Source organism: Leopardus geoffroyi, chromosome A3, assembly GCF_018350155.1.
Source record: "Leopardus geoffroyi isolate Oge1 chromosome A3, O.geoffroyi_Oge1_pat1.0, whole genome shotgun sequence".
NCBI classification, from domain to species: Eukaryota; Metazoa; Chordata; class Mammalia; order Carnivora; family Felidae; genus Leopardus; species Leopardus geoffroyi.
Window position 1 is genome coordinate 107,208,577 of NC_059336.1, and position 68,713 is coordinate 107,277,289.

Here is a 68,713-nt window from a genome sequence, read left to right on the forward strand (position 1 = left end):
GAAGTGAAAGAACTTGAATATGTTAATTTCCATGAAAAACTTGGAAAGGTCATCAACATTCTAAACATGTAAAAGACCCCTGGACCAGATGTGTTCACAACTGAACTTCGTTTAACTGTTAAATAAAAAATCATTCCAAAGGTATTAAAACTTCCAGTCAAAAGTGAATGGAAAGCTGTTCAATTCATTTTATAAAGCCAACATACATCAGATTAAAAACTTGTTAGAGTACCAAAAAAGTGCTATTTACCTACATCTCTTGTGAATACAGAAATAGAAACTTTTTTTTTTTTTAATTTCAAATAGAATCTTGCGAAGTATCTACAGATCATTGCAGTAAGATCAGGAAAGGCTAGTTCCAGAAATGTTACTGGGTGAAACAATAAGAAATTGGTCAATATAATTTATTATATATGTATTCCAAACAAAACAGAAAATATGATCATGTAAATAGAAGACATGAATCAAAACACATGAGTGTTATTCTCACTCATTCCTGCTTCCCAAACTGTCCCTCCCTTTGCTAAGGAAATGTCCTGCATTTACCTTTCTTGGGAAAGTAAAAGTTTCAAGTTAAGAATGTATTATTACTTCAACTCATTTATCATCTAATTGGTTTCAACATTCTCCTAAACCAAGTTATTTAACAGCATTAATTTAAATGTTTGTAATAGCACTAAGAATATTGAAGTTGTTAAAATGAAACACTTAGAGGCGAGCCTGGGTGGCTCGGTCGGTTAGGCATTCGAGTTCGGCTCAGGCCATCATCTCTCTGTTCATGGGTTCGAGCCCGTGTTCAACTCTGTGCTGACATCTCAGAGCCTGGAGCCTGCTTCAGATTCTGTGTCTCCCTCTCTCTCTGGCCCCTCCCTGGCCCCTCACATTCTGAGAGAGAGAAGGAGACATAGAATCCCAAGCAGGCTCCAGGCTCTGAGCTGTCAGCACAGAGCCCGATTTGGGCATGAACCCACGGACCACGAGATCATGACCTGAGCCAAAGTCGGATGCTTAACCAACTGAGCCACCCAGGTGCCCCACATTAAAAAGATTTTTAAATGAAACACTTAGAATCGTCTTGAAAGGTTTAAAATAGATAGCATTATTATATATCATGTCATTTTGTCTTGTTTTTTTTTCCTTGTGTCTCTGTGTGATTTGTAGCCAAACATCATTTTCTTCTTTTTATAAACCAAGAAAACACACTTTTGATTACTTGAAATCTAAAATATGTTCTATGACAGAGTCTGCTCTTTTTAGGAAGGTTCCTAACTATTCACTGATTAAAATTTAGAATATTCTTCTTTTTTGAGAGAGAGAGAGAGAGAGAGAGAGAGAGAGAGAGAGAAATCGGTCCTAGTCTACCTTTTCTTGTGTTTGTAATGTATGTTTCTTGGCTTTGAGGTGAAGATCACTCCTTCATTTATCTTTTACAGCATCTGAAAGACTGATTTAAAAAAAAAAACAACTTTTTTTCCTCCAGACTGTTCCATAAATGTGCTTTAAATCTGGAGTGAAATTGTGACGGACTTGGAAGTATTCTGTTTGTAATTTATTTCATTTGTACACTCTTTTTTTACTTGTGAATTACAATATACAAAAGATTTTACACAGACACATGCATAAGAAACAGATATATAGTTTAAAGAAGATTTATAAAGCAAATGCCCGTGAAAACACCACTTGAGAAATGGATATAGGGCTTAATCTCTCTTCAAAATAATCAAGTGGAAAAGAAATTTCTTCAAAGCATGCATTAACTATAGCAATGCTCTTTTATGAATTTGGGATTTTTTTGAAACCTGATATAGAATAAACACTTGAAAATATTTCACATGTGCCTCAGAAAAACATGTTATGTTACAGAGTTTTATACATGTCTTTGAAGCAAACCTTATTAATTTTAGTAATTAAGAGCTTCTCTTCCCGCCCCCCTGTTCCCCCATCTTGCTCACTCCCACTGACTGTAATCTAAGTTTGTGAATGCTTTAGAATGAATGTTTGTAGATTTACAGGGTTAGGCAAAATTTTTTTGTTCAACAGACTATAATGATAGGTTGAAAACAAGCATGTGCTGAGAAGGCTGTGAGGTAATTTGCAAAGTATTTGCTGGACATTTTTCACATATAATATCACAGGGAAATTATGCAGAATGATCTGTTTCTCACATTTGACACTGGCTTCAGGACCTCAGTTGGTTGCATTTGTTAATGCCCCAGAATTCCATGACCAGCTGAGGAGGTTGCTGAGTATATAACAGATCTGGGGTAGAACAGGGCACATGCCCTGTATTTAGTTCAGCCACAAACCTGTAAAACTTGCCTTGCTTTGCACTGTTAACGCTATCAGATTCTTTATCCTACTGGTGTTTAACATGAAAACTGCTTTAAGACCTTGAGTTACTTACTTAAGAATTAATTTCCCCTGCCTCTCTTCTCATTATCTTAGATTATCTTCAGGTTGAAGACTGGGGTCTGTATGCATTTCCTTTGCTGACGGTACAAAGAGAGGAACCGGAGCTAGGGCTCTGAGTAGTTGTGGTTGATGGGCTTGGTGTTTGCTTTTCCTTCTGAAATTGTTTTTAAAACTTTGCAAGGGTGTTCAGTAGACCTATTTGTTGTGTTTGTATGGGTATTTCCCACAGACTTCCTGTAATCCTTTCCAATTCAGGATGACAATGACATGCATGGAACCTTCTCCAGACAGAGATAATCAGCCTCAGAAGTTCAATTTCCTTCACTACCTGCCTCTCCCTCTCCGGGAGCTTTCCCCAGTCCTTTCCCAGGTACGTGATGATGAAATGATAGGTAAGCATGTGGGTTTTGGTTAGATGAGGTTCTTCTTCCATGGTGGAGAAGGATCTTATTTATAATAGTCATTCTCCCTCTCCTCCTTTCTTTTTGCCAGGTCTTTTATTCCTACCGGGAATAATTAGCTCTGGGCAATTAGGATTCATAGTTAGCTCCCTCTAGCCAGCTTCCCATTCTGGAAAAAGCTGATGGCAAGCCACAGCGATTTCCTGACTCTGGGAAGTTGCTGAGTTGACCTAGCACGGCTTTTGCACTAAGCGAATTATCTGCATATTTTCTCCAAGCTTTTCTATACACCCTGCCTTTCAGCTGGTCTCCAAACTGGGGAATCGTTAGTGAGATTTTTAAATTGTGCCCACTTATCTTCACCTCCACCATGTATTCTTTCTTTGAGAAGAAATATGGGCAAAGAGTAGTAACCACTGTAAACACATCGGTCATTTTTTTACTAGAAAGAGTAGTAAACACATTGGTCATTTTTTTTTTTCCTGGAAAACCATTTTTCAAAGACTATAGTATGGAGCTGTTTTCTTTCTTTTGTTGATTGCTGGTTCAGAGTAATTATTATTTTACTTTTTTTTTTTTGAAGGAGAATCTACGATTTAGCCTTACTTGATCATATAGAAGCATCATTGCGTTACATCAACTTTCAAAATCGTGCTTTTTTGGAGTTCAGTATAAATGTCTGACAATATCCAGTCATCTAAATTCCAGAAGGGATGTGGTAGTCAGGCTTCTGAGAATGAGTCTCGATAGCCCTTACTTTTTATAATTCTCTCCTCTGTGACACAATGGGACATCTCTCCCATGACTATATATGTTACCTGGAAAAGGGATTTTACAGATATAATTAAGGTTATAGATCAATTGACCCAGTTTCCTTAAGATAGGGAGGTTAGATCTGGGTGGGCCAGGTCTAATGAGGTAAGCCCTTAAAAATAGATTTTTTTCTGTGGCTGGTGGCTGAATAGGAAGTCAGAGAGATTTCAGTCATGAAAAGGACTTGATGGACCATTACTGGTTGGAAGATGGAGGGGGGCTATGTGAGAAGGGATACTAATGGCATCACAGAGCCAAAAGTGTCCCCTGGCTCACAACCAGTGAGGAAAAAAGGACTTCAGACCTACGGGCCCAAGGAATTGGGTTCTGTCAACAATCTGAATGAGCCTGGTAATGGACTCTTCCCCCAGAGCCTCCACATAAGAACCTAATCTGGCCGCAATTTTGATTTCAACCTTGTGAGAACCGGAGCAGGGAACCCCATGTGAGCCTACCCAGACTTCTGACCTACAGAACTTGAACTAATAAACAGGTTGTGTTTTAAGCCACTAAATTTGGGTACTTTTCTGTACAACAACAGAAAACAAATACCCATTCAAGACAGTCTGCAAGGACCCTTGCAAGGCACACAACTATTCCTGGAGAAATATTTTACTGTCCAAAAGATGCTACGCACCAGCTCCCTATGCCATGTGACCACATTCACTTCCAGTGTTTTGTAATTTCCACTCTCCCTTAGTGATTCTGTTAAAAACTTTTCCCCCACACCAGTCTTTACCCTGATCCACCCACCTTAATTTCCATCAACCCTCTGTTTAGATTTCTAGCTCACTGGGAATTGGCCTCATCCTTTTTCCTCCCTTTTTGGGCCCTATACGTTCCTATTTCTTGCTTGTTATTTTTTTCCCCTCTGCCCCATAGCTCTGTTGAATAGGGGAGTATTGGTTTCTTTTGTCACTTTTCCATAAATTTCATTTCTCTTATAAATAATTAATCTTATACTCTGATAATATATACAAAACAACTGTGGGTATTTAAGGAAAATTGCAGTGAAGCCCAGCAGGTATTACTTTTACAAACAAAGCAGAACTTTTTATGAGTTTAAAATAAACATTTCTAGCAATAGATATATAGAGCTAATTTTGCTCAATAAGAAAATATTTAAATCCTTCAAATTGTTCAAATAGGTAGTTAGGATTCTCCATGAGACATTGTCTTCATCATTCCCTATGCCTACATTATTCAGTTCCGTAACTTTTTTTTTAAACTAGGCAAACATCATACTCTGGGAAAATGTGTCTGAGTGGGAAAAGAAATTGCAATGAAAACAAAACAAAGGAAATAGTAAATTACCACATCTCTGGCCCCTTTCTTTCTTTCCTCCAATACAATTTACAACATTGTTTAAATAGGGAGTACAAATAAATGTATAAAGATCACAGACACATATGGGAAAGGAATAAAGCAAGTACAAGGAGGAAATATTTTTATTTACTACCAAAAAATTGTCTTACCAAGTCTGGAGAATTAGTTCTTAAAGGAAAAAATAACAGATCTAATCGACAAACAGGCATATGGGAAAAAGTGAGGTTTCTGAGAGCTGACTCATTTTTGAAATCCGTTTGTGTAAACAAAAGTTATTCCATGGGTTTTTTGTTCTTTAAAATTAATTCTGTATTATTCATACAAAGGTTAAGTGTGGAAACATCGTTCATTTAAAGAAGCGCAATTATGTTTTACAAAAATAATATCCATGTATTTTATTTTCCTTGACTGCAATACTGTTGGAGTCATAGGATATTATAGCTGATGTGAGGCACTATAAGGAAATATTTTATAGAAACGCATACTAACATTCTGATTTCTCTCCAATATGTCCTGCACTATGCCAATACCAATCTGCAATAAAAATTCACAAGGACAGACTGTGTTGACAGAATGGTACTTGGGAAGGAAATTTAGACATATGAAGCACAATTTGTTTGGAACAGAAAAAAATGTTGCAAAATAATTTTAGTTGGTATCAAAAATGAGACAAATTGGCAAACTTATCTGAAAGATTTCTATCTTAGAACTGTTGATAATTAAAGCTGGGAACCTTAAAAGTCATTAAGGTGCCGCCTCTTATATGCAGGGCAATCCAAATTACATGCAGCAGATCTCCTACAAGGAGAGTTCTCGAATCTAAAGTACGCGATCATTTCACACATTACTTCTTAGTATCCTTTAAAGGTCTTTTTCAAACTATAGGCCATCTTTCCTAGCCAGGGTACACTGGAGAGGAAAACTATGTGGAAAACTATACCTGGATCAAAAGGGGATATAAGCCATATAGAAATCTACAGAAAAATCAGTTATGTGTTAACTCCTTCATTTATTCAGCACTCCATCAGGCACTTAGATTACATGGATAATTCTGTTGCCATGAAGTGATGAATCTAGTATAACTTAAATGTGTGTGTTTCATTCTCCTCTTAGATTAAAAAAACCATAAGAGCAAAGGTTAACTGATTCAAGTTTGTCTGGACACAAAGCTCAAGAGGAATGTGTGTTATTCTGTGTTACATTTGTATATCTTCAATCATTTGTTTATAAGTTGATATGCACCATCACTTGTGAACTTCTAAAGGGGAGAGAACATAGTTATTTAATTCTCTTAGTATAGTGTTATGATGAAATGAAAGCCCATTAAGTGAATTTATGTTTTTATGCAATTGTCTTTGGTTGGTTTGGTTTTAGAGGCAAAAAGAAATGTCAGCTGTTGAAACTTTGCCATTCTTTGTCTTTGGATAACAGTCATCATTTTACATAGACATTAGCCTAACTAATTTTACTGGGGATTTTCACATTTCCTCAACAAATGTTCAGTGACATTTCGAGCATCCTACTAGTGTCTCCTCTATAGCCATGTCTGACGGCTGTAGACACAGGATTGTCCTCAATTAAGGTCTAATTTATTTCTCCTAATATATTGCTCTTTTTACTAGAAGTACATAAAGATAAATAGAATATGCTGCCTGTCCTTGAGGACTGCATAGCCCATTGAGGACGATAGACAAGTTAATGTAATATTAAGCAAATGGAACATTTACCATGGGACCTTTAATCTTAGTGCATAATGGCTAAAATTTGAGCCATACATGTATGGGATAAAAGAGCTAATTTTTTATATAATCATATATCCTTCTGCTTAATTTAAAATTCTGTCTTGTTGTTCTTACATCTATGCACTCTTCCTTGATAAATTGAGAGTTATCTTTACCTCTTTTAGAGTTGCTCTTTAATTTTAACATGCAGCAAAATTCTTCAACAAAAATACTATATTTCTTGGGAAGATGATGGCATTTAATGATGAACTCCTGGCATGTACTCAATTGTTCAAAATGTGAAAGCTTCGAAATGTGAAAGCATTTTTTAACTTAAAAAAAAAATAAGTCAAAAGACTATATAGCAGAGCAAAGTTCATATAAAACAATAGGTTATCTAGATGGTGTTTTATCATCTATCATATTACTTTGATATTTAAGGACTTATTGGTGATATTTAGTGCCACTCACTGGTTGATTCAAAGAAATCTCTCCTGTCTGTCTCTTTCTCTTTAAAGATCAGTCTTATTTTACACAATACACAAAAATAAACTCAAAATGGATTAAAGACTTAAATGTAAAACATGAAACCATGAAACACCCAGAAGAAAACTTTGGCAGTAAACTCCTTGACATTGGTCTTGGCAATGATTTTTGGATTTGACAACAAAAGCAAAGATAACAAAAGCAAAAATCATCAAGGGGAACTACACTAAACTAAAAAGTTTCTGTATAGCAAAGGAAACTATCAACAAAATGAAAAAGTGATATAAGGAAAAGGCAAATTATGGAGGAAAAAATATTTACAAACAACACATCCAAAAAGGGACAAATAACCAAAATATACAAGGAACTCATATAACTCAATAATAAAAAATAAAAAACAAATTGGGGCACCTGGGTGGCTCAGTCAGTTGAGTGTCTGACTCTTGATTTTGGATCAGGTCATGATCCCAGGGTCATGGGATCGAGCCCAGAGTCGGGGATTCATTTTACATTATACTTCTCTTTGAAAAGCACTAGTTGCGTTAACGGAAATGATCCTTTTCACATTATGGTCTTTGTGATCTAGTTAAGGATTGATGGTATTCACTCATGCAGCAGAGGTAAAATATGAGTCTCACCGACTCAGTGTGGTTTCTCAAGCTCAAAATGTAGCAATGTCAGTGTGATGGCAAGAGACTCCAGTAAAAAGTGAAAATGCAGATATTTTGCAAACTTTCGTCTGGAACTTTTATCACTGGAACAATAATTTCCAAATCTGAGTTTAGATAAAGGTTTGTTATCAGAAAATAATGTTTTCCTCTGAACATATAGGTGGTAATTTTGCATTAATATTAAAATTCTAAATTAGCAATATATCATATAAATGATAGGGCCAGTATCACGCACAGCCTATTTCCTCTTTGTTTAGGATAATGTTACTAATATTTTGTAGTGTATCTTCTCATTCTTTGTGTCTCTATTTCTACTACTCTATTCCCTAAGCACACTGAAATGGGCAGTAGGAATAGTTGGTAGATAATAGAGAAGAATGATACTTATGCACACACAAACACAATACAATGGGGTTAATTTATTTCGTGAATAATCCATGCATAATATGTTGACGACTACCCAAAATACTTCTTAGAAATTTAGAAAACATAATCTCAAGGTTTTCTATTTATTTATTTATTATTATCACTATTATTAGTAGTATTAGTATTAGTATTTTGTATTTTAGAGAGAAAGAGGGCGTGCAAGCAGGGGAGAGAAGCAGAGGGAGAGAGAGAGAAAATCTTAAGCAGGCTCCATGCTCCATGCAGAGCCTGACACAGGGCTTTATCCCATGACACTGGGATCATGACCTGAGCCAAAATCAAGAGTTGGCTGCTCAAATGACTGAGCCACCCAGGTGCCCTTCTGCTGATTTCTGATAGTACATAAGTCATGTATGCGTAAGTCATGTATGCTACTGAGACAGCAGACAGAACCAACATAGTAAAATAAAATAAAATAAAATAAAATAAAATAAATTTCATGATTTGATATGAATCTGAAGTATAGAAGATAGCATGGCTCCCTAATGATTAACTTCATTAGATTAACTTCATCTAGGTAGGTCAGTTCCAGACCTAGCTTTATATAAAAATTATGTTTCCAAGCTCAGCCTATGTTTGTGATTTCTTACCCACCAAAAAATTACCAGGAATGATTCATAACTAGATTGAATAAATGGATCCAAGATGGAAATACACTCATTTCCATGAAAGTGATGATGGCAGATGATTCATTTTCTTACTAGTTCCTAAGTGTATAATTGGCCTTGTTAATAAAAATGAAATACGATAAACCTATTGCTGTATACTCTATAGGATTATGCTGATTATTTTTCTATATGAGTATGCAATGCTAACCATAACCAGGACGTAGGTAACATCAGACATGAATAGGTTTCCTGAGACAAAAACAGATCAGTCATCAGAAAAAAAAAATGGATTATGATTTTTACTATTGTGTAGTAAAGAATATTGGACATAATATGACAAAAATAAGAAATTGCCATTGTTTTTATATTTGCAGATCTGAATACCCTGATAACTTTACAAGTGTTGTTTGCAAAAGAAATTGTTACAAATGCTGTCGAAGGGAAATTAACATCGCAGCATTAACAGAAACAGGTTTGAACTACCTTAAACCATTTTCCTTTTCATTTTTGTAGCTTCCAAGTTATTGGAAAATTTTTTAAAGAAAATTCAACACCTCACATTTATAAATATAATTTCTTATTTTAAAAAACCAACGGATTCTTTGGCAGGCAAGATAATCTTCAAGCAAAAACCAGTATTTTAAAATGTGTTCTCAGGAAACCTAAAAGGCTTATTTTTGGCAATACTAGTCAACATGCCGTCACTTACCTCCTCCAAGATGCAATTACAGTCAGCACTAAATAATTTTGAGCTTCCGGCAAGAGGCTATATTCAAAAAGGTTTCCACAGACCTATAAGCAAATTCACTTCTAAAAGAACTAGCAGAGCAAAACCTCACAGGCTATTTTCTGGCAGTTAGATCATGGTGGAAAAGTTTGGATATTGGCTGGTTTTTATTATTGAATATTACCTTCAAGAAGCAAAACATTAAGATTAATATTCCTTTTATAAATTGCCAAGAATTTCTTTGTCACCAATTTTCAATTTTCTGAGAAGTGAGAGCAAATTTAAAAGCCACCTGCAGTTTGTTGTAGCTTTTACTATTACTGTCTTACTCTTACTATGTGGACTTAAATTGCATATCATTTCCTTTACTCCCAGATGCTTAAAAAATATGTGTGTATCCCCTAACATCTCAAAAAAAAAAAGAGGTTATGAGATGACTAATATTATTTCCATAGTACATTTGTGGAAACTAAGACAAAGACATAAAAAGGGATTCATCACGTCTTAGCAACTTTTCGTGGTATAAGTGACAATTCAACCCTTGTTTTCTGCTAAATCCCCAAACACAATCGTCATTGTCACATTAGAAGTAAAATGTACTAGAGAGAAATTGTTTCAACAAAGTAAGTGATATTGGAATGTATGGCTATAGTCTGTGTTCTAAGGGCCATTGCTAAGATCTCTTTTCTGAGTCATGGGCATATCAAACGATGAAAAAAGCAACTTTACTGTATTTCATGAGTGGAATATAATTAATAGGCAGTTTAAATATGAAAGTTTTAAAGATGCATTGATTCATGCTGTATAGAAGAAAAATTCAGGATCTGTGAATCAGATACCCCGTAGACATAAATCCTGATGTTCTAACATTATTCTCTCAGTAAAATGATTTTACCACCCAAGTGAGTAAAAGTATCTTTTTCCATTGCTTGTGTACTCATTCTAAGCCCACCTCATTAAGTCACTGCCCAGGAAAGTACCTTAACAATACTAAAAAATATGAAGGGCTATATTCAGTCAAATTCTTATCTATTTCCAATGTGGAAAATATTCTATGATTGGCCTGATGGGAGACCAGAGAAAGGCTTGTATTTTTATTCACTGTTAAATGATCCATCTAAATAATTAGGCATATTTCATTGGTGCATCATCATACATATTATATAATATCAGTTCTTTCCCCTAAACACAACGTTTATATAAATTGAAAAACACTATCCACTGATGGGTACCACAGAAAAAATTTTTAACTTTAACTTTATTTATGTTTATTCTTTTATAATTCTTCATGCTTTACATTAAGAGGATCAATTGATTTATTTTAAAATATTTATTATCAGCCATTGCTATATGTCATTCTCTGTAGCAATTCAGAGTTGATTCCTCAAGAAACTCATGTACAAATGATGAACTTACTATAAGCTAGTCATACCTCAACACTACAACTCAAAGTTAGATGTTCTGCTTAAAATTATTAATAAGTAATGCTATAAGCCTGTCACTAATGAAAATAGTCATAATAAACTCAAATTTAGTGTGTGTTTTCATTTGCTTCATAATTTAGAAATTTTCTATTTTGGGTCTTCTTTAATTGGAACATAGCAATACAATGATATGGAGACTAAAAAGACAATAGAAAAGATCAGTGAAACGAAAAGCTGGTTATTTGAAAAGTGAACAAAATTGACAAATTTTTAGCTAGACTCACCAAGAAAAAAAAGAGATAAGGCTCAAATAGTAAAATCGGAAATGAAAGAGATGTTGCAAGTAATACCACAGAAATACAAAGGATCCAAAGAGACTACTATGAATAATTATAAGCTACAAATTGGACAACTGAGGAGTAATGGGAAAATCCCTAGGAACATGCAACCTATCAAGACTGAGTCATGATGAAGCAGAAAATATGAACAGACCAATTTTTAGTATACTAAATTTAGTAAGGAGATTGAATCAGTAATCAAAAACCTTCCAACAAATAACGGGATGAGACAGCTTCACTGATGAATTCCACCAAGAATTCAAAGAAGAATTAATGCCAATCCTTCTTAAACTCTTCCAAAATATAGAAGTGAAGGGAAATCTTCCAAACTTTTTTCACAAGGCTAACATTACTCTGATACTGCAACCAGACAAGGACGCCACGGGAAAAGAAAATTACAGGCCATGAACATAAATGTGAAATTCTTAAAAAAAAAAAAAAAATACTGGCAACCAGGGGCATCCGGGTGACTCGGTTACGTGTCTGACTTTGGCTCAGATCATGATCTCCTGGATCGTGGGTTCAAGCCCCACGTGGGGATCTGTGCTGACCGCTCAGAGCCTGGAGCCTGCTTTGGATTCTGTGTCTCCCTCTCTCTCTGCCCCTCCCCTCTCCCACTCTGCCTCTCTGGCAAAAATAAACATTAAAATTTTTTTTTTAAATGCTGACAACCAAATTCAACAATACGTTGAAAGGATTGTACACCAAGATCAAATAGAATTTAAATATATATGTATATGTGTGTGTGTGTGTATATATATATAATAAGCTCATAGATAACAGAGTGTGGTGGTTGCTATAGGTGAGGGGTGAGGGCTGGTAGAAATGGGTGGGACTGTTTTGGGTTTTTTTAGTTTAAATAAATTGAAAAAAAATAATTTGAGTAGTGCCTGGGTGGCTCAGGTCATGATGTCAGGGTTTGTGGGTTTGAATAACCCTCCGCCCCCCCCCCTCCTGCCCCCTTTATCGGGCTTTGCCTGACAATGCAGAACCTGCCTCCGGTTCTCTACCTCTCTCTCTCCCTCCCCCACTCACTCTCTCCCTCTCTCTCTTTCTCTCTCAAAAATAAAAAAATTAAATAAAATATAATTTGAATATTAAAGTCATTTTGTCTGATTCTACCTTCTGTTCCTTGGCATCTTACTCAGGTATTCTTACTACCATATAAATGCTTAGTTACTTAATAAATTGCTTGATGGGGAGGAACACTTTTCTATATCTACAATCCTACCTATATTTTATATCCTCTGAATTTTTTTTAAAGCTTATTTATTCATTTTGCAAGAGAGAGAATGGTGGAGGGGCAGAGATAGAGGGAGAGAGAATCCCAAGGATCTGTCAGTATAGAGCCTGACATGGGGCTTGATCCCATGAACTGTGAGATCATGACCTGAGCAGAAATCAAGAATTGGTCCCTTAACCAACGAGCCACCCAGGTGTGCCTAGCCTCTGAAAATTTTTAAAAATAATTTATTGTGGTGAAATTCACATAACATAAAATTAATTATTTTACATGAACAATTCAGTGGCATTGAATACACCTACAATGTTGTGGAACACCTTGTTTCTAGTTTCAAAGTGTTTCCATTCTCTAGAGGAAAGTTCCATACACATCAGACAGTTCTATCCCATTTCCTCCCTTCTCCCAGTCACCGACCACTGCCAATCTGCATTCTGTCTCTATGCTTTTGTTTATTCTAGACATCTTATATAAATTGAACAGTTCATTCTAGACATCTCATACAAATTGAACCGTATTTTCCATGACCGTTTGTGTTTGGCTTCTCTCGGACACCATAAGGGTTTTGAGGTTCATTCATGTTGTAGCATGTATCCGCAGTTCATTTCTTATGGCTAAATAATATTCTGTTGTATGTATATAACACGGTTTATGTATTCATTCATCCTTGATGAACACTTATGGCTGTATCCACCTTTTAGCTATTGTGAATAGTGCTGCTATGAACATGCACACACATGCCTTTGTTTCAGTACCCGTTTTCAATTTTTGGAAGGTAAAGAACTGCCTTTACATCTCCCTGGGGGCTGAGACCACCCTTGTCTGCCCCTCTTCTTGCCTTAAAAATTCCCTTTCTATATCATTGTCCCAGCCAGAGGACATCTTGGAGTTGGGGAAGGAGTCTTAGACCATAGAATTTGGAAGGCACTGAGAAATCATCTAGTCTTGCTTCCTGGTGTGACAGAGCAGGAGATAGAGGCCCAAAGAGAAGAAGAGACTTACCCTTCATCCAGCAAGTTGGGGAAAAACTGGAAATGTAGCCCTTCCCTCAGCATGACTCACTGCCTTTCCCAGACACAAGGGACCCCATGAAACAGGCTCAAGGTTTAAGGGTGCATATGGCTCCCTGACCAGCACCTGACCCCTAGTGACTTTGGGGGGTCACTAGGTGGGAGGAGTGCTCCTGCCTGACTTCATGCCTTAGTATAACCAAGAGCCTGCCCATATACTTTGGCCCCAAATTCAAGGATGTATGGCCCTCACTGGCCCCTGATCCTCTCCCTGTCCTGGGAGCTTGGAGAAGGGACTGGTCTTGAAAGCTGAAGGGATATCACCTCTTTCTGCTACTTCCCCCACACCCTCCCCAGAGGGCCTGGGGACTGCCTAATTGCCTCTGCAGTCCTCTGAGGTCCACTATTGACACTTCTGCAATGCAGAAAAACACTAAATAAATCCATATGTATTTGCAACCCCCCCAAAAAAACCAAAAACAAAATGTAGGAGTAGGATTGCAAGGTAACATGGTAATTTTGTATAACTCCGAAAGAATCAACAAGTTGTCTTCCAAAATGGCTGCACAGTTTCGTATTCCACCAGCAATGTATGAGAGTTCTAATTTCTCCACATCCTTGCCAACACTTGTTTTTTTAAGTTATAGTATACCCTAAATTTTGCACTCTTTAAAATACAGTAATTGAAGTTCTAATTGCTTTTAAAACAAAGACAACAACGACAAAACAAAAACTCAAACCACATTTCCTGTGTGAACCCCTTCAAATCTACTTCTACTCCAGGATTTCAGAATTCTCATTTAGATGGTGAGCACACATGGATAGGTAAATATTCATTCGAATACTTCTTTTTCCTCTTTTAATGTGGTTAGCAGAGTGCTGTACATAATTTAAAAGAAATGTAAAAGCCTTGAAATAACTAAACCGTTTATGTACCCTGGTAGGATGTTTTTTTGACAAAGATCAAGGAGGTTTAATTAACAATTCGTTGACTGAATCAAAGTTGAATGCACTCTCTCAGTTAAAGCAAGGGTGTAGCATTTAATGAGTCAGAGCCTACACTTACGGAAACTAAATTGCACACACAGTGATAGTAACAATCCCTTCACAGTAAACTCGCTCAACGGGCTGTGTCTGTCCAAAATGGAAAGCTAGAGAGAACATTGAAGGAGGAGAGAATTAGCCAATATGGCCCAGCTGATAAAGAAATGTGTCAGTCCCCCAAGGGCTGAACGTGTCAGTGAACATAATGCTTTCATATTTCAATGACTTAACACAGGCAAATCAATCAAACACACACACACACACACACACACACACACACACAATTGTAAACATTCTCTGAATAAACTCAGGCACAAGTTACTTTTTCAACTAAACCCTCCTCTTTTGATACCTTCAGAATCCTACTATTGAGTTTCAATCACCTGTGTCTATAAGCTAAACGGCAACGGTACCCTATTAATTACAATGGTGTTCTATCTTGATCACAGTCCAAATACATGATTCTATTTCTTTCTTTCTTTTTTAAATGTTTATTTCTGAGAGACGGAGAGAGAGAGTGCACATGCGCATGCGTGCACACAAGCCGGGGGGGGGGGGGGGGCGGGCAGAGAGAGACAGAATCCAAAGCAGGTTCCAGGCTCAGAGCTGTCAGCACACAGCCCCATGCAGGGCTGGAACCCAGAACCTTGAGATCATGACTTGAGCTGAAGTCGGATGCTTAACCAACTGAGCCACCCAGGTGCCCCACAAATACATGATTTTAGAGGCACTGCTCGTAGATTAAGACCTATTTAAAAGAAATGGAAGTAAGGAGACATTAATATACTCAATAAAACATAATGCACTCCTGTGCTGGTCACTTGGATGCACATATATCTCATTTTTATTTTCACAAATACCTTATGAGTTAGGCTATGCCATTATTCCAATTTTACAGTTGAAGGAAACAAATCTCAGTAAGGTTAAATCACTTCTACAGAGTCACACATCTCATAAGAGATATACCAGATTTCAAATCCAATCTGCCTCCAACATCTACAGTGATACTATCTGAGCAATGTAAGAAATTACATCTCACCATGACCACCATTCTATATTTTATTTTTAAAACCAAAGTAATTCTATTGCCTTTTCCTGATTATAGAAAAGCAATAAAGTATAAAGAAAAAAGGAAATAACCTATAATGCCATCACACAAAGATAGCACTTCAGTATGTAGTCTCATTAGTTTTCTAAGGACGCAAACTCATAAGTATATTAAAAAGAGGGAGAAAGAGACAGAGAGAGAGAGAGATGGCCTGGCACATACTAAGTATCTGATATTACTAGCACTTTTTCTGATGATAACCATTATTATGGCTGCATGTAGCTGTACTTCATCTATTTTTATTGCCATAAAATATTCTAGTCTATAGATATACGAAAATTTATCGTTTATGCCTTAGATGGACATTTAGGTTGTTTCCAGTTTGAGGCGATTGCAAATAATACTACCATAAGCATTGCTTTACACATTATGTTGCTTTGCACATAGGTACTGGTGCTCCAGAGGGAAAAAAAAAAGACCCAATTTATGGCATTCAACAAGATTCTAATGTAAATACGATCACTGTGACCATTTTCAAGCAACCACTGTTCTAAGAGTCAGATTACAAAGTTTCTGAAAATTTAACAACTGGCTTTCTGAGCCAGACTAGCTGATTTGAACTTTTCACTCACTTCCCTGTATGTATGGAAACTACGTACATGATCGACCGTGGTGAATAATGCCAAATAGTTTATCAAAGTAATAGCACGAATTTACACCCTTACAGCAGTACATGGGAGTCCCCATTGTGTGTCAGACGTCAGACTGTAAATTTGAGTCATTCTAGACGTACATGGTAATATGTCTTTGTGGTCTCATTTTCCATTTCCCTGATTACCAATGAGCTGCCTCACTTTTTCATGGATTTATGACATTTCAATATTCTCATGGCTCTTCAACTCATTTGCTTATTTTCTGCTTACCTTTTTTTTTTTTTAACTTATTTTAGATCTTAAGTATTTTGGATATAGCCATGTTTTATGTGTTGAAAATTTCCTTACCAAGACTATAGCTTGCCTTTTCACTCTCTTAATGGGGTCTTCTGATGAACAAACTTGAATGTACTCAAGTTTATTCATCTTAATGTCTTGATTAGAGCTTTTGGTTTGTTTGAGACATATTTTACTTATCTAAGGTCATAAAGATATTCTTCGTGATTGTCCTCCACAGATTCTTATTGTTTTGCTTTTCGCATTTTGATTTATTTTCTACGTAAAAGAGAGTTTTGTGTGTGACATGAAGTAGCAGCCAATTTTCATTTTTATTTTTATGGATACAAAAATGCCCCAGCATGATTTATTGAAAAATATTTTCCTTTCCCAGCTCTGGAGTAGCACTCTCTTTATAAATTAAGACTCTACATATGCTTGGGTCTTTTTCTGGGATTTCTATTTTATTCTGCTGCTCTATTTGTCTATCTTTACATGAATATCACACTATCTTATTTAGAGCAGAATTATAAAAAGTCTGGTTGGAACAAGCCCACTCAGTTTGTTCTTCTCCAGGAATATTATGGCTACTTAAAAAAAATTTTTTTAACAGATTTATTGAGGTATAGTTGAGTTACAGTGAACTGCTCATATTTAAAGTATCAACCTGATCATTTCAGCATATGTATACACCCATGAAAATGAAATCAGAGTCGGGGTAATGACTATATCCATAATAAAAAAAAAAGGTTTCTTGTGTCCATTTGTTGATGAGATTTTGTTCATGTGTTTGTATTGAGTGTTTGCCTATTATAAGTAAAGTTTCTGTAAACATTCAAGTGTGAGTTTTTATGTGGATGTATACACTGAGTAGTGAAATGGCTGGGTAATATAGTAGCAATATATTCAACTCTGCAAAAAAGCCATCAAACTTGTTTCAAAGTGGTTGTACTATTTATCACATTCCTAAAACCAATGGGAAGTTGCTGCTGTGCCACACCCTCAGCAACATTGTGTACAGCCAATCTTTTTGACATTTATATTGGTGTGTTGTGGTATCTCATTATGGTCTCAGCTTGCATTTTCTAAACCATTAATGTAGAGTATCTTTTTATTGGCTCATCTGCTGTCCATAGAGCTACTTTGGCAAGTGTTCAAATGTTTCACCCATTTTTTCAATTGGATTGCTTGTTTTCTTACTGAGTTTTGAGAAGTTTTTATATATATTTTTCATTCAAATCCTTCAGGTATGTGATTTACAAATATTTTCTCTTGCACCGCAGCTTGTCTTCATTCTCTTAACAGGATTTTTTTAAGAACAGAGGTTCTTAATTTTCTGAGTCTATGTTTCTCTATGTTTCTTCTATGTTTTATAATTTTAGGTTTTACATGGATATCCATGGTTCATTTTTACTTAATTTTTGTATACAGTGCAAAGTATGGATAGGTGTTTATTTTTTTGCAAGGAGATTGTCCTTTCTCCACCAATGGCCTTTGCACCTTCGTAAAATAACCCAGTTGATGTTTTATGTGTAGATCTATTTCTGGTATTCTCCATTTGTCCCAATTGATCTCTTTGTCTATCTTGATATCAATGCCATACTTTCTTGATTACTATAGTTTTATAATAAGGCTTGGAGTCAGGGAGGCTTAATTCTCCAACTTCTAAAATCAAAATTGTTTTAACTATTCTAGGTCTTTGCATTTCCATGTTAATTTTAGAATCAGCATTCATGTCAAAAAATCTTACTTGGATTTTGATTATGATTGAATCAAATCTATAGATCAATTTGGGGAGAATTAATAGCTTAACAAAATTGAATTTTATGATCAATGATCATGTTATATCTTTCTATTTATTTAAGTCCTTCTTTAAATATCTGTAGAATCTGTAGTGATGTCACCTCTGTCATTCTTGATATCAGTCACTTGTGTTTTCTTTGTTCCTCCTGATCAGTTAGGCTAAAGGTTTGTTAGTTTTATCAATATTCTCAAAAAATCACCTTTTGACAATTTTCTTTATTGTTTTTCTGTTTGATGGTCATTTATTTTCACTCTGGTCTTTATTATGTCATTTCTTTGGCTTATGCTATATTTTGTGTTATATATTATTTGCCTTTTTAAACTGGTGTCTCGAGTAGTTAAATTGGCTTTTAATGTAGGCTTTATGTGCTATAAATTTCCCTTTAGTTACTGTATACCATGAGTTTTTGTGTTTAGTATCAAATATTTACTAATTTTACTTTTTTCCCCTTTGATCTACAGGTTATTTGTAAAGATATTATTTAGTTTCCAAAATTTATGAATTATACAGATACATTTCTTTTACTGACTTCTAATTTTATTCCACTTTTATTATATAACAATTTTTGTATGCTATTCTTGTATACTTTAAGTCATTTTCAATTTACTGACATTTTTTTAGAAAGCCCAGAATATGGTCTATCTTAGTAAATATTCCATGAAAAAAGTACAGATAACATGTATTATGCTATTGCTGTGTGGAGTTTTCTTTACATGATCATTCCTTATCTCTTCATCCAAAGGGAACAGCTTTGGTTCCCTTTCATTTATTCTTTCATTTATTCTTTTCTTCTATTTATTTTGTAGTTAACAATACACTGAACTGTGGTTCTTGATGTTTTCAGTTAATGATAAAAACATTTTCCAACATTAACGTTTATACATTTTAATACCATTTCAGGATGAATACTATTCATTAGATGCATGAGCTATGTTTAATTTTTTTATTTGTTGGCCTTAAATACCTCCTAGAATAAGACATCACAAAAAATTAATAAATAAATATAAAATTTAATCATTACCTTTTAGATTATATTCAGATACTAATATAGGAGCATGTGGGAGGTTCATTTGGTTAAGCATCTGCCTTTTGATTTTGGCTCCAGTCATGATCTTATGGTCATGAGATTGAGCCCCACAGCAGGCTCTGCTCTGGGCACGGAGCCTGCTTGGGATTCTCTCTCTCTCTCTCTCTCTCTCTCTGTCTCTCTCTCTCTCTTCCTCTGCCCCACTTCATGTGTATGCACTCTCTTTCTCTCTCTCAGAAAAAAAAAGACAAATTCTAATATAAAGTTATCATGATCATCTTTGTGGAAGAAACTGTACATCATTCTGGTTATTTCTATGTATAAATAAATAGGAATTTTTATGGATGTGGATAAATAAATATTAATTTTCTAAATGAAAGGTAAGGCTATTTTTCAGACTATTCACACATGTCCTCGTACTGATTTCCAGAAAGTATGTATCAATTTGCTATCCTGCAGAAGATTTATAAATGTCTGTGTCTCTATTAACATTAAATGCTATTTTCTCAAATATTCATTAATGTGGTAAATAGAAAACATATTAGTGTTATATATTTCTCTGATTATTTTTGATATTGGGAAATTAAAAACATTTTTTATTAGTGTTTATTTTATTTTTGAGAGAGAAACAGAGCATGAGTGAGGGGATGTAGAGGGCAGGAGCAGAGAGAGGAGACACAGAATCTGAAGCAGGCTCCAGGCTCTGAGCTGTCAGCACAGAGCCCAACGTGGGGCTTGAACTCACAAACTGCAATATGAGCCACCCAGGCACCACAGGCGATTTTTAAAATATATTTTTGGGGTCTTCTGTGAAAATTTTGTTTAAACCTTTCCTTTTTTTCTATTAAAGTATATTTATTGCTTTGTGGGTTAGGTTGTGAAAGAAAGAGGAAAATTAAAAAATGACACTCTGAGAAAATATCAGTATTTATAAATGCATAAGAAAAATGTTAATGAAATTTTGCTGTCCAAAATTCTTCAGCCTCTCTTTGAATACCTAAAAAAAGCACAAAGGAAGTTTTCTAAAGTTCTTATTTTCAGCAGTTTTATTTTTCTACAACATTGAGCCAGTTTTCATGAGGAGAAAACCTAAGAAAGGCAGTCATGAAACCGAAAAATCCCCTGTGACTGTGATATCCACCCCCATTGTGATCGGTCTTTCTTCTTTTGGCATACATTTTTTTTTTTTCCTATTTGGTAGTCATATTTCCTACCTGAAAATATTCATATTGCTCTTACTTTTATTAAACTATTTCTTAGAATTTAAGGATGTCTTCCTACCTTTCCTGACGATAGTGCTAAAGAAAATCCATGCACTACTAAAGATGCTTTACAGATAGCATCTGTAAGTAGTGTCTTATGAGAAAATCACTACTTAACTAATGTCTAATCAATGGCCACCCACTGCAGCTCCACCTGGAATGTGCTATATTGAGAGTTGCCCCTTTGAGAAACAGATTTCAAAAACAACCAAAGCATCTGCATGTAAGATTTTGATTTATGGCTCCCATATCTAGTATGTATCTCTCTGAATAGATGGCACCTTGCTGTACTCACTTTCAACTATTCCAAAAGCGGACATCACATAGCTAGGTTGTCTAAGGGAAAGATAACTTTGTATAGTCCCTGTGGGCTTATGTTTTTTTTTTTTAATTTTCAAATGACCCCAAATACCCGTTTCACATGGAATAACACACAAATATACTGAAATTTAATTTTATGTCTTCATATGAAATAAGGTTCAAGAATAGATTATTTTAAGTGTTTTATCTGACAGTTACCTATAAATATAGCTTTATTGGATAACTACAATGAAGTCATATATATGAGGAAGAATAATGACATGAAATTAAACTGCTATTAAAATGATATGAGCCAATATTTATTGGGCACTTACCATGTACCTGGCATTTTCTAACCTAATTACCTATATTAATGTGTGAAATAAGTAGTAGAGGAAAACAAAACACAGAGGTTTAAATACCTTGCACAAAATTACAGCGATTAAATAGTAGAAATGGGGTGGGGGAAGAACTAACACCAGGGTCGGCATTTTTAACCACTATGCCGACTTCAGAGATTTGTTTAGGAATATTCTAGAGTATGATTTCAGATCTGTTTATATCAAGCCAGAATTAAAAATCACCATTTATATCTCATCTAATGTTAAAATAATTGATTATTAGAATTCCAGGGCTATCAAGAAGAAGTGAAACTATACCAAAGATGTGAAAAAAACATATTTGTGTATGTCACCAAACAACAAGCTTGTTTTGATTTTTTTATTTATTGATCTTTATTTTTTCAGATTTGCCTAAATATTCTGGCAAGCAGAGTGCTCTAGGAATGTTTATAGCAATCCTCATTGGAAAGATACTTCCCAGGAGGGTTGCCTCTAACTGACCGGATCATTGGAGGCAAAGCCACAAACTAGAAATACGTCCTTACATCTTGGAGAATTGACTGTTAGGGTCAGACTCCACTGTTCTCCCATCAGGTGCTGGTTTCCAGAGGAAGGTTCTATTCGAAGAAAGTTACTGCAAAGCAAATGGAAGAGCAAGGGTCAGCCAAAGAGACAGTAAAAAATTTTCAGAAGGTCATCAGACATTCATGAGCATTTTCTTGCCGCTGGGGAATGCATGGGCAACAAGGGCTTGGTCTTCTAAGAATATCCCTGGAAATTCATATGGCTGCTGCATATTCATCCTGCTGCAACCCATTCTCTCTCTCTCTCTCTAACCTGTTCTCCTTTTCATTAAAAAAAATATTTTGGTCTTTCTACAAGTTACAGTTCTTTTCTTAGTAAAAATGAGTCCCAGAACTTTTAGAATGCACATTAGAAGTGGAATTGCCATTTAGAGAGGGACAGCTAGGCCACACAACCCCAGTTTCTCTCTGAACATTCACTGTCTCCTGGTGAATGCTCACTGTTTCCTACAAACTCTGTCTCATGGACCTCTTGGGCTTGTTCTTTTATTTAAACATGTCAGTCCAAGCTTAGGCATACATGAGGCTTAAAATCAAAGCATTTTGTTGGGGTAAAGGGGTCATTTAAAGAATTTGCTGAAAGATGAAGAATAGCCAAGGCAAAATATCTGCTAGAATATCTGCTTTGCATTGTGTACTTTGTTCTATTTCCAGTCTATCGTTTACCCCATGGCTTCCTCCTGCCAAGCTCTGGCTTCCACTAGATAGGACCCTCAGTTAGCCTGCACCATGTTCAAGTCCAGGGCATGAAAGTAATAGTCTCTTAGCTTATGTTTCTCCATTGGTTTCCTGATTTTCCGGGATAACTTGGTATCAGAATTGACCTCCCTCTCTTGGTGTATTCAACCCTCTGGGTCCTCATAGGATGAGTACTTACTGTTATAATATGGCAACCCTAAGATTTATATAAAATATAATCCCAGTAACAGGAAGGATGGGTGGGAGGAAGCTCGGAGAGACTGTCTTTTTCTTATGTTGACTTCTCAATTTTGGGACAGGCTTTCTAATCAGAAAGATCAGCAGACATAATCAATGTTTTTGTTTTTTTTTCCTATTTTAACTTTCTATTATTTTAGAGAGAGAGAACCAGCATGAGCAGAAGAGAGCGGCAGAGGGAGATAGAGAAAATCTCAAGCAGGCTCCGAGCAGTGAGCACAGAGTCTGACATGGGGTTTGAGCTCACGAACTGTGAGATCATGACCTGAGCTGAAATCAAGAATCAGACACTTAACTGACTGAACCACCCAGGTGCCCTAGAAATAATCAATGTTTTAAGTCTTTATCAAAGTCTGATGATATCGTGGTTTAGACAAGATAGAGCTTAAATGTGATGTGGTAAACCCCTATTTAAGCCTGTTTAAACCATGGCTGAAAAGAGAATTATTTAGCCACCCATGAAAAGGGATAGATGAGGAATGAAGTATTGGGATGACTAATGGAAATCCCTTAGCCTGAACTGGTCCGTGAGTCCCACCTTGTGGAACAGAAGGTAGAAAAGAGTCCACAACTGCTGAAGCTGCCACATACACTGGTAGTATTCATTACCCACGAACACTAAATACTTAATATAATTATAACGCCCTCTGCAACCAATGGCAGCTTATGTGAACTAAGAGGGAAATGAAGCAGCATACCAGAAATTCTTGAAAGCAAAACTCAATTCTAACAAAATTAAGAACAAAAGCGTCTCAAAAGCAGCATGTGAGGCAGTTCTTGAAATTGTGACACATGGTTTGAAAACCAACCGAGACTGAAATTCTGACTGCAACTTACATAGAATTATGAACATTGCTGTGGGTGAGCAAAGCAAGCAATAAGTACATTTTCACAAGCATCTGGAGGATTGTTTTACAGCTCAGACAATGCCAGCAAATTGGCTTCAGGGATATGATAAGAAACAGCTGGAGCTGAAAGCACCGCGCTGAGGAATGCCAAAGAAAGAAAAGGGATAAGATGGTCCTAACCATAGAACTCTTAGGACAAGATCGAAGCCCCACCTAGGCTCATTTTAACTAATAAAGTGCAAAATGAATAATACGAAAACGTACATTGTAAATAGGAAACTGGGGACGACTGCATATAGTAAAAAAATATAAGCTAATTAATGTGGGGAGAAGAAAGGGGTGATGTAGGGTTTGTGATTGGGTATGAAAATAGAAAGAGGGTTTCAATGTTATTTTATCGTCTTCAAACAGTGCTGAAGAGTGAAGGAAGAGACAATTCTTTCTGAACCAGTAGTAAAGTCCATGGCTGCTCTTTGCTGCATTTTCATTGAATTTTAAGTGGATTGTATGAGACATGAAGGAAAATATACAATTTCCCGATTATGGTTTTCTTTTGAGTGCTCATTCTCAAACCCCTGGCCCTACTTCTAAGTGGCCAAGTGACCCTTGAATCTTCAAACTTCCCAGTTCAGCTTTCTCTGTCTTATTTTTATCCAAACTGTCTCCCCTCATACATGACCACCCTTGTTTGCACATAGCAACACAATGTCGTATTCATTTGTGACCCCTATGGAAATCTAGTCAACTGTTGTCCTGTTTGCCAACATAGATAGGCTTTCTTCCCAATTCCTGCCCAACTATCAAGGGTGAGACCCAGAACTCAGAATTTGACCCAGCACCTTCACCAGGTTATATGGATTCTCTTTCTTCCTATTGGTTTTTCAGAAACAAAGCGAAAGTGTCAAAAAATATACTACTTGAACAACAGGTACCTATTCTGAATGGAATGGTTATTCATTATATGTTTATAAATTAACTTTCAACATGTATTATTCAGAATGAATCTTCTATGTGGGCATGCAGTAGGCACCAAACTATAGAATTACTCTTCGAATTCTAATTTTCTCTGTTATTGTGTTGGAATTTATTAAATTGGGTTCTGTGACTACAGAACACATAAGGGATTTACAGAAAGTTAATGTCTTTCTTGCAAGTAAATCATTGTTCCATTTTTTTTTTCTTAATTTTAGAGGACACAGTGACAATGGTAATATATTTAGAGCTAGTGGTAGAATGATAGAGGAAGTCTCTGACAGGTCTATTTTCTGGTAGGAAGAGACCACCTCATCCACATCACAGGGTCTGGGGTTCCTTCACGAATGTCTTCCACACTGCTATACCGTGCAGGACACTGTTCGTAACATTAAATACATTAACATGCCTTGAGCACAAGAGCCACCCAGATCCCCAGACATCACACCATGTGATTTAGTGTCACTTTTCCCTCACGTGGTTAGAAGGCACAGGATCAATGTGGCCTTTTGAACACTAACCTAAAGGGCACATATTTGTAAGACTGTAAAAATAACTATGGTGCTATATTTAAAAAATTGGTTTTGGCCACATGTTTATGCGTTCTTAAATAGCTTTCTTAACTGAATTTCATAGTGTGTGTGTGTGTGTGTGTGTGTGTGTATTGAAAGCTATCAATTTTTTATAAACATTATAGATGGTATATATAATTAAAATACCTATGTGTATAAGCTTTCTTAGTATGTGCCCAGCCCTGTGAAAAGCAATGTAAAACAATATGTTAAAACAGTATGAAAAAAGGGGTTACTGAGGCACAGAAAGTTGAAATAACTTGCCCAAAGCATACAATTAATGCAGAAGTCACTACACTATATATTCAAAGTGTCAGCCAATATGGGCACCAGCTAGTCGTGGCCGCAACAGAATCTCAATGCCATGTCAATGCTGTAATTGACATTGAACATACGAATGTTGACCGTACAGCATCTAATCCAGACGACATCCAGCAAGTGGAATTCAGATGCCTGGGTTCTGATGGGAGGTGGTAGAATGGACTATCCTCCCAAATTTCAAGCACCAGAGAGAGCCCCACCCCCACAGTGAGCCACTCTATAAGCAAGAACACAGTGGTCTAATAGGCAATTACAAATACTTTTGGCGTTTCAATGGCTATATATTTCCCAATGTCATCGGGAGACTGCAGTTGTATTAGGTAAATTCCCCATCATGTGCTTGCTCACTGTTCTATAGTGACAGGTCAAAATAAAACTTATTCAAGTTAAAATAAACTAAAATATGGAAAACCCAAGCTAATTCATTCATCATGAGTACAGGGGTGCTATTTTAGAAATCTGAGCAGTTACCTTAGTCTGTGCAGCATATTATTTTTCTGGGAAGGAATATACTACCTTGACTTGCACGTTCTCTGCCAGGGAGAGGGAGAAAGAGGACACCGTGTGAGCTTCTGATTTTTATCACGTTGACATAACCCACACCTCATCACATTAAAGCATTACTCAAGGTCCTTCAGAAGCTGTAATTGAAAGGATCTTTCCAAACATCTGAGATGCCAAGACAGAATCTAGTAGCAAATGTCGTGAGACCCATGGAAGATCTCCAGCAAGAGATGTGTTTGTGGATTGGGGGATGTTTAACATGAACCATGGAAATACTAAAACGAATTTTCCCTTAATGAAGAATGTCTTCAGTGGGCTTTCTTTGTGTTAAGGCAACTTCTATCTGCTATCCTGTGTACCGGGGACTTGCGAGTACAGAATTAGTGTGAGCTGACTGGTAGATCCAGTGGAGCATTTCCTCCAGTGTCCATGAGGGATTGGCACTAAGAGAATTGGGACCCCCTGGCAGACTAAATGCTGTCACTCTCTGCTACATAAAAATGCAAAACCATAAATGGCAGAATTCTAGGCTAGCTGAGACACTCTTTTATTTCCATCATGTTAAGGTTATGAATATGACATAGCTTTCAGTTAAATACTAAATGAAAAATTGAAATGTGCTTTATCTCACAGATTTTCTTTCAAGACCATATGTATTAATATTTCCTTTCATTTCTCCTTGACTGGGCTTATAACAAATCCTCAAGCAGTGAAGTAGCTTTCCTTGATAAGGATTCTCAGATTTGCCCTTTGAAATGCTCTAAGCAAATTTCCTATTTTTCTTGAAAAAGTATTCCTAATGCTATCTTCTTTTTCTCTTCTGCTTTCAGAAATCTCTTATTGGACATTTTGGTTGAATTATTAGCTAAATTAATATATATTTATGTGGAATATATTAGTATTTGAACGTGTGCCTACAGAGTTGCTTTATTGTTACAATTTTATCAGAAGGTTTTCAGAAGCTCTTTGCACAATGCATAGTCCTCGGTGCACTTCCTGGAGACTAAAACGTTTCTTGTATCATATTTTCTTAGTCTTTTAAAATCCCCTATTATATTTAATGGCAGTAAAATCCCAAGTGTTACATCAGTTTATTGGGTGTCAGAGATTAAAACAACAACAACCAAAAAAAACTATTAGCTTGGATGGCAAAAGATGCAATATGAGTATTTAGGAAAGAAATGGAAATTAGGTGAATGTCGACTTTGTGCACATACTTTCCTCACCTTATACAACTTAATTCTCTTATTTTTCTTGTAAGTTTTTAAATTTTACCTTTACAATCAGAATTTACAAAGAGCTCAGAGAAGCAAAGCATTTTTCCCAAACAACTAATTATGGCAAATGTGGAATTCAAACTCCTATGTATCTAATCCCAAATTCTTATTATGTCCATGATGCCGTGCTGATTTTCACAATTCAGATATTGATCCCTGTCCTCCATACATGACATGGTAATCTCTGTTTTCCACCCCCAACCATGGCATAATTTTTAAACCGCTTTATAGAGGTATGATTGCATGATAGAAACCATGCATATTTAGTGTATAAGTTTGAAATGCCTCCCAATGATAGGTCCCAGTAAGTGGTCTGTACAATAATCAATTTTAAAACGTCAGGGAAATCTAATAATTTTTTTAGTTTATTTGAGAAAGGGAGGGGGAGTGGGGCAGGGAGAGAGAGAGGAGAGACAGAGGATCCCATTCAGGCTCTGCACTGTCAGCCCAGAGCCCAATTCAGGACTCAAACTCATAAACCGTGAGATCATGACCTGAGCAGAAGTCAAGAGTTGGGTGCTTAATGGACTGAGGCACCCAGGTGCCCCCAGATCTAATAATTTTATTTATATGGTCTTTATGGTTCTTGGAGCATAATGGTAAGGAATCAAATCTGGGCTCAATTTACTGTTCCACCACTAACTGTTGGTGTAACTTCTGGATACTTCATTTATTGGAGCCTCCGTTCCCTGATCTGTGCCTCAGTTAGAATAAGCTCTGCTCCACGATGGGTAACGACGAAATAAAGTGATACATACAAAACGTTAGCACAGATTCTGTAGAGGAAGAAACAAGCGCTGATACTTACGTAGGTAGGAGAGAGGGAAATTAAAATCAGTTTCCTCTGCATAGCAGATGAGCTAATCTGCTGAGAAAGAATACCGTGAATAATTAGCGGGTTACTGGACCACCAGCAGAAGTCTGAAGAAAAATATAAGCTTTTGTTTTCTCTCTTCTGTGAAAATAACATATTGGCATAAGAAACAAAAGTAACTTTGAAAATCCCTTTCATAAACAAAGTAGGAAAAAGCTAAGGTAAGAATATTATCTGCCCAAATCCGTCTCGATTCAAGAAAGCCTCCAACAGCGTAAAACATATCGCTAGTTCTCAAGCAGAGAGCTGTATTGCTTGAAAAATAATGATACGATCCCGAGGGACCTGTGATTCATTTCTCCGGATGATGAGGGCTGGGGGTGAGGCTGACCAGGAGAAGAGTAACGTGGGAATTTGGTTCCGTGGCACAGAGCTTCAGGGAAGGTGAGAAAGAAGTGACGTCAACCATGTCCCATTGGAGACACTCCTCATGGGAGAAGTAAATGGCAAATGAGGCAGGATAGAAAGGGAAAGCAGACATCACCTTGCATCTGCTAGCAAAATTGGACGGAGCAGATGTAAACACTAAGTTGCCCTGAGAAATCCAGGTGGGACATGTTAGAAAAGAGCGATGCTGGCGTCTGTGGCATCGGCTCCCTCTGGAGGAGTGACTCGGGAATGTGTGTCTCCAGGACAGGAAACAACATCTCTGTTTGGGAAATGTTCTGAGAAGACATTCCCAGCTGGAGAGTTCGGACTGCCTCTTGCCATCTTCACTTGTACAAAGAGCAGACCAGAACTCTACAGCCGCCGGTCACACACAGAGAAAGTTCACGAAGGATTATAAAAGGGAGTTGTCAGCCTTGACGTAAAGCAAACCGGAGAAAAGGAACACAGCAAGTGAAAGGCAACTGAAGAGGCAGAGATCAGGAAAGAATTCAAGGTAGCGATGCCATCGTTCCAGAAATGAACAACGAAGATGTTGCCTGTAATAAGACAGAGAAAATGAAAAGGATTTTAGTGATCGTGATTAACACACCTAAGGAATTTGCTATGTAATGGAACCCAAAAATGGAGTAGTAGCTAGAGGTAAACAGACAGTAAAGAAACAGAAAAATGAGTAACATGCAGGAAATAAGGGAGAAGAGCAAAAGAATAAAAAGGAACCTAAACGCTCTTCAGAAGACCAGTTAAGTAAATCATGATACACCATATAGTAGAACACCAAGCAGAAATTTTTTCAACAGCTACTTTCCAGTGAATAAATGAGGTATAATAGAATATTTTTAATCAACTCCCATTTGTGTAAAACAGCTGGAGACTGTATTGCTTCTCCTGAGAGGAAGTGAGGGTCAAGCGGGAAGAGTTAGGCAAAGGGGCTTGCCTTTCCCTCTACGTACATTTGTACTTCTAGAAACACACTTCTTTTACCACATATATGTCTTATTTATAGATGAAAATACGTCAAAACGACAAAAACGTCAAGAATAAATTCTTGACTCAACTTCCCCCAAAACCAGCAAATAAGAAGAGATGAAGAGGAAAGAAATTACAAAATACAAAGCAAAAATTAAGAGACTGAAATAAAAGCAAAATATATGGTAGGATTCCTTAGCCACACCCTTGGTTTTAAGTACTGATAATGGTGTTGACTAAGTTATGCCTCTAACCCATACTCTCTGAATTTCCCTAACCTCCAGTTGTTTTTATATCCAACCACAAACTTGAATTTTCACTTGCGTCTCTAAGAGGCGGCTTCAGTTTAACACGGCCAAATGTGCCTCTTTCCTAATCTTTGATCTCAATAAAATGCACCATTTCTTATTTGCCCAAGCCACCATCCTAAGATTTATCCTTAAAATATTCTACTCTTTCCCTCATCTCACCCATACCCCAGTGCTCTTACCATAAAACATATACCAGTTCTGTCTGATTCTATCTGAACAACTGTCCAGAAGCCCATCTCCCCCTCATGACACATCTCCCTTCCTGTACTCTTACCTATCCGCTGTTCACAGTCCAAGCACCACCGCCATCTTGCCACCACGATAAATCCCAATGGACTTCTACTTCCATCTACAATCCACTCTCCACATCGTGGCCAGAGTGATCATTTTAAACTTCCAGTTATAAAACCAGTAAGTCACGCAGATGCAACATACGGCTCAAGGAATACATTTCATAATATTGTAATAACTTTGGTGACTGATGGTAACTCGACTTACTGGGGGATCATTTCGTAGCATATAAAAACATCAAATCACTATGATGTACACCCGAAACTAATAGGACACTGTATGTCAGTTACACTTCAATAAAAATTGTGAAAATAAGATCATGTGATCTCCCTTCTTAACACCCTCCAATGGCTTCACATCACACTTAAAAATAGAATCCAGCATCCCCACCCTACCTAGAAGTCCCTGTTGATACTACTTCTCTGACATTATTTTTCCTTCCATTTTCTCTTTCATCACTCTGATGCGTCCACTCGAGGCCTTGATTTTGTTCCTTGTCATTGCTAAATGTGTGTTTGCCTAAGCTCATTTGAATGAGCTATTTCATTGTCCTGGAATACTGTGTCCCCATGCCGCTGGTCAGAGATGCCTTCCCTACACACCAGTCTGAGGAAACACCATCCCATCCATCAGCATCACACTGCCCTCTTTTATTTACTTTATTGGCCTTATATAACTATCTGATATTTTCTTCTCTGCTTTAGTATCTGTCTATTCCCAAGTATAAGAATAAACACTGCCTAGAAAGAGTAGATTCTATTTTTGCTGAATGAATGAATGAATGAATTCAATTTTTTTAAATGTTAGTGAGTCTTAAATATAGATCTTACATAGGTACAAAAAAATGACTTAAAGATAAACAGGGACACCTGGGTGGCTCAGCACATTGAGCGTCTGACTTCGGTTCAGGTCATGATCTCCCAGTTTGCGAGTTTGAGCCCCGTGTCGGGCTCTGTGCTGACAGCTCAGAGCCTGAAGCCTGCTTCGGATTCTGTGTCTCCCTCTCTCGCTGCCCCTCCCCCGCTTGTGCTGTCTCTCTCTCTGTCTCTCAAAAATAAATAAATAAATGTAAAAAAAAAAAAAGATCAACAAAACAATGTGACTGGCTCTGGGAAATTGGATGGATGACCTGGCAAGGAGGTGAACTTGCACTTTTAGTTATGTGCTATGTTCACAATGCTGTGGAACTAAGTTAACTCTTGCAATAAAAATTGCATCATTTTTTCTTGTTTAATAAACACATAAAGATTTTACAAATTGTAAGCCCTCTTCTAGAAAAAAAAAAGTCAGACACAGATTACTAGAGAGAAAATATAAGACTTGGAAATGGTTTAGCCAAAGACAGGTGGGCACAGTGCAATAAAATATTTGTTAGTGACCATACTTTCTAACCCATCCTCCTTCCCTTATGCTATAAATGTTAGATAAAATTTTATTGATCAACTATATTCATTGTGTCTTTAAAGCCAGATGGGTGAGATTCACAAGCAAGATATAGAGAGGTTCTATTTTAATATCATAACAGCTTTTTTTAACAATATGAGTTTATCTAAGTTACATTAAATTGTTACTGATATGCACACATTGGATAAGAGCATCTTTCAGAAGGCACTATTTTGAATTTCTTCTTAACAGACAACGGAAACCTCCATGATACTGTAGGTGACAACGTGGGAATGTTCTAAGAAGTGCTTTTATGTTTTACCTGGATAATATTAGAAATTTCGTAAGAGGTTACTATATTTAAAATGTATTATTGATAATCCAATTCTTCAAAAATATTGTGACATGTTACAATCCCAGTGCAACTTCACAGTAAGGATGGAGAAAAGAAAATATTACACTGTTGTCCTAAGTAGGTAGATGCTTTGACAATTGTTACCTTTATTTTTATATTGGCCAGAGAGTAGCTTGAGCTTTAGACAGGGAAAACCTGAGTCCCTCTCAGAGACAGAGTCCACAGGCTCTTGGAACTCTGCTAATCAAAATAAAATATCCAAAGGGTCACCATGAGAGGAGGGATGGGCTTTTATCAATCTGACTACAAATGACAAAGCAGGACTGCTGTTAGCTCAAATTGTATCCTTGCAATAATTTTTAAATGGCATTTCTTTCTTAATTTATATTGTTACATTGGCCAAATTACTTTAATAAAGAGACAAACCCACAACAGTTGGATCAGAACAATGTCCTATCAAGCAGCACCCTTGTACAGTGCACAACCTGTACATACATACCCAGTGTCTTTGTAATTTAGAAATACCAGGAGACATTCCAGCTCTGAATTAGAAAGACATTTCTAGGGGCGCCTGGGTGGCGCAGTCGGTTAAGCGTCCGACTTCAGCCAGGTCACAATCTCGCGGTCCGTGAGTTCGAGCCCCGCGTCGGGCTCTGGGCTGATGGCTCAGAGCCTGGAGCCTGTTTCCGATTCTGTGTCTCCCTCTCTCTCTGCCCCTCCCTCGTTCATGCTCTGTCTCTCTCTCTGTCCCAAAAATAAATAAACGTTGAAAAAAAAATTTTTTTAAAAAAAAGAAAGACATTTCTAATGTAACTTTTAATAGTCCGAATGAACTGTTTCAGTAAAGTTCTAAGTCCCCCATGATTGGAGGAATTGAAACCCTGGATTAATTAAATTCACGTATTATGTGGAAATTATAGATAAGATTTTAAAAATCAAATGGCAGTTGGACTAGATAATCTTTAAGGTTTTTTTTTTTTCCAATCTTAATATTTAATATTCTATTTCAAAAACTTTTTTTGTTTTTTTAATTTTTTTTTCAGCGTTTATTTATTTTTGGGACAGAGAGAGACAGAGCATGAACGGGGGAGGGGCAGAGAGAGAGGGAGACACAGAATCGGAAACAGGCTCCAGGCTCTGAGCCATCAGCCCAGAGCCTGACACGGGGCTCGAACTCACGGACCACTAGATCGTGACCTGGCTGAAGTCGGACGCTTAATCGACTGCGCCACCCAGGCGCCCCTTTTTTTTTTGTTTTTTAAGCTTATTTGGGGGCAATAATAATTAGTTTTTTTATTTTTTTATTTAAAAAAATTTTTAATGCTTCTTTATTTTTGAGAGAGACAGAGACAGAATGCGAGTGGGTTGGGACAGAGAGGGAGGCACAGAATCTGAAGCAGGCTCCAGGCTCTGAGATGTCTGCACAGAGCCCCATGTGGGCTTGAACCCACGAACCGCGAGATTGTGACCTGAGCCGAAGTCGGACGCTCAACCGACTGAGCCATCCATGAGCCCCAATAATTAAGTTTTTTTAAAGATAAAACATTAAAAAGCAAGGCACACAGTACTTGGAAACAATTGGTGTCATCAGGAGGCGTGGTGTTCATTATATTGGAGGCACATAATTATCAATGTTCTGACCACAGTTTCACTAAACATACTGCATCCTCTGTTTCTGGTGCCACAAAACAGTAAGTTCAATTAATTATGACAGGACAGAGGCCAGGGGTCAGTTAGACAATATAGCGACAGCTTAAGAGAGAAATCGGGAAATCTGGGGGTCTCTGTTGGTTAAGCATCTCGGGTCACCATCTCGTGATTCGTGAGTTCGAGCCCCAAGTGGGGCTCTGTGCTGATTGCTCTGGAGCCTGGAGCCTGCTTTGGAGCCTGTGTCTCCCTCTCTCTATTACCCTCCCCTGCTCTCTCTCTCTCAAATAAATAAACATTAAAAAAAAATAGAAATCAGGGATGCCTGGGTGGCTCAGTCGGTTGAGCGCCCCACTTTGGCTCAGGTCATGATATCACTGTTCGTTGAGTTCAAGCCCCGCGTGGGGCCCTGTACTGACATCTCAGAGCCTGGAGCCTGCTTCTGATGCTGTGTCTCCTTCTCTCTCTGCCCCTCTCCCCCCCCTTGTGCTCTGTCTCTCTCTGTCCCTCAAAAATAAATAAATGTAAAAAAAATTTTTTTAATAGAAATCTACAGGTGCTATAGATAGTAAAGTTAATATTACCAAATGGGTGATATTAAGGGAAGTCTGTAGAGAACAGTAAAGGAGACAAAAACACGTATAAAGGATGGAGGAAGCCTAAAAAGAGCCCCACAGCTCGGAGAGGAGAGCAGTTTGGTGGCAGTATCTGTCCCTCTCCTGCAATGGGGTTGATTTGGCTGATGTGAATGAGAAGCCCCTTGCCTTCTCTCCCTTCTGTGATGCTTTCCACCTTGTCTGAGGGGAGCCATTCTTTCAGTAGGGTCCCTCTCAACTCATTTCCCCTTTGTTTGATTTTCCATTGTTACCTTTAATGTTCTGAAGGTTGACGAGATTTCTACTTAATACTTTTTGTCATAAATGCACCAGGGGACTTTCGGAATAAGAGGCTGCTGATCTCTGGAACAACCCCGGACACACCACTGGGCCAACTATTACTATAGAAGCTATTATGCCACCTAAGATGCATTGCTAGAAGGCAATCAACGGAAGAAATATGGAAACATGGAGGGGAAAAATTGTTCATGGAGCTTAAAAAGCCATAGAAGAATCTTACTTTCATAATATATAAACACTTGCATAGTGTTTACAAAAAGCCAGATATTTTTCCAAATGCTTTACACATTACTTCACTCAGTTCTCACGTAGGAGATATTATTATTTTGCCTGTTTTACTAACGAGGATAGTCTACATTATTATCTTGTCCTAGAGACCATGAATGAAACTCAAAGGTGGATGGTCTTGATTTTAAGGAAGAAATGAATACAGATTTCTTTGCAAGGACAACACTAGAGCCAAAGATAGAGTTTTGATGTGAGAGAAAGCAAAACTTTCAACACAAATGGATGTTCGAAAGTTGAATTAGTCCATTTTATTTCTTATATGTGAATTGCCTGATCATCTTTATAAAAGTAATTTTAGCTTCATTTATATTGTTTCTCATTTTGATGTTTAACATGAGAGCACTTCTGGTTTTTGTTTTCTATCTTAAAAACCCATTTGTTTTCCATTTCCCACCATTTTCAGACTGAAGTGTTGACTAGATTTGGTTCAATAGGAGTCAACATGATGACTTCCCCCAAGCCCCCATGGCGGGGAGGTGGGGGGGGGGGTCCCATGACCGACGATGGTGTGTTTAGTCATCTGGATTTGAAACATTTCTCCTTTTCTATTTCACATGTTCCTATTAAAGGCATGTATTTTTAGGAAATATTTCATTAAAAACTCAGAAGGTTGGGTGTGAGGGAGCTACAATTAAATGATAATATCAGGAGGATAGAGCATTGTTTCAAGATCACCTTCAGCTCTCCTGCTGGAGCATAAATGGGGGCGCAGGGCAGAAGCACTGATTTTCCAAGCAGGAGACATTTGTTGAGTGACAAAGCCTTATTACAATTTATTGACTTTAGTGTACAAGTGACAAATGCAAGGGTAATTGCAGTTCTTACAGATGAGGAGACATCGTTCTCCATGTACGTCCTTCTAGACGGGCGCAAACCACTGTTGGCTTGGCTTGCTGCCGTGGTTAATACTACCTTCTGTCAAATGTTGATGTCTCTCACTCTTTCCCATCACTATTTTTTTAGCGGTGATTTTTTTTTTTTCCTATTCTCTTCCTCACGCCCCCTCTTAGTTTCCTCTATGCCCTTTGGTTTGTTAATCTTCTACTGATTTTTTGTTTATTTAGCTCAGACTTAAGAAATGACTTCCAAACCTGACTGTACATCAGAATCAGTGGAACTTTTTTATTAAAGTAATTATTTCTGGACCCCACCCCAGGGGATTCTGACTCAAGAAGGCTTTACAAAGGCCATGAAAATCAGCAGTTTTAAAAGTCTGTGTTTTTAAAAAGATTCTCCTGTGATAATTATTTGCAGGTAGACCTGAAGATCCTTAACTGGTATCTTTTAAATTACCTTAGGCAGCTTTCACTGTTTACTTCAAAGCAAGAGAACTTCTAGAAGGCAACATCGGGGTGTCATCCACTTTAGGACAAATGCTCCCATACACAGCCCTCAGTCTACCTGCTCTCTGACCCCCCAGAGGGCAGGTGAGCTCAAATTCCACAGGGAATGTTTTTCTGGTTGCCTGCTGTTTTGAGGAATGCAGGATTAATCAGGCAGTGGGCCTCCTGCCCAGAGAGGCTGTTCTGAAAAAAAAAGTGGCCAGTGTTTGCAAAGCCTCCATTTGGGATCCAGGCCTTGGAAGGGGACCCCTTGAAGATGGGGGAACAGCGAGCTCCCTTCTGTGAGTTTCATGCCTCTTCAGTCTTAGCCGTGCACGCAGTTAAGAGAGACACCGTGTCTCCCAACTCTCTCCCCAGTGCATTTGCAGAGTATGTGGGAACCACGTGACAAGCACAGAGAGGCTTTGTTTGCTCTTATTAAGCTGGTTCTTCAGTGAGTACGTGTGGAGCTCAGTCCCAAAAAGAGCACACAGGTCTCACATACAGGGTATGCAGCGCCTGGGATCGTGAATTATTGAGTGCCTGAGAGCATTGTGATCATGACAGCAACTCTTATAATGCCTCTGGAAATTCTATCATTGGGATACAACATGACAATATATTATTTATGGGATAATGTTAGGATGTTTTGGAAGGTATTTTACCATCTCTCTTTCAGTACAGTGAAAATAAAATTCTTACATGATTTTTCCAGACAAAAGGACATGCAAACAAACACTATTTGAACTACTTAAGTAGTATCTACTTATTTAAACTTTATAGGTGAAATATAGTTTGTTAGCACACCCTTAAACTCCATAAGCTAAGTCAACATTATTGCTTCTATTTTTTTTTACATGAAATTTATTGTCTGATTGGTTTCTATACAACACCCAGTGCTCATCCCAACAGGTGCCCTCCTCAATACCCATCACCCACCCTCCCCTCCCTCCCACCTCCCATCAACCCTCAGTTTGTTCTCAGTTTTTTTTTTTAATTTTTTAACGTTTATTTATTTTTGAGACAGAGAGAGACAGACCATGAATGGGGGAGGGCCAGAGAGAGAGGGAGACACAGAATCCGAAACAGGCTCCAGGCTCTGAGCTGTCAGCACAGAGCCCGACGTGGGGCTCTAACTCATGGACCGTGAGATCATGACCTGAGCCAAAGTTGGATGCTTAACCGACTGAGCCACCCAGGCACCCCAACAATCACACCTTCTCAAAAAACACACTGTCTATCTGTGTGTTACAAGTGTGTGTGAATGGTTTTGTTGCAAGATTGTTGTTCTGCTGCCTTAAACAGCCTATTACATTTTAAAAAGAAAGATGATATAAAACTGACAAAATGATTAGACTTCTATGTCTGTATGTATCCGTCCAGACATTGTTCTAGGAACTTGCCCATACATACAGACATGTGCACACACACACACACGCACACAGAGAACTGGACTATTTCACACACTTTTTTTCACGTAACTGTAATATGGAAAACAATATGGACATTTTGTCAGTAAATATAAACATGTGTAGTCATTCATAATAAATACAGAGCATTTCATTATATGGTTGCCCTACATTTAATTTAACATATTTCCTATTGTTGAATATTTAAAATATTTATTATTTGTTGCCATCAAAAATATCATCCAAATACCTGTGCATACCTGTATGCTTATTCCCTCAAGATAAATTTCTAAAAGGAAAAGTGATGGCCTAAATTTTAATTTCCGAAACATGCTTGCCCCGCAGACATGCCTACACTTCAAAACTGCACCACTTATCCCCATGTTACTCAAGAAAAAATAAGTAAAATTCTAAATCGCACACCTATTAAAAGGGATGAGATCTGGATTCCAACAAGGATTAGTCAAGATGGTTCAAACAAGGACTAGTCAAAATGGTTGCTAACATCTAACGAGCACATTAAAAACTTATTAAACTCAAATTGACTCTTGATACTATTAAAAGGTTAACTCTACCTCCTCCCTCTGTTTGGGATAATATTTCTAAATAATGAGTCCTAAGATTCCATGCCACATATGGTGGGAAGCCCCAAACCCCAGAGATTTCTGAAGTGTATCCTACACCGTCCCGTCTTCTAATTAGCTCTTGTTCTGTGATTGATCTCTGCAGAACTCTTGTTTCAGCTCTCAGAGTTGCTTCTCTTTTTTGGTACCGGTTCTAACCAGAACTGGACTCTCATTCCCATTCCCTAAAACCTCATCAATACAAGATTGTGCATGTACATTTCACCAAAGATAGAGTATTAGCACAGGGGCAGCATAGAACACCTAGGAGAACAAATAATTTTAAGATTAAATATTATCCAGCTCTTCTTTTCTTTTTTTTAATTTTTTTTTTTTGAGAGAGACAGAACATGAGTGAGGGAGAGGCAGAGAAAGAGGGAGAGGGAGAATCCCAAGCAGGCTTTATGTTGCCACCACGGATCCCCATGTGGGACTCGAACTCCCGAACTGCAAGATCATGACCTGAGCTGAAATCAAGAGCCGAACACTTAACCGACTGAGCCACCCAGGTGCCCCCAGCTCTCATTTCCAAGCTTTTTTGCTCTGGCCACTCTTTGGGGTTCTTACTGTCTTATCTTCTGCCATAAATTCCATTCCGGGACGTGGTCACCTTCTTCCCACAGATTCTTTCCCTGGCTGAGAATTAGAATTTCTGGAGAGACTTTATGAAACTGTTGTTGCTCAGCAACCCCCCTCCTCCCCACCAAGGAATTAGAATCTTTGGGGAGTGGAAATGAGAAACGGGTATTTTCTAAAAGTTCCCCTTGTTAATTCTAGTGTGTAGCCAGGCTGAAAATTACTGTTTACAGACCCTTCGTCCAGGCCTCCTCTTTTGGATTCCTGATTCCTGCAGTCCTCTGGCCCACCAGCCAAAGCCTGAAAACTATTATTTCTTGCTTTTGCTGAGCAAGCTGTTTCTTTTCCTGTTTCTCTTTTTCCCTTCTCTGCACAGTGCCCTAAGGCACGACCTTTTCAGACTCGAAAAGGTGATATCCTAAATAAAAGTGAAACTCTCTCCTAAGGGAAAATTTGCCATTCTTCGAAGGCAATCGGGTCAAATGGCAACCACTTTCAAACTCCAGAGGTTTTTTTCTTTCCTCACTCATCTCTGTAAGGGTCGTCCACCAATTTAGTAACACGTAGGCATCCCTACCCCCAAGCAGATCCCATAATATCTGTGGTATTGATGGTAAAAAAAAAAAAAATCTATTAAAGTTGAAAAGGCAGCAATAATCAGTCAGAGAATCCTCTGCTAATGGCCATGATGTTGTGGACTCTGACTTAATCACAGGACCTATGGGGAAATGGGTGAGAACCAGGATGTGGCCATTGAATCAATGCACGCCTTTCATAATAGCCTGCATTATTCCAGCCATGTCACCTTTACATGCTGACCACCCTACAAGCACAGCTGACAAGTTGCCACATGGTCAAGATCACTAATTAATCTCCCAATTCTGTAACATTTGAGGAACAAAGTAAAATTTCAAATTACACCGCTTTTAAGTATACCAAAGTTCATAGTTCACGTGTGTTAGATGACAAACTATATATGCCTGGGGTCAAGCATATGTCTTTGACTCACTCTAAACTTAATTTATAGTTTCATTTTTCAGTGCAAAAACACTGCCCTCAGAAACAAGTTTCACTAGGCGGTTTTCTAAAATAACAGACCTTTCCTAAGTGTGGTCCTTGCCTGGAACTCAGACATGAGCAGCTGTCCCTGACAGATAGGTCCAGTGGATTGATTCCATTATATTCATGGTGACATTTGCCTGCCTTGCCTGTAAAGCAAGGCCCAGTGGAGAAAACAGAGGAAGTTCAGCACACACACACACACACACACACTCACACATGTATATTCTGCCTAAAAGGAGCTCATTTAAACTTCCTCGTTTTCCTTGCCAGCATTTGGCATTGTCAGTATTCCAGGTTTGGGCCACTCAGTAGGTACATACATATGCCTATATTGTTAGAGAATTCTGCTCCTTACTATGTCCCAAATTAACGAATGGGTCTTTTTTAAAGTCAATGAAGGTGAAAGGTTCAGAACTCTTAAGAGTACAACATGAGTTAAAAAGATCTTTCAGTAAAATCTCTTAATTTCAACTGAAGACAAAATTAAGGGATTATCAGAAACTACCCTTCCGTGTTCTTTCGTGCTTTGCCCATAACCTTATTCTCTTCCTTAATTTCTGTTGGCCTCTTCTTTTTTAATTCTTTCAGCCATATGACCAAGACTGAAGATGCCTCCTGGTTTTAGGGGGGCACAAACAGAAGAGTGTCTCCAATTAAAGACTATGCACAGACCTGGGCACAGCCTTTTTTTTTTTTTTTTTTTTTTTTTTTTGAGCTCTGTCTTCATTTTTAATATACAAGACAGCTAAGAATGATGACACAGAATTACAGCCTTTTTATTCTAATTTGGGCTGGTAACAGTTACCTAATAGGCATTATAGGGAAGAGACACAATCTAAAGATTACCATGTACTTGATTTTATTGCCATAAATCAAGTTATGGTTTTTGTGGAAGTGGAATGCCCTATACTTTGTAGCACACTCTCCTAGTGACAGACTCATTAAGTCCCTAGGTTCCTAGTTGAATGACTCTTGTTATCTCATGACAGATTGCCTGGGATGCCCCAGAGCGGCTGCTGCAGGATTGTCTAAGCATCTCCTAACCTTGGGCATGCTTCTGCCAGAACTCCAGTCAAGTTTAATGCCAGTAGGAAGGAAGAGAATAAAAGACAATGGAAATGAGTACCCTTTGTGGGAAATGAAGGAGAGAAATCAAGGAAAAAACTTGTACTAGATACCCTTACGAGTATCATCTTACTAAAACAGGAAAACAGAATAAATGAGATCTGTAGACTCACTCTGGATATTTAAATGGTACTTTTGTATACCTAATGAAAACAATATCTTAAATAATCAATGGAATTCATCACATGTTTAAAATTGTTTCCAGGTGGGGAGCCTGGGTGGCTCAGTCGGTTAAGCGTCCGACTTCGGCTCAGGTCATGATCTCACGGTTCGTGAGTTCGAGCCCCGCATCGGGCTTTGTGCTGACAGCTTAGAGCCTGGAGCCTGCTTCAATTTCTATGTCTCCCTCTCAGCTCCTTCCCTGCTCATGCTCTCTCTCTCCTTCAAAAATAAATAAAAACATTAAAATAATTTTTTTTAAATTGTTTCCGGGATAAATTAGCCAAAAACAATAAAACCAAATCACGTTCCTTTCCTTTGTCTGTACATATTTGAGACAGTCCATTTTTTAAAATTATTTATTTAGTTTTGAGAGAGAAGGGGGGGAGGGAAAAAGCATGAGTGGGGGAGGGGCAGAGAGAGAAGAACACACAGAATCTGAAGCAGGCTCCAGGCTCTGAGCTGTCAGCACAAAGCCTGATATGGGGCTTGAAATCATGGATCACGAGATCATGACCTGAGCTGAAATCAGAGGCTTAACTGACTGAGCCACCCAGGCACCCGGAGACAGTCCGTTTTTTAATGATAAATTTTCATTTGAAAAGTAATTCAAATGAAACTATTTTTTTCCCCAATGAAAAAGTTATGGGAATATTTGAGACACAGATTTTCTTCCTCCTCCACCTTCCCCTCTATCTTCTGTGTCTCTCTTCTTTTCTGCCACTCCTATGCATACTCTCCTAACAAGCATTCCTAAGCTCTTGGAAGAGAATTTAGCTGGCACACAAAATGGAATGCCAGATGTAGCCACCACAACTCAGAGAAGGTCCACACACTGGAGAAGATCACATCTCCGACCACAGGAAAATCCAAAGTTAAGGAGTCATTCCCAACAATCGATTCGGAGGTTACTGTTATTATTACTTTGGTACTGGTATTCATTTGTCCTTCCCTGATAAACCTGTCTACATTTCCACATGGAAAATCAAGTTTGAGGAGCCTCAAAAGCATTTTAAAAACATTCATTTCCCCAAGCTGCAGATTGCTGATGCCACAAGGGATAGAAATATAAACAGCCAACAGATAAAACATGGCCGATAAGAAGAGAGTCATGGAAAGTTTCCTCTAGTCATAATGTTTTTGCCTCTTGTCCTTTAAAGGGCTTGCTTTCCTTGCTTGAATGATGGAAATGAGCCAAAGAATAAGTGTGATCATTTACTTTGCTCTTACCACCAGTTCTGTGATGTTACCCCCTATTCCTTAGCTCCAAAAACATTGCAGCTCAAAGTAGAAACATATGTATCACTATAGCAGCATCAAACAAATAAAACAACAAAAAGCCCAACAAAAGATAACTAGATGATAGATAAGTAGATAGGTAGATGATAGATATGTAGATAGATAGATAGATAGAAATATATAGATATATGTGGAGACAGAGAGCCAACTTTTTATTTGTATTCCAGGACAAATTCTCTTCAAAGGGCCCTGAATCAGATGTATTGTTATAAAGAGTCCACATAAATATAATGTTAATAGTAACAAGTATTGAGAATTTGAAACATGTTAATTTCATACACACACATGCCTATTACTTTTTGACTCTTTGCCTGGGAACCAGGGGGAGGGATCTGAGAAGTCGCTCAGAGAAGCTTCTTTCTGATCTTCCCTAAAATCTCTCTACCAACTTCAACTATTCGTGTTCCTTATTTAGGAAACATGTCCTTTACCTCATTTCTACCTCAGTGCAAATTATCTGGTTTCCATGGGTCCCACTCCAGAGTGGGAGAACATTCTTCATCTTCTGTCATCAAGATAGCATTCTTAATCATAGCAGAAAAGAAGGGACAGATGTAAGTGATCCTTTTGAAGTGAAAAATCAATCAAACTTAACGCTATGGTTGTGGGAGGTAAGAGAGAAGAAGGAAATCAACAACAGTGAATCAAATGTTTTGGCTTAATACCTAAGTGGTTGTTGTGGAAGTTTACAATATATGCACTTTGCTTTTTATTTATTTATCCTTACTATTTTTTTTGCACGTTGCTTTTTAAAAATGACTTCAGTCACTATTGGTTCATTGCAAAATTGTTTAAGTGGCCAAAATAATATCTGAGCTAGTAAAAAATAGCCATCGTTAGATAATATTTATATATGCATAAAGAAAGATTGAGTAGTGATTCAGTTATTCTATAGATTTTCTCCCACTTCCCTTATATTTCAGCCTTTCTGTACTTATATATGAGTAAGGGACTTTCTCACAGACTATTTTGATAGAATTAATTGGCTTGTGAGTGCCATTATACATAATGCAAACCGAATTCTTGCCCTGAAGATAGATTTCACTATGTGACCTAGGTCAAATTAATCTACCTTAAATGCTTCATTGAAAAAATGGGCATAATAACATCATCTTCCTAATAAGGACTTTGTAGGAATTGTGTAAGATGGTTTAATTCACTGACTGGGATGTCATAATCTTTTAATACAAGTTATCATTATAATCATTACCTGTATTCTCTTGATTGATGATCACAGAGATATCTCTTAGTTCTCTGATTGGACTATTGTCTTATGATCTAATCCCTGTAAGGGCAAGTCTAAAGATAAAACGATTTGTACTGCTCTGATTCCGCTGTCATTTGATATATTGCCTATTCCTTATTTGTATAGCACAAGCTTAAATCAATAGCAACTACCTCTCCATTATATTTAATGTTCCTGCTTTGAAAATGTAATCAAAGCAAAGACATATGTACCAGGATAGTGATTGCAGAATTGTTTACTATGGAGGAAAAAGCCATAATTTACAAATGATCTAAATGATCATCAGTAGGAAATTAAAGAAACTAGTTATGGTTCGTTCTCACAATAAAACACAAGATAAATTTTAAGGACAGTGAAGATGCCCCTTATACTTTGACATGGGAAAATAAAAGCAGGAAACGTTTAATAAAAAATGTTTTAGAGAAAAGTAGGTATGCTGCAGTGCTATTGATATTTTAAATTAACTATAATGAGTTGCATTATATATTGCATGTGCATATATATACATATTATCATATAGGATTAATGTATCATGAAAAGATTATCTCTGGAGTATGAGAATATAAGGTATTCTCTTTGCCATTTCAGAAATTGTGGTATTATTTGTACTGTATTGTTTGTATTTGGCCATGCTTTGGAGGTATAGCATTTAAAAATCAAGAGAAAAATATAGGTAAGGGCCATAAACAGCATTTTACAACAGCAAATAAAAGCTGATAGTTATGACAGGAAGATTCCTGAGCTACAGAAGTTTTTTATTTATTTATTTTGAATCCATATGAAAGAATAAAGCCAGTCAACCCATACTGCCCCCCTCACGGTCCTGTGAGCGACAATCACTACACATGCATCAAATAAGAACTTACGATGTCTTTTTTTTTTTCAGCCCTCTGTATCCCCACTTGCAAATTTTAAGTTAAACTCAACTCTGTTGAGAAGTTTCTTGGATCAACCCAATGCAAGAAATCATATAGTCATCTTGAAATCTGTACACTTGGTATTATTCGTACATTCGTTTTTAAACTACAAAGTTCTGGGGCGCCTGGGTGGCGCAGTCGGTTAAGCGTCCGACTTCAGCCAGGTCACGATCTCGCGGTCCGTGAGTTCGAGCCCCGCGTCGGGCTCTGGGCTGATGGCTCAGAGCCTGGAGCCTGTTTCCGATTCTGTGTCTCCCTCTCTCTCTGCCCCTCCCCCGTTCATGCTCTGTCTCTCTCTGTCCCAAAAATAAATAAACGTTGAAAAAAAAATTAAAAAAAAATAAACTACAAAGTTCTTTTTTATTAGGAATGTTACTACAAGACAGTTCGCAACCGTTGAAATGGTGATAACAAAAGATTCAAGAAAAGTATTATATCTATTCATTCAAAGACCACCCCTATAAATATTTCACCTTATTTCTTTCTCAGTATTTCTGTAATCATAGAGTTGGATTTTTTTCAGTTTTATATTGTTGTCCTCATAGTGACTGTACAATTTCTTCTTCTTCTGGATTATATATCCTGCATATTAAAATGGACTCATGAACACAATCTACTATATTCTATTATGTTTATAGAGCATGCTTTATTTATCATTATATTAATTAAACTGCTTAGTTGTTTTACATATTTTACTGTTATAGATAAGAATAGTATAAAAACCGTTGTGCATAAAGTCTTCTTTAAAGAATTAAAAATGTTTTATTTACAACAATGCCCCAGAAATGAAAAAAGCATGTGCATATTTTAAAGATCTTAGTATATGTCTCCAAATTGCTTTCTAAAATGATTATGCCCATTTAATTAATCTACATGGATGAGCTTATTTCATTTTGCATATTGATTTTTAAGGCTCTTAGGAAATTCTTTCTTTCTTTCTTTCTTTCTTTCTTTCTTTCTTTCTTTATTTTGATGTTTATTTTTGAGAGAGAGGGAGAGAGAGAGACAGAGAGACAGAGTATGAGTGGGGGGTGGGGCAGAGAGAGAGGGAGACACAGAATCTGAAGCAGGCTCCAGGATCCGAGCTGTGAGCACAGAGCTTGACACGGGGTTCAAACTCATGAACCACGAGATCATGACCTGAGCCGAAGTTGCACGTTCAACCGACTGAGCCACCCAGGTGCCCCCAATTTACCTATTTAAAGTGTACAATTCAGGGGTGCCAGGGTGACTCAGTTGGTTGAGTGTCTGACTTTTTTTTTTAATGTTGACTTATTTTTGAGAGAGAGGGAGGGAGAGAGGGAGAGGGAGGGAGAGAAGGAAGGAGAGGGAGAGAGAAGCAGGCTTCAGGCTCTGAGCTGTCAGCACAGAGCCCGATACGGGGTTTGAACCCATGAACGGTGAGGTCATGACCTGAGTGGAAGTTGGATGCTCAACTGACTGAGCCACCCAGGTGCCCCAAGGGTCTTAGGAACTTTTAAAATCTCTCTCAAAACAAGAAATGCTCTCATTTTTTCGTACTGCTGAATATTTTGTGTTTCTTGCTTTACACACATGGTATGTTGTCAATGTCATACACTGATGGGTTGTCCTGTGAACATATTCAGTTGTCAAAAATATAGTCCGAAAAACCAGTATAAAGCAATAGTAAACCCTATCTTTTTATGCCTTTGCCTGTCACTACCATTTCCCCATTTTAAGAAAGAAAGAGTAAGTGAAAGAGACATAGAGAATAAAGAAAAAAGTCAGAAGTTTGAAAGGAATATACTACACTGATACATTGCTGTAACGAATGTTTTAAATATATGGGTTATATATATACATATATAATATATATTCTATAACGCAAGAAAGTATTTTAGTGTACTGAACAAAATCTCCACGTAAGTATGTTTTGTAACTCAGGATAGAATATAAGTAAAAAGAAAACCGAAGAAATTTAATTATTTTGGTAAAAATAAGAAACTGATCATTTTTAATATTCAAATATTGAAAGAAAGCCAAACAACAACAGAAACCAGGTGGGAAATCTAGTTTTGACCATGTTGTACTGCAAGCTGATAGCACTGCACCAAAACCTTTGCAACAATAAAGTATCTTTATTTTTATTAAAATGGTTATTTATTTACTTATTTTGAGAGAGGGTGAGAGAGTGCGAGCAGGGTAGGGGCTGAGGAAGAGAGAGGAGAGAGAGAATCTTTTTTTTTCTTAATTTTTAAATTTTTTTTAATGTTTATTTATTTTTGAGACAGAGAGAGACACAGCATGAGCAGGGAAGGGGCAGAGAGAGAGGGAGACACAGAATGTGAAGCAGGCTCCAGGCCCTGAGCTGTCAGCACAGAGCCCGACGTGGGGCTCAAACTCACGAACTGTGAGATCATGACCTGAGCCGAAGTCGGATGCTTAACCGACTGAGCCACCCAGGCGCCCCAGGAGAGAGAGAGAATCTTAATCAGGCTCCATGCCCAGTGTAGAGCCTGACGTGGGACTCAGTCTCATGACCATGAGATCATGACCTGAGCCAAAATCAAGATTCGGACGCTTAACTGACTGACCCACCCAGGCGCCCCAATGATACAGAGATATCATTAACACAGAGATACATAGCCACTTTGAAAGACAATATGATAGGAATCCTGGGCATAATTCTGAAAAATGAAAAGTAAATGAGCTGAAGTTAGAGATATCACAGTAACTTGGGCCTCAGAAGGTTCAACACCGGGATACTAATGAGTGAAAATAGGTGTTGGGGTGGCCCAGTAATAAACTCTTGTCTACAAAAGTACTAAACCGGTTGGGAAATGAGAAGAAAAGAATCACCCAATGTTGATGAACTGTGAAGAATTTGGCTTATATTTTTAAGAAAAGGAGCTCCAAATATTGATTCTCAGAATTCAATGGTCAAATGACTATCACTGAGGCAGTATGGGGCACTACACCAGGCAGAAATTCTTTCTAAAACACTCCCTTTGCTCAGCATGAAAGAGCATTGCAAAATTCTTGTTTTATGGCTAAGCCTGCTCTCAAAGAACAACAAAATATGCGTTCTAGTTTCCTGGTCCAAAATTCACCAACCGATGCCTTCCTCCAACCCTGGGATGCTTAAATTTGGGGACGGAGGAAGCACAGGAGTTTCATCCTAGCAGAACTTCCTCCCCCTGGAGGAAAACATCAGTCTTGGGGAAGAAGTGTGCCCACCGAACATTTATTTACAATCCTTTTGTTCCATTTTTCCTTCAGACTTAGCCACTAAAAAAAGGGCCAGGCAGCAGGGTAGCCATCCCCCTCGTGTGGGAAAATCCAAATCCATCGGGGCGTCTGGGCACTTGGCATTCATTGTATGTGAATCCCTAGAGGCATCCCATCCCCTAGCTCAGGAATAGTAGTTGAGGCATTGCATCTTCTTAAATACTCAGAAATTTGCTCCATCACAGCTGCTCTTATCTCTCATGAGTAGATTTCTCATTCCTGTTTCACAGTGACTACCTCTACTATGAAATTACTTCAGCTCTGAAACTTGCCCTGAAGGAAGGTTCGCATGTGGTCTTTATACTTTTTTTTTTTTCAACTGGAAAACTCACTCTCATTAGATTCCTTGACAGGAGCTGCTTGGGATGCTGCAGAAACTTGAATCCAGCTGGATCCCTTTCCCCTATCATGCACACTTCAAGAAGCCTCTGAATTTTCCAGGACATGAATACCATTCTTTCTTTCTTTCCATTGTTTCTGCAGTAATTGGAAGTGCGGCTGGTGTATTCTTTACCTATTATTTACCTGAAGATTCATTTTTCCGGGGGCTAGACGAGGGATAATGGGGAGTGACTACTAATGAGTGTGGGCTTTTTTTTTGAGAGAGGTTGATAAACTCTGGATTAGCGGTGATGATGATGGCTGCCACTGCCACTGAGATCAAGATGACCAGTGGGGACTCACGATTTCCACAAGAATACCTGGACCAGGGAGCCAGTGCTGGATGTGTCCTGCACCATCAGAGGCCACACTAGAATTCTGCCCCCACCGAGCCCCTTCGCCAAGTAGCCACCATCACCAACCCGGCCACGACCTACAACTATCCAGTGCCCCTCTGAGATGATGGGAACATGACCCATGTGCCCGGCCACCATTATATTTATAATGTATATGTGCATGCATAGTATATATGTAATATTTAATGTAATATATATAAAGGATAATGAGAGCCAGTTTTTTTTCACTTTTGGAAAAGGGAGTTACAAGTATGGAAAGGGGAAAGACTAACACGCTTCTGTGGTGTGGTATTGGAATTAGTATCAACTCATATAACTATTACTGTCTACTACTAAACAGATAAATAGAGGCATACATAGGTATATCTGTTTATATAGAGAGGTGTGTGTGTGTGTGTGTGTGTGTCCATGTGTATATTTTCTAGCCCTGTCTACTGGGCGGGCCTAGAGGAAATGACACCCCAGTAGCAATGAGTACATTATTCCCTAGACTTTAGTTTCTAAATGCCATTCTCTACTGTAAAGAAATCAGGACTCATTGAAGTAAATACTAATGCCAAGCCTGGGGCAGAGAAAATCCAACATGAGTCTGGGACATTTTCACCATAAATTAAAAGAATGCTCAATAAATCTTGGAGCTGAGTCAACAAGGTTATAAATGTTCCCACCGGCCAAAATTAGGGCCACTTGAGCATAATAATAATAATAATACAATAACAATGAATTGTAACTGAATAAAATAGGAATCCATGAATCTATGTGAATATACATACACACACACATACATACACACATACATACATGAATCAATAATAGAGGAGATAAGAAATCTCTATCAATGCCAGCTAATAAAATATGGAAGAAATGATAGAGTTAGGAATCAATAGTGTTTGCTAAATTTAATGGCTAAAGTTTGATGAGGAATAGGGTATTTACATAGTCTCAAAGTGCCCATCCACAAATTACAGCTTCATTATAAATAGAAACATAATTAAATTACAGTGGAGATTCTTGGCAGGCACTGCCTAACCCCATGACCAAAGTTCATGTTACTCATGTTGGAGCAAGTAGTCAATATGTGCCTCATTAAGTGAAAAGAGCACATCACCATATCTATGATATTCTTGCAAAAAATATATAGAACTCATATTGCATCATGAGGAAACACCAGAAACACTCAAGGTGCAGCACATTCTACGAGTTTATTATTTGTAGTATTATTAGTATTAGTATTATCTTGTCTCTTAAAAATGTCAAGGTCAACAAAACAGAAAGGCTGAGAATCTTCTTCAGATTAATAGAGCCAACCAGACATAATAAGTAAACATAACATGTTATCTAGATTAGATGCTGTACTAAGGGGACAAAACTATAAGATACCTTACAGGGACAACTAGAAAAAGTTAAATACGTGGATTAGATAACGTGTTGCAACAATGTTCAAGTTCTTGATTTTTAGAGGTATTTAGGAGTAAAGATATAATACCCCCAAATGATTCAGGAAAATTTTTTTCATATGTATCTGGTTACAAATATTTACGCAGACACAGGTAGATGTGTGTGTGTGTGTGTGTGTGTGTGTGCACGTGCACACAGGTGAAGAGAGAGAACCCGATAAAGCTAAGGAGGCAAAACTGAACAGTTGTTACATCTGGGTTAAAAGTATCAGGGAATTTATAGTACGCATCTTGAAAATATTCCGTGAATTTGAAATCATCTCAAAATAAAAATTTACAAACAAAAGTATAATAATTTGCAGAAAAAGAAATTAAATACACCAAAAGATGAACGGTAGTTTGTGCAGGTACTAGGAGTATAGGTGTTTTTTACTTGCTTTCTTTTCTCTTATTTTACCCACATTCTTTATTAAAAGTATGTTGCAAATCACCAGCTGAAAAAGTCGTGGGCACCGGAGCACATTCAGACCCTTCTAAGGTCTGCATCAACATACTTTTAGCTTGACCCTTAAATAGAATATGGCACTGCCAGACATCTTAAAGTTTTTCTCTCATTTATTATTATTTATCATTTTCATTTTTCTCCTCTATTGATTTAGGTCTTTTTATTGCAGTATTTCAGAAACAGCCTTTGGCAGAAGCATTTTTGCTAACGTACATGAAGCAATGAATTACAGCTTTCTTTTTATGGGGGAACAAAATCCGTAATTTAGTTTAGGGATTGACAACAAAGGACAGAAGATGTCAACAGTAACACTGATGTCAGAGGCAAACAGTGCTTGAACCGAGGCTATCTGTTCCTCTGTGTCAATTCACGCCTGGCTATCCGCTCTTTCCCCACTAAATAAAACAAGCCTATTCCTGTGCTGTCAGATGTGCGAGGTAAATACACAGCTCTCCTCCTTAGCCCCACCTGGAAAAGTCAGCGTATGTGCCCAACTCCAAGCATCAGTGTTAAACAGATACAAGTACTTGTGCTTACCTGTTCCGATCTTCTCAGGGAAAGGTATTCTATAAATGTGCATTATCATCGTTAGATACCAACTCTCCCTCCTATGTTTTGATCACTGACATCTAAATGGTTTCTAATTGGAATTTGCTTAAAATACCACTAGCTGAATTTCTACTAGAACATATTTTCAAACTGGCAAATATTGGCAAAGCTTTTAGAGACATTTAGGGAATGTCCACAAAATACAGAAAACGTTATTTCTTTCGTAGCCATTTGACAATGCAATGATTTTACTAAAAATTTGATGGCATTGGGCACCTGGGTGGTGTGGTCTGTTAAACGTCTGACTCTTGATCATGATCTCATATTCATGAGTTCGAGCCTCGAGTTGGGATTCGCTTGGGATTCTGTCTCTCCTCTCTGTCCCTCCTACTTGTCATATCTCTCTCTCTCTCTCTCCCTTCTCTCAAAATAAATAAATAATCTTAAAATTTTTTTTTAATTTAAAAATTTGGTGGCATTGGACTGAAACTCCTAACTTATCCAGGGCAACAATTGCTTTAAAAAAATCAAGAATTATTTTTAACTCAATAAGTCTGTAACTGCCTTTTTTTTGATCAAAGAAACAAGAAGTAATACAAAATAGCTAGTCTTAATTTCAGAATTAATTCCTTTAGGCAAAAAGTGATTGTGGTTACAGAAGAGAAAAGCTAATCCTAAGGGAGAAAATGACATTTCCAGTTATTATGAATAAAGTGATTTGTTTTGGTTCTGGTCTCCACCAATGACACAACATTTTGTTTCCCTGTGGAGCTAGAAATTTATTTCATTTTATTAACAGAGGTCTATTTCCTGTGGTGGTTGTGATGGTGGTAGTGGTTGTTGTTTTTAAGATAATTGACAATTACTGGATTAATGTTACTATGAAATGTGAACATTTACTATGTTAATGCGACCCAATCTTCTTTCAAACCCCAAAGTTGTCAGGGAGTGGAACTCTTGCCATAGAATCAGGTATTTGGAAGAAAATATCAGGGTGTGTGTGTGTGTGTGTGTGTGTGTGTATAGCAAAGACACAAGAGAGATATTGGAAATGACTTTCTTCATCATAGGGAATTTTAGCAACTATCCGGCTAATAATGTCTTTGCTCGCTAGACACTGTTGTGACCACTCTCCCCATTTTAAAAGTAAGCTATGGGTACATATCAAGCATTAGAAGACCCAGAAATTAGTGATACTGATGTGAATAAATGAAGGAAAAACGTCACTCATCACAGGTGACAGAACCAACAGTCCACTTTTTAGAATTCTGGCAATATTCTTTTCCTCTCTCAAGGTCTCTTCAGTGTCCTCTCAGTTTCAGGTAAAGGACTGTGATGATCACATCACAAAAACAAAATATCTTCAAATGGCACTGAGATGTCTTGGCTGCCAGGCCAGAGGAAAGATGAGGCAGTTGTGGCCGGTGGTTAATGCCACGATACTCATCTGCCAAATAGCCCATGACAAGAATTATTCTGTGGGAGTAACAGTAGTGTATGAACTTTAAGTCTTTACATACAGCTATCTCAGATTTGGCCATCCATCTTCTTGACACAGTAGAAATATACTACATTGCCATTTTACCATATAGTACCTGTTATAAACAATTAAAAAAAAGATGGTTATCCAGCATTGTGTGCCAGTCCTGTACCTGTCACGAGACATACGTTGTCTCATTGTGATGGGAAAACAATGGTCCCACAAAGATGTCTATGCCATAATTCATAGAATCTTTGAACATGTTACCTTACGTGGCAAAAGGTATTTTGCAGATATGGTTCAATTAAGGGCCTGGAGGGGCCCGTGGGTGGCTCAGTCAGTTAAGTGACTGACTTCGGCTCAGGTCATGATCTCACGGTTTGTGAGTTCAAGCCCCACGTCGGGCTCTGTGCTGACAGCTCAGAGCCTGGAACCTGCTTCGGATTCTGTGTCTCCCTTCTCTTTCTGCCTCTCCCCTGCTTGTGCTCTGTCTCTTTCTCTCCCCAAAATAAATAAACATAAAAAAATTGTTTTAAAGTTTAAGGGCCTGGAGAAGGAAAGATTATCCTGGGTTGTCTGTGTGGGTCCATTCTAATCCTGCATCCTTACAAGTGAGGAATCTTTTCTAGGTGAAGAGATGGAAACAGGCGGAGGACTCTACTTGCCCTTCTTGGCTTTGAAGGTAAGAGAGAGAAAGCCATGAGTCAAGGAATGGGGGTGGTCTTTAGAAACTTGAAAAAGCAAGGAAATAGACCTACAGAGAGGAATGCCGCCCTGCCAACATCTTGATTTCAGCCCAGTGAGTTTCATGTCAGAATAGTCACCTTTAGAACGATAAGATAATAAATTTATCTTGTTTAAATCACCAAATTTGTTTTGTCACAGCATCATTAGGAAACCAATATACTCATGAAATTTCCACAAATTCATTTCAAGTGTGTAGCATTTTCTCCATTTCACAGATATCAAAAATATTTCTGCTCAAAATGATGAAAACAGTAGTTGAAAGAAAAGCTTTAATCACTGAGTTATTTAGGATAGTCAGTGTCAATATAAAAAGGTATTCTAGGGATTAATTGGATTTTTTTTTAAGAATGAAGAAAAAGGGGTGCCTGGGTGGCTCAGCTGGATAAGCATCCAACTCTTGGTTTCAGCTCAGGTCATGATGTGGTTTTGTGAGTTCAACCCCGCATGGGGCTCTGCGATGCCAGTGCAGAGCCCGCTTGGAATTCTCTCTCTCTCCCTCTCTCTCTGCCCCTCCCCTGCTCACACTGTCTCTGTCTCTCTCAGAATAAATAAATAAACTTTAAAAAAAAAAGCATGAAGGAAAGGATTGATATAAACAAAAACACAGATAACAACCAGTGTTGGTGACAATGTAGAGAAGTTGGAACCCTCATACCTCACTGGTGAGAACCTAAAAAGATGCAGTGAAATTCTTCAGGGATCCCACAAGACTTAATTCTGCATTGAGTGACCACACAGCTCAGCAATTCCACTTCTAGATAATATCCAAGAGAACTGAAGACATATGACCACAACTTGTACACAAGTATTCATTGTGGAGTTATTCATAATAGCAAAAAAAAATGCAAACAACCCAAATGTTCATCAACTGATGAATGGTTAAACAAAATGTGATATATCCATATAATGGAACATTATTCAGCCATATAAAGAAATAAACTAATGATTGGTGCCACGACATGGATGACCTTGAATACATTATGCTAAGTTGAAAAAGTCAAAGACAAAAGGCCACATATTATATGATTCCATGTATATACCATGTCCAGAATTGGTAAATCCATGGAGATAGAGTATCAGCTCTAGTTACCTGGGATTGGGGTGAGGGGTAATCGAGAATGACCACCGATTGGTATGCGCTTTCTTTGGAGATGTTGAAAACATTCCGCAATTAAACAGTAGTGATGATGGCACAACATCGTGGATATACTAAAACACTAAAAGGATATAAATGTTACAGTATGTGAATTTTATCTCAAGGAATAAAAGACCGAAGGGAATGTCTTTAGACAACCAAGCATGAAAAGCTGAATCCAGGGAGCTCAAAATTTTATAAGCAATTTTCATCACTGATACTTACCAGGTAGTTGGAACAAGTTGCAGTCATCATGTGCAGATTTGATATTATCTCCCTAAGAATATAATAAAGGCCGCTCTGAGTTACATTTGGATCATTACAATGTCAATTAAAAAGTTTTAAAAATATACTTATCATTTCTAAATAACAGGATATAATTACAAGGAGATTAGACACAAATTGATTTAAGCTAAATTTATAAATGCAAATGCATTCACATTTAAGGTTAATAGTTTGTCCTTCTCTGAAACTGTCTTGCTTGACTTGAATATTCTATTGATTTGCTGTCTCAGGGTTTAGTAGAGCACTATAAAAGGGTTTTAGTCTCTAAAACATTGCTGTTTATCCTAGAAAATCTGCGTGCACTATATCACATGAAATTTTAATTGAGGCATGTTTTATAATAAACGATGTAGCCTGGCATTGTTCTATTTGCTTACATAACAATATCTCAATTGACTATACTCATTCATTGTTAATTAGCTTCTTACCAAAGGGTATTGGCAGAGTTTCCATAATATTCTTAGCAAATAATATAAGGGATATAAAGAAACTTAAGAGACTCTGAAGGCTCTTATTCCCAGAACTATTACTTCAGTATTTAAGCATAAAATCAATCTATTTTTGGATGCTGGGTTCTCCCTTTAAAAACAAGGGGAAGCCTGCTAATATACTAAGTGCACATGCATCATTAAAAAGAGGGAAACCCACAAGAATAATACATAGTGCAGGCCGGTAGCTATATATAAATACTCAAGCTTTCTAGAGTATATGTTTGAGAAAAAGTCTTTTTTGCCTTCCGTAGAATATCTATTATTTTGTTTTTGAAAAAAAATTTAATGTTTATTTCTGAGAGAGAGAGACAGAGCTTGAGCAGGGGAGGGGCAGGTAGAAAGGGAGGTAGAATCTGAAGCAAGCTCCAGGCTCTGGGCTGTCGGCACAGAGCCCGAACTCCCAAACTGCAAGGTCGGGACCTGAGCCTAAGTCCAACGTGTAACCGACTGAGCCACCCAGGTGCCCCTCGTAGAGTTTCTTTTAAAATGTATCTATCGGAGCTGTGTGAGGACTTTAATCCTTAGCAATCCCCCTTCTTGTCTTTAATAATTGCAAAATTACCTGCAAATTTCGTTCGACAAAACATAGAGGCTGGCTATTTTTATTTTAATTTTGAGGTTACTGGTAACAGTCCACCAGTTTTCTCTTGTGTCATAGTTCTCAGAACACAAATTCCAGGTTTTTCATTTGGTACCTGCATGTCTTCCTGGAGCTGTAATGGATGCCGCTGGTTCCAGGTGTGAAGCAATAGGAAAAATACACCAATGCTTGGAACTCTACTTCTTTGGGGAGTGCTGCACCTGACCTTAGCAATTTAAGAGACTGCCTGAGTTCAACTTTGAAAGACAATTAGATGTAGGTGTGGTCTGTGAAGAGCCTTCCTAGAAGAGAGAAAGTAGAAAAGGCTTGAGTGGTGGAGACCATCTGGGTGTATGGTGTTTAGGGTGGCTCTTCTCCTTGTGCTGCTGCAAAGCTATAGATGTCCCTTCCCCTCCCTGCTCTGTGGCCCAGAATTGCCTTTGGGTTACATTAGGGATTGTCTCATCCAGGCTCCTAGCCCTCCATTTTCTAGTTGGAGTCTCCCAGTGGGAGGCGTGGCAGGCATGGAGAACAGAGGACAATAAGGTCAGATTACTTAGTCCCCTTTCCCCACCTCCCTCCCATAGGCTGTGACTCTGAACCTGGAACGGATATACTGAAGAGGTTTTATAGGGATACACCTGTGCCCACCTGCACTGCTCTAACTTCCTACTGAAGTCAATGTTTGAGCCTAAGTCGTTTTCATTGATAAAACAGAGTTTTAATATCAATTTGTCAGTAGAATTGAAGTGACGTAACAAGATATGTAAAACCTATTACTTCTATTTTATAGCCAGATGTGAGTAAGTTTGTGGTTTTTACTATATCAATTGTTGTTTCCAAAAAAGAACTATTTGATGATGGTACCAACATTTTCATTTTTTTTTTACCATAACTTTTCCAGAATAAGTGCTAATTCTATGTTTTCAACTCTATTCGTATGTGGGGGCGCCTGGGTGCCTCAATCAGTTAAGTGTGTGACCTCAGCTCAGGTCATGATCTCGCGGTTCATGGGTTAAGAGCCGTGCATAATGCTGTCTGCTGTCTGCACAGAGCCTGTTTCAGATCCTCTGTCCCCCCCACCCCCGCTCATATGCACACACTCTCTCAAAACAAATGAACATTAAAAAATTAAACTCTATTATTATTCATTGTAATACAGCTAAGCAGTAGAGACTAAAAGAGCAAAAGTATTTCCATCATACTACTCCCCTCTCTAGGGTAAACACCTGAATGTTTGGCATTTATCTTTCTGTTCTTTTTTCCTTTGGTGTGCGCACACACACACACAGGTTTTAGAATGTTTGTAAATAGCATCACACTCTACACGTATTTGTGAATAACTTTTAGGCTTTGCAATTCCTACTGGAACTTTCCCTCATATATACAAAAAAGAATATTATTTTTACCCGTGCATAATAGTTCATATCGGCATGTATCCTAATTTATCTAAACCTTCTTTGGTGGATGTTCAGGGTTTTTTTTTTTTTTTAATTTATTTGTGCTGTTATAAACGATGCTCCAATGAATATATATTTGTTCACAGTAAGGTCATTTCTGTCAAATACTCTCTGAACAGGAGGTTTGCTGGATCAGTGGGATACATATTTTAGATGTAATAGATACTGAAGCTTTATATCAGCATATGGATACTGAAAGAGCGAACCTACCCCGGCCGACTCCATCCTGTTCTGTGTTCTCCATCTTGAGTGACTATGTCCCCGACTTGGCCCCCTTTCCGGGGGAAAACCGCAGAAACCTCAGACCACGCCTCCTCCCCTTGAGTAACCTCCCGCTCACCCGCTTACCCGTTCAAACTTCCCGATCAAAACACGCCCAGCAGCCTGCCTAACGGGACTCCGACCCTTCCCCAGCAAATCGGCTGAGGCTACAACCCTTCCCCAGCCAATCGGCTAAGGCCACAGCCATTACCTCACCAACTGCCCCTAGACCCCTATAAAACCTTTGTGTTTTTGAAACTCGCTGGCTCTCTCCGGCATCTCACTGCTGCGTGGGTGCAGGTAGGGGATTGAGCTCGAGCTACTAGCTGAAATAAAGGGTCTTTGCTTTTGCATCGGACTTGGCTCCCTGGTGGTCTTTGGGGATCGCGAATTCTGGGCGTAACAGATACCACAATTCATGATACATAACAGTGCTATTTTGTTCCATCTGGCCAATAGTAGATGCTGACACTCAACTCTTTCTTTATAAATTGACAAGGAAAAGCATTTTATTATTATTTCCTTATGTATTACTTTGATCACAAATGAAGTCAGGGGTGCCTGGATGGCTCAGTCAGATAAGCGTCCAACTTTGGCTCAGGTCATGATCCCCGAGTTCGTGGGTTTGAACCCCACGGTGGGCTCTGTGCTGACAGCTCAGAGCCTGGAGCTTGCAGCCTGCTTTGGATTCTGTGCATCTCTCTCTTAGTCCCTCCCCCACTCGAACTCTGTCTCTCTCTCTCTCTCTCTCGCTTTTAATTTTTTTAATGTTGAGAGAGAGCATGAGCTGGGAAGGGGCAAAGAGAGAGGGAGACACAGAATTCAAAGCAGGCTCCATGCTTGATGTGGGGCTCGAGCCCATGAACCGTGAGATCATGACCTAAGCCAAAGTTGGGCACTTAACCAACTGAGCCACCCAAATGTCCCTCTCTCTCTCTCAAAAATAAATAAACATTAAAAAAAAAAGATTTAAAAAACAAATGAGGTCAAGCAGCTTGTCTTATATTTATTAATCCATTTTTCCTTCTGCAAATTTTCTGTTTAGATTGTCCATTTTTCTATTGAACTGTCATTTTCTTCTTTATTTTAGAAACTCCTTAGATGATTGCTATTGATTTTATTATATAGAGAAAATGAATACTATTTTGTCCATGTCCGTCTATTGCTTCTTTTTACCTTAAATGTGGCAGTTTCCATGATACAGATGTTTTAAAATTTCATGTAATCAAATTTGTAAAACTTCTTAAATTTTTGATTTTCAGTCTTTATGACATGTTTGAAAGATCTTCAATTTCAGTTTACTGCATTAGTCAGCTCAGGCCACCATAGCAAAATACCTCATGTGGTTAACAACAGAAATTTCCTTCCTCACAGTTTCTGGAGGCTGTAAGTCTGAGATCTGGGTGCCACCATGCTCAATTTCTGGTGAGAGCTCTCTTCCTGGCTTTCAGAAGACTACCTTCTCACCCTATCCTTACATAGTCTTTCCTCAATGCCTGTGCATGAAGAGAGATCTCTCTCTCTTCCACTCCTTATAAGGCTAACAATGCTGGTGTATTAGAACCTCACCCTTATGACCTCATTTAATCTTAATTACCTTCTAAATGCCCTGGGCTTCAATATACAAATCTGTGGGGGACACAATCCAGTCCATAGCAATTACAAAAAGGCATTCTTCTGGTTCTTTTAAACAGGTATTTAATTCTTCTGGAATTTTATTTTTACATCTACACAGAATTAGTTTTCTGAGACATGGATCTAACTTATTTTTCCATGTGATATAACTTTCCCAATATTATGTATTGAATCCCATTCTTTTCTCACTAATATGAAATATCAGTATTATAAAATGATTCAATGGATGCATGAATTATCTTGACTTTCTTCTATTCCATTAATTAATAAGTTTCAGCACCAGAGTCACATTTTTTTAACTTCTGGAGCATTACTGTGTGCTTTGACATTTGTTAATCATCTTATGGGTATTAAAATTTTCTGGCCGTTTTTTTTTTTTTTTTTTATCCAAATTGTCTTGGAAATCAACTTTAGAATTTGTAAGATTTCACTTATGAAATGAAAATGTGTACTGGAAATTCGAGCCGCCTTTTATGTATTTTTGAGTAAGTTAATAGAGTTTTCTTCTTAGGAGTCTTACACACTTCAGCCAGGACTGCAATGAACCACAACAAATGTGGTCAGGAAATCTACCCACCTCTAGCCAGTTTTCCTCTCATTGGCCTCAGTGTAGCCATCTATGATACTGTCTCACATAGAGTCAACACGGCTACCAGAAGCTTGAAGATTCTGTTACAAACAAGCAGCCATTCTGAAAAGGAAGTATCTCTGTTCCAATAGTTCCTGAAATGATCTGTCATGATTTCCTTTTCAGAGATCTCCTTTGCCTTGTGTGAGTAACATGCCCAGCTCCGAACTAATCTCAGTCACAGTGAGGTAGATTGCCTTGACTGATCAAGTCCAGGCCTGGACCTACCACCAAATGAGTTGGGTTATCCCTACCTGCCCTATAGAGACTAGAAGTGGTGAGGTGGTTCTCAAAGTAAAATCCAGATGCTATTACCAGAATAAGGAAAAACTGATGCCAGTGGTCAAAAACAATACATGCTCATCACCCCATGGTACCTTCTCATTTATGTCTTTCCCATTTCTTTATAACTTACATCTTCATTTTCCTTTAATCGTTTGGCCCTTTAAGTCACATCTTTATCATTCCAGTATGTAACTTTTTAAATGGTCATATACCAATATTAACTTGACTGCCCAGAATCTGAAGCCCCACCAAATAGAGATTCTTTCGATGTGTGAGTCTTCCTGTATTCAAAAAAAAAAAAAAAAAAAAAAAGCAAATAGTTGTTCTTCCTGTACTCTGGCAACCGGGGGCAGGCAAGTGATCCACGTTCAACTAATTATATGTTTTTGCCTGGGACATTGAATAGAAACAGGAAATAGGTATACATTACAGTTCATTGTGTCAGTTGATGGTGGAGTCTGGTGTCCAGTGGCAGCTGGGACGATGATAGCCCCGGTTTCTGTTTGCCAGATTAGCGTCTGTGTGCTAAATACATGAGTTCTGTGGTATGACAGCAAGGGTGCCTCTGGCCCTAAAACTCCCTTTGATTTCTGCCTGTTTCCTCATCCCTGACCTCCAGTCTTCCTATTAGTCACCTAAGATCCTTTGAATCAATCCATTCTGCCTAACTTACACAGAATGAAATATTGATGCTTCAAACAAAGACCCTGACTGATAAAAATGTAAATTATTGTACATATTCTTGTATAGTTTTATCACTCATAGAATTAATTGAAATTGTGAAAGAGAATAGATGAATCATAATGAAACATCTTGACACAAAATGTGTTCAACTGAAGAAGATCATGGCTTTAGAAGAAGACCACCCAAGCAAAAAGTGCAAGAGGTCAGGGTAAATGTGATGAAAAAAAAAAAATAGAAGGAATTGAAATGTAAGTCGGCAAAAAGTGAAATAGAAAGGAAAACAAAACCGACACATAAATGTATAACAAGTTGTAGGGAACTACCATGGAGAGGGAAGTATGAAAATGGAAAAATAGAGCAAAATAAAATAGAAATAAAGATGGAAAAAGGACTAGGGAGCATGTGGTAAATAGGAAACAGATAAACAAGATCAAATGTAGATGTGATTGGAGATAATCATGAAAACAACCAAAACAATAACTAAACAAATATTTAAACCATGCGTTAAGAAAACTTTTCCATGATAGATTTACTTTTCTACAGTGAATACTGAACTGTAAAGGTTCAAGAGACATGCCTTGGTAAAGTTATTGAGATTTATATTAGGATAGCCAGGTAAAAATTCAAGACATTTTACTTTTTTTAATTTTTAATTTTTTTAAGTTGTTTTAAATGTGTATTTATTTTTGAGAGAAAGAGACACAACGCAAGTGGGGGAGGGGCAGAGAGAGAGAGGGAGACACAGAATCTGAAACAGTCCCCAACCTCTGAGTTGTCAGCACAGAGCCCAATGCGGCGCTCGAACTCACGAACCGTGAGATCATGACTTGAGCCGAAGTCGGACACTTAGCCGGCTGAGCCACCCACATGTCCCTCAGGACATTTCTAACGGGAGAATAGTCAAGCTGACCTCAGATTTCTTCACAGAGATAGATGATAACAGAGACAGTGGAACAGCACTTACAAGACACATTGTCAAAGAAACATTTCACCAGACATAGTTAAATTGGCAAAGAAAACATTATTCAATACTATTACCACAGGGAAGAGAGATTGAAACAAGAGGTCGGATCGTTTTTTAGCACTAGGCTAAGCCAGCAGAAAAGTACCAAAGGGCATCAGGGAGGAAGATGTTCAATGTGAAGGCATAGGCTTCTGTGTTTGCTAGTCTACATGCAATGAAGGTAGGCTTCTAACCTGTCCACAAAGTCAGGGAGATAGAGGCTCTATGTTTCCCAATGATCACATTTCAAAAGGATGGCTCCCAGGTCCTTGAGAAGGTCATTTCTGGGTTATAAAACTGGAAAGAGGCTAGGAGAACATTTACAGGTCAAAGGAGCAGAGAAAGAACCTACAATTGAAAGTCTTTAAAGTAAATGCTCTACGAGAAGGGAATTCAGGAGCCTATCATCAGGAAGAAACATGTTTAAAATTTAGTCAGACTGAGGGGAAAAATAAGGCTGTTTTGGTCAATATGAGAAAAGAAAGTGTGAGCTAAGAGTTTTATATTTAACTAGACTATCCCTCATCCAGACCAGTTCTGTGATGAGAAGGAAATTGGGTTCAACGTATGAGGGGGCTGGACCTAGTCCTGGCAGGCAAGAGTGTGGGGGATCCTTTTGTGGCATGTGTCCATTGTCCTTGAAGCCATTCTCCTTCAAGACTGCCTTGACTGTGAACTTGGGGAGAACCAGGGGCCCAAACTGCCAAGGCGGGCTTGTGGGTAACACTCATGGAACAGCCCAGCCCTCAGCCAGCCCCAGGCCTTGTCCCTGTGTCAGGGAGGAGAAGCCGGCCTGGGAGAATGTTGCTGCCTGCGTTGTTCCTCCATTGCGCGGGTAGACCTTGTATGTAATGTATTTAAGTCAATGCAAATGTATGAATAGCAAGTCCAATTCTGGCCTTTTTTGGCTCGTTTTCTTTGGTGAAAGGACAACAGGGTAGAATGCAATTTTAAGGATATTTAACCAGGCTAATTATGAACATACAAGGACTTAGAAAATATCCTTGCCATGATTTCTTGGCGTGCTTGAGGAAACTAGTAGAACTTCAGTCATTGGAGAAAGATGGCAGTGTGAAACGTGGCAGGCAACCTGGTAGTGAGGAGCCGCTGTAAGAAGTGGGACTCAAATAGGGGCGCCTGGGTGGCTCAGTTGGTCAAGCATCCGACTTTGGCTCAGGTCATGATCTCACGGTCCGTGAGTTCGAGCCCCGCATCGGGCTCTGTGCTGACAGCTAGCTCAGAGCCTGGAGCCTGTCTTTGGATTCTGTGTCTCCCTCTCTCTCTCTGTCCCTCCTGTGCTCGCTCTCTCTCTCTCTCTCTCTCTCTCAAAAATAAATAAAATATAAAACAAATTTTTTTAAAGGAAAAAATGGAAAAATCTCATAACAATCAATGAAATTTAATTAGTAAATAGCACTTTTCTTTAATGAAAACTCCACAATGTTACAGCCTCACAAGTTAACTCTTCCAAACACTTAAAAAAGAAATATATTAATCTTACATAAATTCTTCCAGATAACAGAAAAAAAAAAAGAAAAGAAAACATCCCCAACTCATTTTATGTGGCCAAAATAATTTTGATATCAAAAGTTGATAGGAAAACTACAGGGTGATGTTTCTTGTGGATATAGACACATAGATGTATCCTAAAATATAAAAATAAAAAACAACAAGTCTTTATCAGAATACATTAGAAAATAATAAGACATCATTATCAAGGTAGGTTTATGCTAGGAATACTAGGAACGCTTGGAGTACAAGATAGGTTTATACTAGGAATACAACCAGACCAATATAGTTTGACCATGAAGTAACATTTATAAAAAGAAAACTCATGTCAATATTTTAACATAGGCAGAAAAAGCATTCGAGAAAACAACTTCCTTTTGTGGAAATTAGAAATATCTAGGAATGTTCTTAATCTGATAAAAAGGAATTGGTAAGAACTTGGAGCACATCGGAGCATATGACTAATGATAAACGATAAATTGTTCTTTGCCTGAAATGAGGAGTGAGGCACAAATGCTCATTATTCACAAATCCATTTGACAGTTTGCTAAAAGTCTTAGCCAGAACAGTAAGAAAAAAGAAAATATAAGGATTGAAAAGGAAGAGGTAAAAACGCCACTATGCACAGTCGATGTGCACATGAATATTGAAAATCTAAAAGAAACTATAATGAATTATTATATATAGTAAGTGATTTTTCAAGGCTGCTGGATACTGTAATGAAAAACAAAACAGAGTTCTTCTATGTACTAGCAGTAAACAGTTATGAAGATATTTGAAAATATGCCATTTTGGGGGCACCTGGGTGGCTCAGCCAGTTAAGTGTCTGACTCTTGATTTCGGCTCAGGTCATTATCTCGCTGTTCCTGAGATTGAGCCCTGCTTCAGGCTCCTACAACACAAGGCCTACTTGGAATTCTCTCTCTCTCTCCCCCGCCCCTGCTCTCTCTCTTTCAAAATAAATAAATATTTTTTAAAAAATAAAAAAAAAGGGGCACCTGGGTGGCTCAGTCAGTTAAGCTTCTGACTTTGGCTTAGGTCATGATCTCTCGGTTAGTGGGTTCCGGTCCCATACTGGCTCTGTGCTGACAGCTCAGAGTCTGAAGCCTGTTTTGGATTCTAGGTCTCCCTCTCTCTCTCTGCCCCTCCCCTGCTCATGCTCTGTCTCTCCCTCTCTCAAAAATAAATAAACATTTAAAAAATGTTTTAACAAAAACTCTTTAAAAAATTAAAAATTAAAAAAATAAGGTCTTTTAAATAACATCAAAAATGTGAAATATTTTATATAAATCCGTACTTAGATAAAATATCAATCTAATGACAGATGCATAAGACCTCTTTGTAAGCATCCTATAAAACATTATCAAGAAAAACTTCAAAAATGGAATAATATACATGGTTCCTAGATTTATAATCTCAAAAGTTTAACTAGGTTGAATCACTCTGTAGAATTCGGTGCATTCCCCATCAAAATATGAAAAGATTGTGTGTGTGTGTGTGTGTGTAGACAAGGTTGATTCTAAAATTTATATGGAAATGCAAAAACAAAAAATTACCAAGAACCCTTCAGAAAAAAACAGATATGATGACTTATTTTATCAGACATGAAGACATACTACAGACCTTCAGTAATTAAGACCATGTGTTGTTGGTTCAAGGTTAGAAAAATAGGTCAGTGGACCAAAATAGAGAATCTACAAGCAAGTTTACAAACATGTGGGAATTTGATTTAAAGCAGTCTTTTCCATTTTTTAAGATCTTTATTTATTTTTGAGAGACAGCGCACAAGCAGGGAAGGAACAGAGAGGGAGACACAGAATCCGAAGCAGGCTCCAGGCTCCGAGCTGTCAGCACAGAGCCCGACGTGGAGCTTGAACTTAAGAACCAAGAGGCTCATGGCCTGAGCTGAAGTCGGATGCTTAATCAACTGAGCCACCCAGGTGCCCCCAGAGCAGTTTTTTCAATTAGTGGAACTGGATTAAATGGATAACCACGTAGGAAAAAATGAAGTTTGACCCCTATTTCACACTATCACAAAATCAGTTAGTGATGAATGGCAAAAAAAAATAAACATAACAGGCAAGTGCCCCTAGGCCATAAAACAGAAAACTATCTTATAAAATTATTGTACAGAAAATTTTCTTATGTGGGACACAAGACCATTGTACATAAAGAAAAATTAATAAATTGGGCTACGTTAAAACTTTATCAAAAACATCACAGAGTAAAAAGGCAAGTGGATGAAAATATCTAAAACATATATGCTTAATAGGGGGTCACACACAAAAAATATATATATTTTTAAACTCTCAAAAACTGATGTGAAAAATATAATTAATTATAAAAACAAAGTACTTGAATAGACACTTCATAAGATGTATGCACTAGTGACTACTAAGTGTATTATTTACTAATGATTAATCACTACATAAATGCAAATTAAAATCATAGTGTGATACATATCCTAAAATATTGGAAAAATGAAGATATTCATGCAATGTTTATGGCAGTATTAACTGGTTTAATCCTACAGCAAGAGAGTCTGGCAATTCTCTACAAAAGCTGAAAATACGAATAGACTATGACCCAGCAATCCCAGCACTACTTGTAAGAGCCCCAAATCGGAAACAAACCAAATATCCTCCAATGACAGAATGAGTAGACACATTCAGTGGAAGATTATAGAGAAAAGAAAAGAACTACAACTATATGCGATAGCTGGATCTAACAGATATTCTATCAAAGTGGCAAAAGAATAATATATACTGTATGAATCAATTTATATTAAATTCAAATCAGTTAACAAAATGTGTGAATCTTGAATCAACCTTCATTTGAACACTGAACCGGATGCTCATTTGAAAACTGTTTTACTTTATAGATGGCACCTATATTTCACTTAGCAATTAGATTTGTTGTTATATAAACATACTGTATACTAATCAATTGGAAGAAACAAAGATCTGAATCGTGAAGAAATTGGAAAAGACAGCCCTTTGTGATTTTCTTTATTTTTAATTTATGCTAGCGTTATTCTCATAAATGGAAATATATAAATTATCATACTTTAATTTTGTCAAAAGATATTTTCTCTCAAGTTTTGAAGAATTGAAATTCAGCATTAGCTTATAAAGGCTTTCTTTGTTTTCATTATGTTCTCAATGTAATAATTTTTCTGTTTCCTTCCCCTATGAGAAATCTCTGAGCTTATTAACCTGAAGTCTTCAGCCTTTTAAAATTACAGTGGAACAGTTTTTGTGGTCCATAAAAAAACTCTAGTTTTCTAACCTACCCCCTCCCAATTTTTTTAGTAAGAAGTAGATACTGAACTAAAATAATCTTGGAGGACATTACATTATATTGAAAGATTTTTAGGTTAGAAATCCAAGGTGCCTTAATAAATGTATATTCAAGATGCAGAAGTTTGGAACATACCCAAAACTTACAACTTGTTTTTCTAAAATTCAAATTTAACACCATACACACACATACGGGCACACACGCCCTCCGCCACACAGTCCTAGCAGAAAAAAGCTATATTTTACTACAGATTTATAAATAATTTCCACTACCTGTCTCTTCTCTGTAAACACTTACGGTTAAGATCCAAATGTGTATCTCTGGCTAGAACAGAATAGATAAATGAACAATCTACTTAACAGTAATTCTGTTCACACTGTTGCTTTGAACACCAATTATTTAAAGATTTAATTAAGACCTTGATTTAAAATTTAGTTCATGTAAGTGTTTAGGAATCTTAGATTTGTAAAATGAAATATGAGACTGGTACATTTTAATTAGAGTTTGTAAAATGCAGATACCATTTCATTTAGCCATTGAGAAAGAGAAACAGCAACTAAGCAAAAAGAAACTAACTCTGAAGTGAAGAGTAATTTTGCAAAGTGTTCCTTTCTACTACAAACAGTAATCCGTGTTCTTAACTGTTACATGTACAAAGAAGAAATATGACTCCCATATCTTATGCTTCTTATGAAGCAACTATTCATAATAGTAACTATTGCCCAAAATCTCTGTTAGTCAAACAACCCTCCTTTAGGCAAAGACTATGAAGTACCACGTGTGATTTGCTATTTTCCTTTTTCTTGTTTCAAGAAATAGTACTTTAAAGTAGTTCTTCAAATATCTGAATTATCTTACAGCATTGGATGTATCTATTATAGTTACATAATATTTTGATTTAAAAACATGCATTTGGCACACATAAGGAAAAAAATAGCTCCTAAATTTACACATTCATTATTATTTTTTTTAACGTTTATTTATTTTTGTGACAGAGAAAGGCAGAGCATGAACAGGGGAGGGGCAGAGAGAGAGAGGGAGACACAGAATCTGAAACAGGCTCCAGGCTCTGAGCTGTCAGCACAGAGCCCGACGCGGGGCTCAAACTCACAGAACGTGAGATCATGACCTGAGCCGAAGTTGGACGCTTAACCGACCTAGCCACCCAGGCGCCCCTATACATTCATTGTTAAGTAAGAAGCGCTCATATTTTTGAAAAACCCCACCTGTTACGATAATCACCAAATGATTCTTTCCATATTTTATCTACAACTTGTTACTCCTTATTTAGCATCCTTTTTTTCCCCTCTTTCTCTTTTTTTGCAATACCTATCAGATACTTTGCTGAATTTTGGTAATTCTAAATAGGGACTAAAACTAGGCTACCTAGGCAAAAATCTTAGAAGACAATGATGGTGATAATGATGACTGATGATCGTCATTCAATTAGTTACTCACTTAATTCTCATGCCCCCAGGACACTTGTGTTCTTATTATCTCCATTTTTATAAATGAGGAAACTGAGGCCATTGAAATAGTTAAAACAAGTGTTTAACTTCTCAAAGGTAGTGAGATCAGAGCAAGATCTTAGGGCCAGAAAGCTGGGCTCCAGCGATTTATCTTTTCAAACTAGTACAGTTTTTAAAGTCAAAGGTGCATTAAAAGTAATAAAAATTGTTCAACATGTTGATATATTTGTGACATCAAATTGGTTTTATTATGTTCACAGACATAAAATGATGTATTCAACAATTTTTGAAGATAAAATTCTTTCTAAAAATAAAAATAGCATATATAACAAAACAAAACTGGAACTTATATTGATAAATATATGGGTATATATACTTTAACATCATACTTTTAAGTAATCTTTACACCCAATATGGGGCTTAAATTTACAACTCTGAGATCAAGAATTGCATGCTTAGGGAACCTGGGTGGCTCAGTCGGTTAAGCATCTGTGACTTTAGCTCAAGTCATGATCTTGCAGTCCATGAGCTCCAGCCCTGGGTTAGGCTCTCTGCTGTCAGCTTGGAGCCCACTTTGGATGCTCTGTCTCCCTCTCTCTCTGCCCCTCCCTTGCTTGCACTCTCTGTCTCTCAAAAATAAATAAACTTAAAAAAAATAAATAGAAAAGTGTTACACACTCTACTGACTGAGCCAGCGAGGCACCACCCCCCCATCAAAAATTTTTTAAATATATAAGCAGGATAATTAATTTTGGCACTTACTCCAAAATGCTTATAAATAAATTTATTCTTCTTCTTCTTCTTCTTCTTCTT

General features: G+C 37.7%; 1 long non-coding RNA gene across 1 annotated transcript; it reads right to left on the bottom strand.

Annotated features, from left to right (window-relative positions):
- Positions 1 to 20,350: 20,350 nt before the first annotated feature.
- On the bottom strand, positions 20,351 to 54,590 carry LOC123581192. Its single transcript, XR_006703657.1, has 3 exons — positions 54,536 to 54,590; positions 28,181 to 29,172; positions 20,351 to 21,992 (listed from the first exon to the last, which is right to left on the bottom strand). It is a non-coding gene; the product is annotated as an uncharacterized LOC123581192 (long non-coding RNA).
- Positions 54,591 to 68,713: the final 14,123 nt, after the last annotated feature.